Genomic DNA, 72089 nt, shown 5'->3' with positions numbered 1-72089 from the left:
AACGAGCGGGGAAGCGACATCAGTGGGCTCCAGATGGGAAGAGGTGGCAGACTCAGGAATCCCGGGAGATAACGAAAGGGATTAGTGGTCAGGGATGGTGGTTGAGGAACCTCCAACGAGAGAGGGCATGGCAGCTGGAGATACTACAGGCAGAAGGTGGCCCAGCCTCCTTGGTCAGTCTTGCCAACTCCTCCTTAATTGTTTTGGCCACCAGTTTCTCAGCTTAAGCCGGGTAACAGACATACAATGTGTCCATGTCAGCTTTGTGTTTCTTCAATAGCAATTCACGTTGTTTACTCATACGGTCATTCACATTATCCATATACTCCTTGTAAGGGGGATTTCCCGTCAATAACTAAATGACACATGGATAGGAAATGACCTGGAACTATAGATATCCAGAATAAGACGAGAACCATCGGATTAGTTCTGGGAATAAGTAATCTCATGTTTATCACGAGTGTTTCATAAACATGTGCTAGTCACGTGATGAACCGCCTCTAGACATAACAGTTCCCCAAGTCATTAGGAACTGATATAGATAGTTTCGAAACAGAAGAAAACTAAGGAGGACGATCCTTGATGATAAGGAAGGAATCAAAATGACATATTTCTAAGAGTTACCTTTTGGGCCTAATCTTCCCATACATGACAGGCTATTATGACCTAAAAGGAAACTCACCTCTGATAAGATATGGTCCAGATTCAAAGTTCCAAGAAAAGAGGATTCCTAATAGGAAAGCAGAGTCCAAAGAGGGAAGGAAACTCACAAGCGGTGAGGTTAACCCTAACCCTAGAACTCCTAAGGATCCTCTTATATAAACAATAGGAATTTGCTCTTAGGAACTACATGAAATGGGGTTTGATTCTTCTAAATAGATAGGAAGATACGTAGGCAACCGCAAGGCGGTTCAACCCTGATCATTCAATCATCTCGTCCCTTTTCCATCATTAATCCTAAAGTTCTTCATCACACGGCACAGAGGAGGATTGTAGGATACTCAAAAAATCCCCTACACTCTCGGTGGGCCGCCTCTGCATTACAAAGTTCATCTTGAACTTTGACCTTATCCAGATCTGTAGTCTCCAACTCCTTCTGAAGACGAGCACACGTTGCCTAAACCCCTCAAGACCGTCGACCTCCTTGTCAAGCTGGTCCAGTTTGACCAGGGATCTCGACAAGCCTCGGATCATGTAGAGAAAAGTCTGGTGATCCTCAAAAGAGCCCTCGTTGCTGTAAGCCATGTCACGGGGAAGGTCAAACCCATAGAACAAGGCAGACGCCACATCAGGAGTTTCCACGGCCGAATCTTAGATGTTCACTTCGCGGTCGTGGACCTTGAAGGTAGGGTTGAAGACGTGAATAGCAACTGTGGTTTCTTTACCAAAAGAGGTAGTCGGTTGCTTGCCAGGATGATGGGAATGAGGAGAGGGTGTGGTAGCGGACTTCGTGATAGCCTCAATAGTGCGTTCTATGGGGACAGAAGTCATGCTCCTTTTAATTGGGGGTTCTTTTGAAGAGGGAACCTCAGTCTCCTCATCGTCCAAGTCACTGTCAAATAACTTCGCATGAGAGATGTCTATACCAAAGTCAGGCGGGGAAGCAGGCAAAGAAGCTGGAATGGATAACTGATCTTCCCATTTGGGGATTAAGTCAACAAAAGATGAAACATTTGTGGATCCCAAAGTGGCCTCTTGCGTGGGGGAGTTCAAAACTGCCTTGTGATAGGGGGATACCGCGGCAGAGGCCTGTTGTTGTGCACGTGACTTGGAAACTTTCCTAGTGAACTTGCATGGAGGAAGCTTGGGGGGACCCCTAGACTTGGGTATCTTCTTGGATGGGAGAGAGGCCTTTGGTTTCCTTTCTTCCAGTGGTGGCAATCGGTAGAGAGGTCCACAGTATTTGCCTATATATATTCTTGAGATCTGGAGTGGACAAGATAGGGTTACCAAGATCAAGATGCACCCCCAAAGACAACAGACTGATCTGAATCTAGCTAGAGAGTGGCCGGATCTTCACAAAGATGGCTAAGGAATAATTGGCATAAATGCCAGAACGGGAGTCAGTCCTCCAACCTATACAATGAAAGCATGACGCTGATTTAGTCAAACAGATAGAGAAGAAAGGTAAGACAAAAATGTAGGTTACCCACCACTAGACATGAAAGTCAATGGTTAAGGGAGGTTTCTAGAAAGATGTCCACAGACAAGAAATTCCTAGAGATGTACAGGGGGTCGTAGTACCAAACTTTATTGCAAGAGGTGATTTTGAGAAGAAAAGACTTCTTCCGGGACTAACACAAAAAGAATGATAATCGACGCTCTCAAATTTAGTGTTCTTTTTAAAATAATAATGGGCTACGATGTCATGGCATGTTATCTTAGGAGATTGTGTCTTGCTGTAATAGTTCCCGTCATACATGATCCGCCAAAAGTTACCAATGCCTTGGCACAGAAAAATATTAAATTGTTATAAACTTCAACATCTAAAAAGGACAAAAGAAAACGCAAACTAGAGGCAATTTGCCCAACGGTTGCAACGAGACACCCCAGTCTCACCTTAACTAGAGTGTTCTAGGATGACATCATCAGGAATTCCATAAGTTATCTTGACAGCATCAAAGTTAGGTTGAGAAGGCGGTGGCAAAAGCACATCGGGCCGCCCCGAAGTGGAGGGGGCCGTTAAAGGGTCAACAGACACCGGTGAGGCCGCCCTATTGGATCTCAAGGACAAATAACTATCATGATTCAAGCCATACATCCTTCAACAATAAGCAAGGAGGGGTGTAACCGGAAGAAGTGGATCGAAGATAAAGAGAATCACTAGACGCAAGCAAGCAAAAACAGGATCAACAGAAAGAAATTAAAAGGCAAGAAGGGGAAGAAGCCAAACTGGAACGAAGGGGCGAATAGGGAATGGAAGGCGCACTAGAACGATGTTGGGTACATACACTACCAACACCAGAATCTTAGCATAAACATGAGAATGACCGGAGGAATAGTGAATCTAGATGGTGAGGGGTGAACACTGAAGATGATTAGAGAGGTTACGTAATGAGAGATGGAAGAAGCCAAGGGTCTGAGTTGATGTTGGAAAAAAATGAGAACAGAATATAAGGGGATGGAGAATGAGTGTGTTTTAAACTGTGAGGGGCAAAGGAGTAATTAGTAGGGTGTGAAAATAAGGAGCCGCAAGATGGGCCAGAGGAAGGGCAACGCGTGGCTTCACCAGTATCAAAGGGGCAACTAAATAATTGTGCGTGTGGAAAACACATAAGGAACTAATGAGGTGACAAGTGGAGACAAAACATAAAAGGGGACCATGAATTGAGAATGACTTCTCAGCTCCTCGTATTCCTAGAGGCTCTGCGGATCCCGAAAGGGAGCATTTGTAGTAGCACAATCCATGACCAGTAATGTAAGGGGGATTTCCTGTCATTGGATAGATGACATGTGTATAGGAAATAACCCAGAACTATAGATGTCCAGAATGAGACGAGGACCATCAGATCAGTTCTGCGAATAAGTGATCTCGTGTTTAGCACAAGTGTTTAGTAGGCATATGCCAGGCACGCGACTGACTGTCTCTAAGCATAACAGTTCTCCAAGTCGTTAGGAACTGATATAGACAGTTCCTGAACAGAAGAAAACTAAAGAGGGCGATCTTTGATGATAAGGAAGGAATCGTGATGGCATATCTTTAAGAGTTACCTTTTAGATATAATCTTCCCATGTATGATGGGACATTATGATCAACAAGGAAACCTACCTCTAATAAGATATGGTCTAGATTCAGACTTCCATAAGGAGAGGATTCCTAATAGGAAGGTAGAGTCTAAAGATGGAAAGGAACTCACAAGCGGTGAGGACAGCCCTAACCTTAGGACTCTCAAAGCTCTTCCTATATAAACCATAAGAATTCGCTCTTAGGAACTACGCAAAATAGGGTTTGATTCTCCTAAATAAACAAGGAGATACATAGGCAGCCACTAGGCGGTTCAACCCTGAACTCTATATCATCCCATCCCTTCTCTTTCAAGAACAGGGCTCCTAAATCACAAGGCACAGAGGAGGATCAGGGGATACTCAGAAAATACCCTACATCTTGTGGCGTCGTCTGTGGGGACGAAAGCAGGTAAACATTCATTTCAAACAACTGATTTAGTTTAAAAACTCTTACCATTGTGTTGGCAGGAGCAAAGAAAACAAAGGGTGGCGCTACCATACGCAGCGTTGCTATCAGAGAAGAATAGCACGAGATGCCTGAGGAGGGGGAGAATGTCGGTCACCATGATGCGAATATTCCACTCCAAATACCAGTGACCAGCACCGACGGACCAGTTGCTCCCATTACAGGCCCTAGGAATAATGCTCAAGAGGAACATCAAAATAGTGAGAATGTTGTTCTCACCAACCCAGAGTCTATTCAGGCGGTTCAGGCTCTGGAACAGCAAAGAAGCAACCCTGAGCGAGAGTTACAGGTGCTGAGGCATTTGTATCAATCTGACACAAGGAAGGAGCCACTCATCGATCTCGATGATGACGGCCTTCCAGAAGGCGGTCATTCTAGGAACCCAAAGCGTGGGGAACCAGTTCGACGAGAACCATCAAAGTTGAAATACAGTAACTCGAATGAAGATTCGAATACAGCATCAGACCCATGCTCAACTGACCAGGATCATGATGTCGACCCCCGACACCAAAAAAGAACCCAGAACATGAAACTTTCTACCAAAGAAAGTGCATGGGAAACTAAGAAGAATGACCTAATCTGTCAGATGCATCGAATAATAGACAAGGGGAGAAAAATGCAAAACTCCCTTGTTTAATCTGCCATAATGGGGGCAAGCGGATCTCCTTTCGCATCATGAGTAATGAGAAAGCCATATCCCTGCGGTTACAGACAACCGAACAGATCCGGTGGATCACGTATTCATATATCGTGCCACTATGGGATAATAAGAAAGGTATGACCACGTCATGTGTCAAGAGTTCAAAGCTTCCCTGTCTGGATCTACACTCCACTAGTACCACAGGTTACCTGAGCGGTAGATCAGGTCCTCATAAGAAATGTTCAGGACCTTCATAGATAGGTACTCATGCAACAAGCACTAACCAAAATGGATCGATGAACTGTTCAACATCAAGAAAAAATACAGAGAGGCATTGAGGTCCTACATGCAAATATTCATGGAAATTTCAATCGAGATAGAGTCTCGTGATGAATAGACTGCTATAATAGCTTTCAAACAAGGGTTGGATGAAAACAACGCCTTATTCAGGTCCCTCTTTTGGAAACCACCCCATGATTTGGAGGAACTCTTAGACAGGGATGAAACTCATGCAGGGTGGGAAGAGGATGTCCTGAACAGACGTCATGAAGCAAAAAAGACTAATCAGACAACCCTTATGGGCCCACGTGAGGTAAACGACAACTCTTTACCTCAAAAGCCAAAGAGAGACCATCATCATGGTCGCCAACGAGCTGATTCACCATCTAAGGGACAAATGTCTAGAGGCCAGTACCAAAATGTGGCCAATAATTCAGATAGAAAACCACAAAAGAAGCCACGGATGGAAGGAGCGGAAGAAGTTATTCCTTCAATGGACAGAAACTTCACCCCTCTGAACAAAATGCCAGACGAGGTCCTAAACTCGATCAAGAACCAGAGTTATCTGAAGTGGCTGATAAAAGTAAAATGAATAGTTTTACCTACGAATAAGTAAAGAGACTCAAATGTAAATAAAACTAAAACTGATTTACACTTAATATTCAAAGTTTTCTACTCTCGATGTTATTGCAATATAGTTGGAATAGAAAGTTCGTTCCACTCCTGGTTTTTTAGAATTCACGTTAACTAAGATTATCAGTTCTATCAAAGTCAATGAGAGTACGGATTATATAATTATGCTAACAACTATGGGAAATAACATAATCGAAATGTTCTAGATAATAAGATGGCAATTAAAATACTAAGGTTTGAATCTAGATAAAGAATTAGGGAAATTTGATTCCACCTTAACTCGACTTAATCAACTAGTGAAAAATTGTCGTAATCCGAATTGTAATGCTTCCGCATAACAATTGGGTGTTTCTAATCCTAAATTGTTCATGGTAATCTATACCAACTAACAACTAGTATGTGAAGCAATCAAACTCATTCTCATGGTGAACTAATTACTTTCTACAATGGAATAGAATATTACGAACTATTCTACGTTAACAACAATCAAGTTTTCATCAAGGCTTCTTCAAACCCCTCTAATAGAGGTTTTAGCCTTGATTCATTAAACTATCATTTGTATATAAACAATAACAAGACATGATAAAAGAATATAAATTTACTTATTTGATTTAAAATTAAAGTCTAATCATGCAAGATTGAATTAAAACTAGTAATGATTATTAACTAAATCTATGAATTGAAGCTAAAATAATTTAATGAAATGAAACTAGAATTATCAATAGCTAAATAACTTTATTGATCTAATGAATAATAACAATAAACTCATTCAAAATTGAATTCAAAACAAGGAAATAAAACTAAATTAATGGAGTCTAAAACTAGATCTAAAACAAGGTATTGGATAATGGCTAACTAAAAAAACTAGATGCTTAAGAGCTAAGTCTTGTGTCTTCAAATGTAGGAGACAAGATCCATTTTTTCGTGCATAGGCTGAGGAGTCATGTTTTGGGCCGGAAAATCGAGCCCAAAACCCAATTTCTTCAGTCCACAGAGGCCTTTTCAATTAGATTTGACTTCAACAGCCTTTTCATCCACTTTTGCTCCTCTGATTGGGTCAAGGCTTAAACCATTAGAAAGATCGTTCCGATCCGGTCGTTTTGACATAATGTAGGCCCAATTCCGAGATCTGAGTCCAAAGATACGGCTTCCGGAAGTTCTACTGACTTTTGTGTGTTATTTCTGCCTGCGTTGACTTTGACTTTTCAGCTTTGAACGGGATTTAAAAAGACTTTTTCTCCTTGAATCTTGGCCTTTAATTATAGAACTTCTTAACAACCAACCTTTGCTTCTTTATCTCGCAGAAAGGACGCATTTCTGCACATATTCGACTCCAATGCCTGAAATACACAAAAACACGATAACAGTACAAACTTTTACTTATTAATCACATAATTTGTCAAAAGTGATATTGTTAAAGTGGTTAAAACTACAGTTTTGGGCTCTTATCAAACCACCCCCAAACAATATTTTGTTTGTCCTCAAACAAATATGAGAAATTAGAATAAGTAACCAAAAATGGAGTTCTAACTAATCTCATTTCGCTGAGTGCGATTGCATTGACCATATACAACAAGGCCTTAAACCACTAGGAATTTCCTAGTGGACGAGTTATAGCCTCGTAAAAGTTTTCTAGTGAAGGTACTTACAAACTTCATCTATACTTCAACAACTAAGAAATAAAACTATTGTTTCCTTATTTATTGTCTAAATTATCTATACATCTCACTAGCAATGAATACAGAATAATCAAGTCGAAACCTAAGCTAATATATACATAATAATCAATCATCTACGAATAAACATATATACAATGAGTAATACTATGAAATGCACTAACAGTCCGTTTCTGAAACTTTATAATAGCGTCCTTAAGTAGGTCCTCACATAAATATCAAGACAAAAACACTCTAATTTTTCCGCTCAAGTTTTACTACTCCAGTGTGCACTGGGCACACTTTACCTTACAATCTCAATGACACACAAGGAAGTCGAAGTCGATCAAACGCATCTACCACTTACTATCACACTAACCTATTCCTAATTGAGATAGAGGTCTTTATTAGGTGTTGCGGGGATTAGGAGATGATTTAAGAAGGAAGGAAATGGATATTCAAAAAGGACAAGTCTGAGATAATAAAGTCTTCATATTATGTAACTAGAGAAAACATTGTTCTTTACTTTTGCTTCTACACTTTGTTTCCATCCTTAGCCATATTTTTCTTTTCCTTTGGCTTTTGACTCTTTTGATTCTATTTTTGGAGTTCTAACTCTTTATTTTCTTTTATTTATTTATTTTTTCCTTTTTTTTTATTTGGATGGAAACTTTCTTTTCTTATTTGAAGCGACTAACAAATTCTTGATTTCAAAGGTCTTTCTCTTTTCTATTCTTCATCTCTATTCTCAGACTCATTCAAAGAATGGGTAGGCTGATTTTTATTTTTATTTTGTTTTGTAAAAGGTTAAAGAATTTGCGGTTTATGAAAAGCTAAAGAAAGGCTCAGAGGGGCGACTAGCGGAAAATAATTCATAGGTTTGAATTTCTGGCTATATCGATCCAAAGAGGACCTAAATTCTCGATTAGGATATGGTATAGTGATCAAGCAAGTGGACGTGTGATTTCTCTATCCAGATTTTACTTCTCCTTTGTTTCATTTCTCAAATATTTCACTCATATAAGGCTTTAGGCTATATTCTCATAGGATTTGTAGAATAAGTACTCTAGCCTAGATTTCAGAAACTTACTGCCAAACAATCATAGATACTCACGCAATATATATTTATAGAAAGATGTAAAAATTATTACCTACATATTAACCTAAGTTTCTAAAAACTATTCTAAAGCAAAAACTAACGTGAAACTTCTAGATTATTAAGAGCAGAGAGAAAGAAACAATACCAATATTCCTAAGTGTATAGCATAAACTTTTTATTTATATTTTTAAAATTTTGAAATTTTTGCTAGAAAACAAGTGCATATTGTACATATCTATATCCTAACAGATGCCTTAATTAATTGTGTTTCTATGCCACCCCCAAATAAGAAGCATGCTTTGTCCTCAAAGTATTGAAATAAAAAAGGTAGAAAAATACCATGGAAACGGGTGAAATTTTGGAATATCTGCAAAACAAGATTAAAACATACTAATATAGATTAAGAAAAATAGACGCAACTCTATATGAGTTCCACCCGTTATGGGGATAACAAGAATCAAATTGTTTGGGACATAAGCAGACACTAACTAAAATAAAAACTTACCTTATCTCCATTGTTTAAGTGTCATCCTCCTCTTCTATAAAGAAATGAGGTTCCTTCGCATCCTGCCACGCAATGATGATTTGCCAGGATTCACGCCATTTATCATCTACGATTGCTAACCTGTTAAGCGCCGCTTGGTCGGATGGGGTGTAAGGTGCAACCTGATGAGGTTGTATCCTCCACCCTTGCCAAGTCATTACACGGAAAGATCGAATAATACAATTGATGGGTCTCACAAATATTAAGATTTTATTTAAATAAATGGACCATTTGTTACGGAGACACAAGACAAACCTTTCCCAACTAGAAATCATTTTTTCTGCAAGAGTCAATTCATCTCGAGGCTTTCAAACGCATCCAAGCAATTGGTATCCGATTGTTGAAAAATAGAAACCATAGATTCGCGTCTATAGTCCTTGCCGCATTGACAAAGATTGCAACCCAATCCGTAAAGCGGGCACAAAAAATAGGGAAGAAACATAGCATAATACGACAAACTAAAACAGACATAAGAAGATACTTATGCCTCATGTTATGGGCTCGTGCTAAACTAGACATTAGGGTCTAGGGAATATCATAGAATATACGTCACCCAGCTAAAGCAAGGAAAATATCACAAGTTTTATCATTTGCAGAAGAATAACGTCATTCCCCTCTAATGTTTAGCATGATCCAAAACATAACAGTGCCCACGTTCATGGACAGGCATCCAAGGGCGACGTTATATTCCCCTTGGTCCTCTATCCTAAAGATTCCTGCCCCATAATGCTCATGCAAATCCTCATAGTTATAAAGGTACATATTATCGACCAAATAGGCATGTGAGTCTTGTATTTCAGCGGGCATAGCAAGTCCAAGAACAAAGGCTATCAAGAACCTGGTAATTTCCATTTGTTCATCCTTAATGGTGATAGAGAACACTTGTTCTCCATCCGGTCTATCAAAGAACTTACAATTATCATAAAAATAAGATGTAAGTGCAAGAGAATAAAGTTCATCAGGTCTTACCATTATCGGTTCCCAGCCTACGTGTATGATCACCTCGCGGAACCAAGCACCATAGGTGTTGCTTCTCAACAAGTCTTCGAAAGACTGCTCAGGTATGACTGTAGGAAATGCCATCACAATAAATACTCTCTAGAAAAGCTGCAAATGACCCGGGAAAACTCTCAAAAAATCAAAAAAAATTAGGGTTTGCGGAGGTTAGGGCGCGGGTCGCGCTCAGGTCCAAATCGAGTTCTGAGCATTTCAGCTAGGCACTTTTAATTGGTCTTGTTAGGGCTGGGCGACTCCGTGGTAAAAGGAGCGGGACGAAAAGGAAAAACAAAAAGGAAAAATGTAGAGGTTCAGGGTGAGAGATGAAAGTGAGATGTGTGGGTTTTGTGTGTAGAATGAATCAAGTATATATAGGGTTTTAGTTTCTAAAACGAATTGACAAGTTGCCAAAAAAATTTAAGGCAATTGCCGGAAACAAAATATTTCCAAAACCTAAAATGGAAACAACCTATATTCCTTATTCCAAAACAAGCCTAATATCTTTTAGATTGAATTTAGAATAGCAACTTCCTAACTCATTGAAATTTCATCCTACCACAATATCTAATCATAGCCATGCCAATATCGGTAACATTCCCAACAATCATCGAAATATTACTTCTAAAATGGTGGATCATAAACAAAAAAAAATTCTAAAAGAAATAATTCCACCCCCAAACAATTCGGGAAGGTGGGATTAACGCAAAAATCATCGCATGCGTTGAAAAGAATCAAATTAAATTCAAATTCAAATTCAAATAACAATTAACTACCGAATTCAAATTTAACTACTGAATTCAACAACTTAACATCCAAACTAATAAAAACAATATAAAATAACATCAAAACAACAAATGTATATAACAGAGTTTAGGATGGAAATACCAACACCCCACCCCCAAACAAATTTTATAGAACAGAGTTTAGAAAATTTGTTTTAAACGTGGGTCTTTTAAAGTCAGATTCCCAAGACTTCATCTCTAATATATGTATATAATGAACATGCAATTTACCATATATCAACAACCTAAATAGTTGTGGATCTTGCCATAAATAATTAAAATGGAATGCACCCTCAAACAGAATCAAGCACCAAGATTTTCTACAACGCAACTTAGTGAAATGAAAGCGAAGTCTGATAGACCTAGAACGTAACCGAGCATATACCTTCTTCTTCATCTTTGAACGAAATGGTGTCCAAGTGAATGATCGTGAGAAAATGGATGTTTGTGGCAGATATGCTGGATACGGATAAATTTTAGAAGGAAAGAATGGAAAAACTGAGAATGTAGGTTTAGCACAAAACTCATTCATGGTGTAAGTAGGAACTGTCTCAATTCTGAAAATTAAGGTGAAGTGTTTTTCCCTTGGGAATTATTTTCATATTAGGAGGATTTAGAAAATCATTAAGCACAGAAGAAGCAAGAGGGTCAAGTGCAAACTAGAAGGTGGGGATAGAATTGCTTATATAAAGAGAGATTTCATAAGAAAATAAAATTTCCCTTTTTTGTTTGCTTTTTTTGAGTTTTCTTAAGTCTAGGGTGTTTAGCTTCATTTTCAAAACCCTAGGCTTAAACTCTGGGTTTCCTTTTTTTGGAATCAGCTCCAATTTGATTATAAATGTGGTGAGCGGAGATAGTGGTGAAAGCCTTAAAAACCTGCTGGCTATCTTTTCGCAATCCGATGACTTTACCGACATTGACTCTCTTTTTTCTCAGAATCCTCATGGGATCACTAATTCCCCCAACCTCCAGCAATATTGGTGATGGAAGGTGAATGAGTGACAGGATGATTTGAGGCGGATGAATAGGGCTCGGCTAGAACTCTCAGGTCTAGATCCTCAGAAGCCTTGAGATATGCAAGACATTTCTCAATAGATGGGTCAAAAGAATCACTAGGATAGAGGGTGAAAAATTCATCTTCCGTCATAGCATCAAGGGATGAATGGATGTTAACAGGGAGGGACTCGCGAGGTGGCAAGGAAGAGTTGCAAAAGAGTCGAAGGAAATCTTCCTCGACTTCTAGGGAGTTCTCGTTGAAGTTGGAACTTCCAAAGGAAAGGAATTTGTGCATCTAATTATCAGGAAATGTGGTTTTGAAATAATCTTGAGCTAAGCTCTCCATCCGGAGTCATATCTGGGAACTGTTTTGTCGTTTTAAAAACATTTACCTTAACAGAAAGATGGCCAAAAGACATGAACATCGAACCATCGTGGCAGTTTATGAGCGCGTTGGCAGTAGCCAAGAAAGGACGCCCTAAAATGATCGGAACAGAGTCGTTAGCGACTTCTGTGTCGAGGATAAAAAAATCAGCAGGATAGTAGAAATCCTAAACCTTAACAAGCACGTTTTCAACAACACCCTTTGGATACTTAATAGACCGATCAGCTAATTGCAACGTCATTTTAGTAGGTTGCATCTCTTGTAGACCTATTTGTTTATAGAGACAATAAGGGAGTAAGTTAACACTTGCCCCCAGGTCTAATAGCGCGATCGTCGTGTGGGAATCTCCTAAGGTGCATTGTACAGTAGGACAACCAGGGTCCTTGTACTTAACGATTCAATTATGTTCGGTTAAAGTTGGAAACAGTTCAGTTAAAAAAGCGTCTTTAGGAATATTTGTTTTATACCTAGTAGTGCATAACTCTTTGAGAAACTTAGCATGGTGAGGTAACTTTTTAATCGCTTCAAGAAAAGGTAAGTTTATCGTTAGACTTTTAAAAACCTCCCTAATCTCATCAAAATTTGTATCCTTGTTTAACATAGCTAATCTCTGGGGAAACGGTAGTTTCTCTTTATATTTAGCATATGGATCAACAGGATGTTTAACCTTGACCTTTTGTTTCTTAGGTTGTGGTTTCTTCTACAGAGGTAGGTTCTTCAGTTACTACTTTGGTATCTAGTAAAATATCAGGTGTAGGGACTACTAGTGGGGTAACTACAGGCATAGTTACGGCGTTATCAACCACTCTGCCAGAATGGAGAGTGGTGATGGCATTTAGCTCAACTACGTTTCCATTTTCATTACTAGTATTACCGTTTACCTCAAAGGCTGTGTTTGTTGTTTTAAGATTAGGTATCGCTTGACCTGGAAACACACCTTTAGGTTGTACTTTCTCTTGGGCTAACTGCTGTAAGGAAAGTTGGATGGCTTGTAAAATCTGTTGTTGGGTTTGCATAAAGGCATCAAAACGATCTGGTTGTAGATGTGTAGTTGTTATAGGTGGTGTGACATGAACTATCTCACGTTGATTATTAATAGGTGGGTTGTGATAGTTATGATTAACCGGAACGACACAGCTATTTGCATTATAATTATTATTGTTATAATTATTATAATTACCTTGTCCTTGTCTTTGTCTCGGTGGAGCTTGATTGCAATTATTTGCTTGCCTAACATTTTGATTATTATACGCTGGAGGTGTAACTTGTTAATTATTTCGCCAACCGTAGTTAGGATTTTGTCTCCAAGGTGTGTTAGGTTCGCTATCAATGGAACAAATATTGTCCAGCTGTGCGGATGGTTGTTCATAGACTAGAGGACAATAGGAGTCAAGATGCGCAGGACTCAAACAGAAATTACATGGAATAGAGTTGATATTCATGACAGGGATAGGCTTTTGTTGAACAGAAATAGCTTCTACCTTTTTAGTGAAGGATTCAATTAGAGTTTTAAGCTCAGGATCAAATTTAACCTCAAACATACTGATAGCCTTAACTGTTGAAGAAGAACTAGCGGAGCGGGGGATATCATTATTATTACGCGGGGGATATCATTATTTATCACTACCCCCAGTTATTATTACGCTTTGTTTGATCTTCTAAAAACTTATAAGCCTCTAAGGCTCCTTTACTGAGGAAACTACCCCCATTCATTATATCAAGGACCTCTTTATGGTGGTGTAAAATTCCCTTGAAAAAGGCACGAACTAACGTGTCTTTCGCAAGGTTATGATGTGGACACTCTATAAGAAGGTCAGTGAAATGATTCCAAGCCTCTGAAAATGATTCATGAGGATTCTGTCGAAAAAAATGAATCTTAAAAATCATTTCATCTGTCTTCAGTGGTGGGTAAAAATGTTCCATAAATAGTTGAACAAGTTTGGCCCATGAGTCCACAGAATTAGGCACTTGGGCTGTTAACCAAGACGCTGCCTTGTCAGCTAGGGTGAAAGGAAACACCCTCAGTTTAATTTGTTCCGCACCAACCGTAGAATGATGGAATGTGGTAAGGACTTGTTCAATCCTACGCATGCTGATAAGGTTTTTCATGGTCTAACCCATGAAAAATGGGTAACAAATTAAATATATTTGGGGGGATTCAGAAATCCCTCACTGGGTCTGCAAGAACGATGCAAGATTTTGGGCTATCGTTCAAGGCTTTGTAAAAGTCAGAGAGATGAGACTCTCTTTCTTCAGCCATTATTTTAGGTGTAGTGTGTGGTATACTAGAAAGGTTTGTGTTTTAACGATCACGATAGATTACATTAATCGTTTTTTCTCTACCTGACCTTAATCTCATGCAAGGCTAAGTCCAATATTGAAAAAATACGACAATAGTCAAAACAATCCTGATATGCTAGTATAAATCCTCTAACAGGAGATGCGAGGAGTGGAAGAAAGAAGTACCTGAATGCCTCCTTGCTTCGCTTATGAATAGCGTCTTGCATACGTGAGCTCAGTGTATTTAACAAGTTAGAAACACTGAATAACTTGAAGAAATGGAAGTTTGTACTAATCGGGAAAATCGGGCTGTTCAAGAAGAGGGTGCGGGTCACACTCAGAAATATCCTTAGGAGGGCACGGGTCGCGCTCAAGTCTATTCCAAGTTCCAGGCGCTCGAAATTTGCCTTGATAGGGTGTGGGTCGCGCTCAGGTCCAACTCGAGTTCCAAGCGCTTTAGCGTAGGTGGCGCTCAAACTTTGCCTTGTATGGGCGCGGGGTGGGCTCAGGCTTGTTCTTGGAAAAAAAAATCTGAACCAAACAATCACGGTTAGAACCAAACAAGGGTGGGTGGGTTTAATGGGACTTTGGAAAGACTAACAATACTAACGTAAACAATTCTAAACAGAACTAAGATGGCAGCGGTGCCATTTGATAAAAGTAAAATGAATAGTTTTACTTACGAATAAGTAACGAGACTCAAACGCAAGTAAAACTAAAACTAATTTACACTTAATATTCAAAGTTTTCTACTCTCGATGCTATTGCAATATAGTTGAAATAGAAAGTTCGTTCCACTCCTAATTCTTTAGAATTCACGTTAACTAAGATTATCAGTTCTATCAAAGTCAATGAGAGTACAGATTATATAATTATGCTAACAACTATGGGAAATAACATAATCGAAATGTTCTAGATAATAAGATGGCAATTAAAATGCTAAGGTTCGAATCTAGATAAAGAATTAGGGAAATTTGATTCCACCTTAACTCGACTTAATCAACTAGCGAAGAATTGTCGTAATCCGAATTGTAATGCTTTTGCATAACAATTGGGTGTTTCTAATCCCTAATTGTTCATGGTAATCTCTATCAACTAACAACTAGCATGTGAAGCAATCAAACTCATTCTCATGGTGAACTAATTACTTTCTAAAATGGAATAGAATATTATGAACTATTCTACGCTAACAACAATCAAGTTTTCATCAAGGCTTCTTCAAACCCCTCTAATGGAGGTTTTAGCCTTGATTCATTAAACTATCATTTGTATGTAAACAATAACAAGACATGATAAAAGAATATAAATTTACTTATTTGATTTAAAATGAAAGTCTAATCATGCAAGATTGAATTAAAACTAGTAATGATTATTAACTAAATCTATGAATTAAACCTAAAATGATTTAATGAAATGAAACTAGAATTATCAATAGCTAACTAACTTTATTGATCTAATGAATAATAACAATAAACTCATTCAAAATTGAATTCAAAACAAGGTAATAAAACTAAATTAATGGAGTCTAAAACAAGTTATTGGATAATGGCTAACTAAAAAAACTAGATCCTTAAGAGCTAAGTCTTATGTCTTCAAATGGAGGAGACAAGATCCACTTTTTCGTGCATGGGCTGAGGATTCATGTTTTGGGCTGGAAAATCAAGCCCAAAACCCAATTTCTTCAGTCCACAGAGGCCTTTTCAACTGGATTTGACTTCAATAGCCTTTTTGTCTACTTTTACTCATCTGATTGGATCAAGGCTTGGACTATTGGAAATCTCATTCCGAGGCGGTCGTTTTGAAATAATGTAGGCTCAATTCCGAGGTCTGAGTCCAAAGATACGGCTTTCGGAAGTTCTGCTGACTTTTGTGCGCTATTTCTACTCGCATTGACTTTTACTTTTCAACTTTGACCGGGCTTTAAAAAAGCTTTTTCTCCTTGAATCTTGGTTTTTAATCATAGAACTTCTTAACAACCAACATTTGCTTCTTTATCTCGTGGAAGGGACGCATTTCTGCACATATTCGACTCCAATGCCTGAAATACACAAGAACACGATAACAGTACTAATTCTTACTTATTAGTCACATAATTGGTCAAAAGTGATATTGTTAAAGGGGTTAAAACTACAGTTTTGGGCTCTTATCAGTGGCTAACTCCACTCAAGCCAGGCGCCCTGGGTACCAGAGACCAGAGGACCTACTGCAAGTTCCATAAAAGTAAGGATCACAGTAACAGAGCCTGTAGGACCCTGAAAAATGAACTACAGGATCTGATTGAAATAGGGTATTTGAAGTAGTTTGTAGCACACGACCAGGCGAACGTAGTACAGCCTGAGGAGATCAGCACGTCAGTTCAGGAACCCCCAGGTACTGGACCACTCAATGGCCGGCTACAAATAAATATGATTTCAGGAAAGGCAAGCAAACGAAGTGGGCAGGTCACTGAAAAGGGTACGCGATATCAAATGCGCATCGCCAAGCAAATGAGCATCATGAACAGCGAACTAACTATGAGTGCTAAAGTTAACGTGATACCCCATAAAGATCCATTTATCCTCTTCACTGAGGCTGACTATTTCAGCATCCAGAGTCCACATGAGGATGCACTTGTTCTTACACTCCCTTTTGGAGATTATAATTTGCATCGTATATTGGTTGATCCAGGAAGTTCAGCAGATGTGTTATACTATGACGCATTAATAAAACTACAGATTCTTGACTCTGAGATGGTTGCAACCAACTCCAGCATGTATGGATTCAGCGGGGACAAAGCTCTAACAGTTGGGGAGATCCAACTACCTGTAGCTACTGGTCTGGTAACACACCTTATCACATGATCTTGGGCAAGACTTGGCTATACAGACTCCGCGCTGTTCCCAGCACCTATCACCAGTGTCTAAAATTCCCATAGGAGATTAGGTGGCCGCCAAAGCATGCTACACTCTGGGGACAAAGTAGTCCCCACTCCCTTTTGAACCAATGGAGGTGGGGCAACCCGCCAAATAGCAATTACAGTTGGATCCCCCTCTCCCAGACCTGGTCCCAAGAGAAAGGGAGGATCCCCCCTCACTAGAGTCGATAGAGAAAGTGGAAATTGTGGAAGGCAGCTCGCCAAAAACCACTTTTATCGGCACCTTATTGAGTTTTGAAGAGCGTCGGGCTCTAATACACTTCCTCTGAGAACACAAAGACGTGTTTGCTTGGTCATTCGAAGAAATGCTAGGATTGACCCACATGTGGCATGTCACCGCTCAATGTCTACAGTGATGCAGTAGTAGTCAAGTAGAAACCGAGGAAGATAGGTGCCGATAGATCCAAAGCGGTAAAAGCCAAAGTTGAAAAGCTAAAGGCAGCTAATTTTGTCAAGGAAATCAATTTCCCCACCTGGATTTCTAATATTGTCCCAGTACGTAAAAAGAATGGGTCATGGAGAATCTGTATCGACTTCATAAAACTGAACCGCGCGTGTCTAAAAGACATTTACCCTTTGCCACGGATTGACAAATTGGTAGATGTAACGGCTGGACATGAACTACTATCTTTCACGGATGGGTCATCTAGCTACAACCATATCCCATTGCATGAGGAAGACCACAAGCATGCTATTTTCACAACCGAGGATGGCCTGTACTGTTATTAGGTCATGCCATTCGGACTGAAGAATACGGGAGCCACATACCAACGTTTGGTAAACAAAATGTTTGAAAGATTGATAGGCAACATTATGGAGGTGTACATAGACGATCTCTTGATCAAAAGCTTGAGACAGGGAGATCATCTCTCCCACCTAAAACGTGCATTTGAAATTCTCTGAGAGTATCGCATGAAACTCAACCCTGCGAAATGTGTTTTCGCTGTCTCATCTGGGAAGTTTTTAGGGTACCTGGTTACTAAGAAAGGAATCGAGGTGAACCCAGATCAGATCTGGGCACTCATAGAAATGCCTTCACCTAAAAACATGAAAGAGGTTCAAAAAGTTACAGGCAGGTTAGCAACTCTGAACAGGTTCATCTCTAAGAGTTCAGATAAGTGCAAACCTCTATTTCAGTTACTATGAAAGAATACCTCATTTGCATGGATGGAAGATTGCCAAAAAGCATTCGATCAACTCAAAACATACCTGGGGGCACCACCAATCCTTTCCAAACCAGTTGAGGGAGAAGTTTTGGGTCTTTATCTCTCTTCATCTGACTACGGTATCAATTCTGTATTGATACGTGTGGACGAAAAGAAGGTTGAAAAACCTGTCTATTTCTTAAGCCGAACGCTCCTACCAGCAGAAACAAGGTATCCTAAACTTGAAAAAGTTGTTTTAGCCCTTGTTTTTGCAGCAGAGAAATTATGACCATACTTCTAGTCCCACACTATCAGAGTAATCACAGAGTACCAGTTACGATCAGTTCTGGAAAGGCCGAACAGGTCAAAAAGGTTAGCTAAATGGTCCATGCAGCTATCAGAGTATGATATTATCTACGTCCCAAGAATCTCAGAGAAGGGCCAGGCACTAGCAGAATTCTTGGGAGATTTCCCAATAACCTACACTGGGTACGACTCAACAACCCCAAGTTCAGATGATGGCATCTTGCCTGAATCTCCAAACACCCGTCCAGACCCATGGGAAATGGCGACTATTTGTGGATGGGTCTTCAAATGACAGAGGTGCAGGAGTTGGAGTTGCGTTAGTTACTCCTGACAACATGCAACTGGAGAAATCCATCCGATTAGGTTGGAACGCCTCTAACAATGAGGCAAAGTATGAGGCGATACTTGTTGGCCTCACAATGGCTCTCAACCTGGGCCTAACATACCTCACAGTTTTTAGTGACTCGCAGCTGGTTGTGTTTCAAGTTGATAGAGGATATGAGGCCAGAGATAAACGAATGGCCAAATACCTGGAACTGGTAAGGGCCTTTAGGGCAAGTTTGAGAGTATTCAATTTTATCAGTTGCCTCAATCAGAAAATCGACAAGCAAATGCTTTGGCATATGTTGCCTCAATATTGGGCAACAACAAGTCTCGCTCCATCCCTATAGAGTTCCAAGACAAACCTAGTATCCAAGCACTCATTGTTACAACAGTTTGTGTTATTCCAACCACCACACCAAACTAGATGGATTCATACAAGTCTTACCTCAAAGACGAAACACTCCCGGAGGATAAGAACACAGCAAGGCGTCTGCTTGCAAAGGTACCAAGATTCACCCTCATTGAAGATGATCTCTACCAGAAGTCCTTTTTAGGACCTCATCTTCGATGTCTCTCTCCAGACCTCGCTGAACAGGTCATGCGAGATGTTCACAAAGGAATTTGTGGCAACCACGCGAGGGGTAGAATATTAGTCCTCAAGATCCTAAGGCAATGATACTTTTGGCCTTATATGTAAAAGGATAGACAAATTTTTGCCCACAAATGTGAAAAGTGTCAACGACATGCTCCACTTATCCATGCTCCAACAATAGAGCTGCACCCATTGGCCATCCCGTGGCCATTTGCATAGTGGGGAACTGACATTGTGGGGCCCTTGCCACCCGCTCCCGACAATATCAGATTCTTATTGGTCGCGACGGATTACTTTACCAAGTGAAGCAGTTCCCCTTATCTTCATTCGGGAACAGGATGTCAGAAAGTTCATTTGGAACAACATTGTCTACAGGTTTGGCATACCCAAAGTTATCATCTCATATAATGGGCAACAGTTCGATGGCGGATTGGTCGCTGAACTCTGTGAGGAGTTTCACATTACCCATCTGTTCTAAACTCCAAGGTATCCACAAGGCAATGGCCAGGCTGAAGCCTCCAATAGGGTTATTTTGGACAACATGAGGCGCAAATTAGATGACGCAAAAAGCTTATAGGTCGAGGAACTACCTAAGGTCCTATGGGCATACCGAACTACACCCAGATGATCGACTGGTGAGTCCCCATTTTCACTAACCTATGGAACTAAAGCTGTCATACATCCCAAACTGGTAGCTCCCACTCAGAAGTCGGACGTTATGCACACCCTGGACAATGAGGAATTATTATGTAGAGAAATGGATCTCCTAGATGAAAAGTGAGAAGGTGTCGCAATGCGCTTGGCTGCCAACCAGTAGATTCTGAAAAGATCATACGACAAGAGAGTCTGAATTATATCTTTCAAATCTGGTGACCTGGTTCTACGTGAGATCCCAGAGCATAACAGCAAACTTGGGCCTAACTGGGAAGGACCGTACATCATCGATAAGGTTGGCCGAATTGGTTTTTACTACCTACGTATTGTTGAAGGGGACGTTCTTATCAAACCATGGAACGCACAACACTTCGCAAGTACTATTAGTAAATTGTTATTTCATGCCTCTTTATGCATTGTTTACTCTCTCCAGTCATCAATAAAGTTCCTCACCTTGCAATCGAATTTATTCCTTGCTTCAGTTCTTTATTTATTATCCACAATGGACTAAACCTTTAGGGAATTATCTTCTCACTATCTGTTCAAGAATATTGTATACCAATTTGCTTTAGAACCAGTGATTTTGAGTTTGGGGAAGTTGAACTATATGCTAATTCCTTTCTCATCCCCATGCAGCCTGAACTGTACACCAATTCTTTTAGACTGCGATTATCCTCGATGGGTTAAGCCTTTAGGGAATCTAACCACACTAACTGTTCAGTAAACTATATACCAGTTTGACTTGGAACAAGAGATAGTTTTCTTGGGAACCCAAACTGTATGCCAATTCCTGGAGCTCTCATAACATTAAAAATGGGGGTTGCTGGGAAGATCTGGGTTGGATCCAGATCCTAGCACGCAATCATTGGCCTGGAATTATATCGGCCTTGATGGCGCTGAGGAAGACTCCCCCACTGTTGTTCTGGCGATAACCTATTTATTTTTTAAATAAATAGAAACTGTCGTTACTAAACACAAAGTTGTGCTCAAGGCACCAAGTTACTCTCGCAAAGACACATGGCTCCTCTGGGCACTATGTCTCTATTACGATCAAACTTACAATTACAGTCAACTTGAACGGCTCCCAAGATATCCTGATCAGATTCTGGTTATGCCTCATTTTAACCTGTTTAGCCTACTAGGGACACCTATTGTTGTTCCAAATGAACTTTGGGGGCATCAGGGGTAGAATATGCATAGTAGTACATGTCATTATATGTTATATAACATAAAAGGCTTTAAGTGCATGCATAAAATAGAAAAGCTGCAGAACTCAGTAAGTAAATAGTATGTGAGCTAGATAGCTCAATATTACAGACCCATAGAATAATTGTTTCAAAATAATTATTTTCTAAATCATGAACTGAATAGCTAAGTCTTTACTTAGCCTGTTGAGTAGGGGTAGAATCAAACTTCGGTTCAGCATCAGTACTTGTTGCTGCACCATCATCAAGAACTCCTTGACCACTTTCAAGAACTAATTGTGTGGTAGGACTGGCTAGAACGGTTGAAGGCTGAACAGAACACTCACCTGAAACTAGCACTGGCAAGAAAGGAAGTTGAATGGGAGGCATGTTATCATCGGTGTCTTCTTCAGAAGAGGAGGAGGCATCAGGCATAAGTTCATTATGAATCGCGGAGATACTAGTGTTCAGATGAGAAAATAAGATGAAGGGGTTGGTCACCTACCCCTGATCATCCAACTGAGAAACATACCTAGTAGCCTCAATAGCCTCTTCAAACTTAACTTGTTTGGCTGCATTAAAGGACTCTTCAGAAACATCAAGTACTCTCAGAGCAAAACGAATGGCATTTTCAGCTGACCTCTTCTTCACCTCCTCCACCACTTTGGAGTATAACTCAAAGGTCTTCGCCAAGAGATCACCAACCTTCTTCTCAGAATGTAGGCACTTCTCTTTGAGAGCCCTCTCATAACTAGTCATGACTTTATTGGCATGGGTAATGGCTTGCCAAGGGTTCTCATCTCGGTATTCCTATAGTGAAGCTCCCTTTGGACTTGATCATGTTTAGCTTGCAAAGTGGTGAAGTGGGAGCGCAGTTCCAAGAACTTCACTTTCCAAGAGGCAGCATCAGCAACTCCTTTTTGGGCTTTATCTAGAGAGTTATGGAGGTTGGATATCGTATCTCTCATATTCTTGAAACCAGCATCATATTTCTTCTCTTTCGCCAAAATTTGGTCAACCTGGATCTGCAGCCCCTCAACTCTTTTCTCAGCAGCCTCTTTCACCCAGATCAACTCACCAGTAGCTGTATCGGCTGAGGCCGCAAAGATGGGTTCTTTCATGGCCAAAAAGTTATTCACTAACTGGAAAAGAATATAGAATGTGTAAGTAACACAATGAGAGAAACAGAACATTAAACAGAAAAGCAAGTCTTACCTTGGCAAGATGAACAGCAAATTTATGGAAAGACACAGATCCAGACTACTAGCCATATTGGCTTCAGCCTTATCAATAGGAAGTCGCGCAGTTTCCAGAACACCAAATGTGATATCAACATCATTAACAGAGTGTTTGTTAGTAACAGGAAGTTCATCAATTCGGCCCCAATGCCTCATTTCCACGATCATCTCCCTCTCAGGGGAATTTGAAGATTGTGGCAAAAAGGGAATGTCGTCACTCAACCCCCCCCCCCCCCTCCTATCGCCAAATCGATGAGGGGGGAGAGCAATTGTTACAACAGTTGTCTCAGCAACGCCCTTCCCCTTTCGGTTATCGGGGAGGGAAGGATCAATAGTCAAAGGTACATAGTCACCACCCTATTCAGAACATATAGGAGGATCTTAAACTGGTAGGGGTACAGCTACTTTCTCAAAAGACTTACCATAGGGGGATACTCACAGGAACCTTGAAAAGTGTTTCTTCATTTATAGTCAGAGGGCAAATTTTCATTTTCTTACCAGATGGGGCAACATCAGAAGCAGGATCAGCTCTCTTCAGTCTTGAACGATTGGACGCACATACTTCTCTCTTAAAATTGCTAGCCGCCAGAAGCTCATGAGGCAGTTCAGGGCCCCTCCCGCCAATGATCACACAATCATCACTGACAGCTGGCTCCTTAACTGAGCCCGATGTCGCAACATCGCTGGAGGTTGCCACATAACTCTTCTCTTTGCGGTTTCCTCTTCTTCTAGTACTCAGAGAGGATTCATCCTGAACTGGAGGAGGAAAAAGTCCAACATCCTGATCCATAGGAGGAGGAAGTACTGTGCACCCAGAATTCACAGTGTTTATCCCAAAAGGGGAAAAGTTGGGGGCAAGTTCCAACAGTTCTTCAGCAGACATGTTGAAATATTCAAAAAGACGGGTGGGGTCAGGAACTATTACCCAAGGCATCCTTTGTTCCTTGGGGATCTTCTTGATGAAGTCCACCGTAGCAGGATCAATTGCAGTTAATTGATTCCAGGGGGAAGAGTCACCTAGGGAATAATAGCAAAGAAACTCAGTCAAAAGACTCTTATAATGATTGCAAAATTCGTGAGAAAATAGACTTACTGGTTAGAGCATGAGTGTGCATGTTTTCTGAGAACAGGAATTCTCACTAGCTCACCATTAGCATCAGAAGGACGAACGCCCCACGCATCACCCAACACACGAAGGTGATGATCAGCCCAACCCTCGTCACTCTGCTTCCCCTCAAAAAAGACAATCGAAGAGTTCTTGTCTCTGGTCATGAGGTAATAGTAAAATTGGTCCCTAATGCGGCGGACCTCATAGAAATATTCAAACACCCAACAATTCATAACGAATCCACGTTTCTTGGCCAGTATGGTAGAGTACATGACAGTTCTGTATAACAGGGGTGCTGCTTGGCCAAGAGCAAGATTGAAGTGAACCAGACATTCTCTTAATAGTGGGTGGAGGGGAAGGGTGAGTCCGGCCCTAAATTGACTGATTGTGATGAGCGCTACTTCCTTGTAGGCCAACTCATCAGACAATCTCCCCCACTCCAGGCCAATATCATCAGGGATGTGGAATTTCTCTCGGATCAGTTCTAGGGAGGAAAGATCTCCGACGTTTATAAGTGACTATAGTGGCCATTATGGGACACGGGGTTTGGACAAGGACAAAGGAGGAAGGCAGTGAAACAAGATAGGCCGAAAAGTACTGAATCATATCCGCGAAACCCTAAAGAGGGGACGTGGCACAAGAAATAGTCATGTGATGAAGGGGAGGGGGACGGATTGGATAGGTGTGACTGAGTCAGCGGGACAAAAGAGTGGAGTAGCTAAATATGTTACAATAGGGAGCAAAGAGTGGAGCCGTGGAACCCTACGAGTCAGACGTGGTCGTGGTACGACCAAGGGGAGAACCGTCTGATGGAGAGACAGATGGACGGTGCATAGAGAGAAGGGGAGGGTATATAAAGAAAATAGGAGGAGAGAAAAAGGGGGGAGGCCGCATTAGAGGAGGGAGAGAAAAAGAAGCGAGAGAAAAAAAAAAAAAGAGAGTAAGAGTTTTTAGGTTAATACATTTGGCGCCGTCTGTGGGAAACCGAAAACAAAATAAGAATGGCACCTAAAAAACGTGTAGGCAGACCGAAGAAGGTGGCAGTGCAGGAACCGACACAAGAGGCGATGATTGATGAAGAAGGAGGCATGAGAGAGGAACCGGAAATAGAAGAGACGTGGCTTATAAGAGAAGAGATAGGGAGGTTGAGAGAGGAGAATGAAGGGTTGAGGAGAGAGAGAATGAGAAGAGGAAGGCGTAGATGGAGAGTCAAGAGATGGATCTGAAAAGGAAGACGATGAGCCAAACCTCGTTGAAAACCCAATGACCGGCTTAACAATTGAGCAGGTGCAAGAGATGATAGACAAGGATAGGGAAGCGAACCAGCAGAAGGCTAAGAGTCAGGGAGGAGCAGCTAGTCAGGTGGTGGTGGGGCTAAACCGCAATCCGTTAGCAGATTTCATTTGGACATCGGAGTTCCCAAAGCGTTTTAATCAGCCTAGGTTTGAGAGGTACGACGGTAAAAGGGACCCAGCAGATCACATCCATCATTTTAGATAGCAGATGCCCTTGTGGCAAGAATCAAGATATGATGGGCTGAGATGCATGATGTTCCCGGCCAGTTTAAAAGGAGGGGCATCGGACTGGTATTATCGGTTGCTAGCATGGAGCATAAAGAATTTCCAAGAGTTGGAACAAGCATTTGTAGATCATTTCATACACCAGAAGAAGCGAGCAATGGACATCGCTGCTTTATTCAACGTGAGACAGAGGTCAACGGAATCAGTGAGGGAATATTTGTGTCGGTTCAAAGCTGAGACATTGAAGGTTGAGAATCTGGATAAGAGAACCGCGGTGATTGTATTTGAACGAGGGTTGCGGCCAGGAACGGGAGTGCATCAGTCAGTAGTGAAGAACGAGATTGCAACCTTGCATGAGTTGTATCTGCGGGTAGAGAAGTACATCAGGTATGAGGACACTTTACAAAAGGAGTCTAGGAGATCAGGGAAAGTTGTTCTTTCATTAGAGAAAAACAGGGAGCACCGAAAGGAAGGGACGTCTGAAAAGGGAGGTGGGGGGTACCGCGGATACGCTCCGAGGGTGGAAAGAGTCCGAGAAATGGCTCGAAGGGATAACAGAGAAAGGAAGTCGTACTGGGAGATAGAGGTGACACCACTGAATAGACCCTTGAGAGAATAATTGCCGTTGATTAAGAACTTGAAGGGATATGAAGGTCTGCGGACCACGCCAATAGAGTTACTGGATAAACCCTTATGCGCATACCACCAGATGAGAAACCATGAGACGGATGACTGTTATGCGCTGAAGTGGATGGTCCAGAGGTTGGTGGAAAAGGGCAAGATGAGAGAGTTTGTGAGGGATGCACAGAATGAGGAACGTAGGCCGCGACAGGATCAGATATTGGGAACAATTCACGTGATTTTCAGTGGGGAGGTGCTAAGTCATAATGCTCACAGAGAACGGGTAAGGAGGACCGCGAGTATTCAGCAGATCCACGAGGGGATTGATAGACCGAGACAAAGGATAGAGTCAGCAGAGGACCGAGACAGGATCATCTTCAGCAAGGCGGATTTGCGGGCAGTAGATTCGCCCCATGAGGATGCATTGGTCATCACGGTGGCGATGGGCAATTACTTGGTGAAGAGAGTGTTGATCGATTGTGGCAACGCGGTGGACTTGTTATTCAAAGGAGCGTTGGAAGAAATGAGAATGGATCCTAAGCAGTTGAGGCCTCCGCGGACTAATTTATACGGATTCAATGGAAGCATGACAGAACCTATAGGAGAACTCTTGTTACCAGTGACTACTGGTCCGGTGACGGTATTTGCGAGGTTCATGGTGGTGGACGCTGCATCACAATACAACGCGATATTAGGGAAGCGATGGATCCATGAGATGGAGGTCGTCCCCTTGCAGCAAGTCAAAGAAACACAGGTGATTAAATTTCTGTGGGAGAACATCATATGCCGGTTTGGGTTACCGAACACCATCATTGCAGACAATGGGACGCAGTTCACGGGAGCTAAGGTGACGGCGTTTCTACAAGCATACAGGGTAAAACAAGGATTCTCTGCTCCTTACAACCCCGAGGGCAACGACCTGGCGGAGTCGTCTAACAAAACCATACTGAACAATTTGAAAAGGAAGTTAGAAGATAAGAAGGGTGCGTGGGCTGATGAATTGAACCATGTGCTCTGGGCTTACCAGACCACACCACGGACAAGCACCAAGGAGACTCCCTTCGCCTTAGCTTATGGCGTCGAGGCCGTGATTCCTACGGAAATGGTGGCGGCCACTATGCGGACCAAGGCTGTGGAAGGGGGGTCGAATTGGCGAATATTGGCAGGAGACTTGAATATGGCAGAGGAGAAAAGAGACTCAGCTCGCATTCGATTGGAGGAGTATCACCGAAAGCTGCAAAGGCAATACAACAAAAGGGTTCGACCACGGCGTTTTGAGATTGGGGAGTTGGTGCTACATCGGATAACTCCGAGTACCAAGGAAGAGAAGGATGGGAAGTTAGGGCCTAACTGGGAGGGGTCGTATACCGTGGTGGAAGTGGGAGGTTCTGGTACATACAGGTTGCAGACCATGAAGGGTAAACTGATAGACAAGCCTTGGAACGTAAGAATGTTGAAGAAATTTTACCATTAAATATAATGGGGTACTGTGCAATGAAAGGAAGTCCAGAACAGAGGACTAGAGCTGTATGTACATGCATAAAACCACAACACTTTTGTGAATGAAAAGACATTTCTTATATGTAGTGTTTAAAGAAGAATATAAAATGTGAATCTGAGATGCGAGAGATACATGGGGCAAGGAGAGTGGCCCCAACAGGCTTGAGGGCCTGATCGAGCCCGCAGAGTGGGATGAGCCCTCTGCAGATAAGAGATACAACAGAAAGGTCGGGAGGGACTCCAGAATCTGTTCGAGACCAAGGAGTGGGAGGGGGCCCTCCATGGCTCCGAGATGCGAGAGATACATGGGGCAAAAAGAGTGACCCAACAGGCTTGAGTGCCTGACCGAGCCCACGGAGTGGGATGAGCCCTCCGCGGAACACATGGGGCAAAGAGAGTGTCCCCAACAGCAGAGTGGGATGAGCCCTCCGAGATGCTAGAGATACATGGGGCAAAGAGAGTGACCCAACAGGCTTGAGTGCCTGACCGAGCCCGGGAGTGGGATGATCCCTCCGCGGAACACATGGGGCAAAGAGAATTTCCCCAGCAACAGAGTAGGATGAGCCCTCCGAGATGCGAGAGATACATGGGGCAAGGATAGTGACCCAACAGGCTTGAGTGCCTGACCGAGGCCGCGGAGTGGGATGAGCCACCCGCGGAACACATGGGGCAAAGAGGGTGTCCCCAATAGTGGAGTGGGATGAGCCCTCCGAGATGCGAGAGATACATGGGGCAAGGAGAGCGACCCAACAAGCTTGAGTGCCTGACCGAGCCCACGGAGTGGGATGAGCCCTCCGCGGAACACATGGGGCAAAGAGAGTGTCCCCAATGGCGGAGTGAGATGAGCCCTCCAAGATGCGAGAGATACCTGGGGCAAGGAGAGTGACCCAACAGGCTTAAGTGCATGACCGAGCCCGCGGAGTGGGATGAGCCCTTCGTGGAACACCTGGGGCAAAGAGAGTGTCCCCAACAGCTAGGGGTGTGCATAAAACCGATGTACCCGACTAAACCGACCGACCCGACCCAACCCGAACTATACGGGTCGGTTATCCATTTAAGACGGTTCGGATCGGTTTGTTAAATAGCAAAATCGACAGGGTCGGTTCGGTGCTCGGTTTGGATTTGGTATAACCGAAAATAACCGACCCGATCCGCAATATCTTAATACACTAGATTAGTAGAAAATTAAAAATATATCGTACCAAATTACCAATTAGTAAAAACTAAAAAGTAAAAACCCATTAACTAGGGCTGAGCCGCTACATCCCCCACCAATCTAGGCCGCCACCATTCCTCCACCACTCTTCCATCAGTCAGCATCATCATTAACAAAGGTAATAACTACTTATTTGGTTTCTTTCTTTCTTTCTTTTTTTTTTGTTTTTTGTTTCTGTGCTTCTCTCAAAAACAGTAGAGCCAAAACCAATCTAATTAATGAATTAACAACATTACAACAACATCTAAATGAACTTGAATAAGTTGGATTATTTTTGTTTGTTATGAAATGCAGTTGTGCTTAGAGCTTGATAGTGTGGATAGGCAAATAGATGTGGATCATGTGGATAGCTTTTGTTTTGATAGCTGTGGCTTGTGTGGATAGTTTTGGCCTTTGTGGATGATATTGGTTTTTGGTTATATAGTAAGTTATTTTTTGTTTAATAATGTTTACAGTGAAGCTGATTGGAATGGAGCATTTGATTTTTTGTTGAATTTGGATTTTTTTATCTAACTGCATTGACAAAACAAGTCTGTACATTTTCTACTAAACTAAGTTTAATTAATTACAGTCTTAATACGGAGTTGTGCAGTTGTCTCATATATTGTTTTGTGCGTGGTTTATGAATCAGTTGATCTTACATAACACATATGTACAAAATGAAATTAAGTTCTACTTCGGAGTTTTTTTTTGAAGGGGTTCAAAAAGATTACAATGGAGCTTAATCGAATTGTAATTTGACATCATGGAAATCTGGATGTGTACGAGGGATGGGCTTGTAGTGTTGCCTCTAGTGAGAAAGTTAACCTTGAAAATTCTAAGAACATCCCTGCAACTCTGCAAGGACTCTTGATTGTCAGGCTTGTTTTGAAGTTCTATTTAAACTTCTTCAGTATTATGGTGTTCATGTGTTGGTATACTATCTGTTTTGCTCTCAATCTATGGCTTGTTTACTATATATATTTCTGTCGTTAGAATCCTCTTAGGCTCTTACCATATTATCATGTGTTGTGTCCGTTATTATTGGAAAATAATGTTGTCTTTGTGAAATGGTTAATATTTGAGACCCGTGATGCTTATATCTATACGGGAATTTGGGACATGCCATCTCACGATGCTTTTTTTTCTTCAACGCTTTGAATCTTTTGATGCAAAGCATTCACATAAGAAATAGTTGGTTTAATGGCATTAGCCATAACACCGCAAATTTGCAGCTCCTATAGTCCTCCTATCCACGACCGGATACTACTCAATCGAGTTCGGGTTTTGCATGTCCCGATGTCAAGAGAGTAAGAGGGTACACCTATATGATTCTCTTCTATCGACTTGAAGTTGTATATCCGCTTCCTTGTAGAGACTAACTTCCTCAATCCTCATGCAAGGTCGTATCCTTTTTTCTTTGTAGTAATAGTGTATTTAGATATGGAGCTCTCAAGTGTCAAACGATACTTCATGTTGAAGTTGTCGTCAAAGAAAGGTTGGAAAGCTCTTGAAAAAGTGACCTTGTAAATAATCACAACTACTAGGATGACTCAATCCTTCTTTGGTTCTTCCTTATCACCCCCAACTATCTTAGTCTCCAAATCAACAACTGAAAGTCTGAAACAGACCCCAAATATTCACTACTTAAAGGCACACCACCCCCGCCTTAGACGCCCCTTGGCAAAATCGACCTCCTAATAGTACCCACATTGCCTTGTTTCATCCCCATCTTCACCAAATTCTCAGTATGCTTACCACCTTGTCGTCTCTCCACAACAGACCCATCCACATTGTCTTGTTCCATCTCCATCCTCTCCAAATTTTCCTTTGCTTAAAGACATACCATCTCGTGATTCTCGCCTAAGAGGCGCCCACCTTGCCGAACTCCAATTCACTACAATAGGGGTTTGAGTATTTAAAGGCGTTGAAAGTATACACACGCCTTGTTTCTTCTCTTGATTCCACTTGAAGAATGGCAACGATGAAGTGACTTCACCAATTCTAATCAAATCCCCATCTCTAAGACTCATCCACTTTTTCGGATGAATCAAACAATGATTCAAGAGTGTGCCATTTGTGGAGCACAAATCACAAATAACCCATTTCTGAGACTTATCATCAAACTCAATTAATAAATGTTTTTCAGATGCTCCTTCCTCCTTGATTTTCAAACTGTTTTTCCATACTCTACCAATTCGAATCCTCTTGGAAGAAAAGCTGGGGTCACGTAATAAGGTTGCTCCTTTTCTTGGACCTTTTAAGTTTTACCACCTCCAATTTCAAGACTAGAGGTTATAAGAATTTGGGATCGGGTTGGTTATAATCGGGTAAACAGACCAACAGTCGGTTTTGGTCGGGCATCGGTTAGAGCAGAATCTAGTCGGGTTGGTTGTGGGTCGGTTAAGTCTATAAGGTTGGGTCGGTTCGGGTACAATATTGCATAAACCGACAGGGTCGGTTCGGTGGTTGGTTTTAGCCCAAAACCGACCCGAACCGACCCGTGCACACCCCTACCAACAGCGGAAGGGGATGAGCCCTCCGAGATGCTAGATATACAGGGGGCAAAGAAAGGGGTCCCCATAATTCGTCAAGGTCGCAGAGGGGGAAGAACCCTCCACGAACCAAAGATGCAAAGGCATAGCAAAATATGCGAACTTGGCAAATCCAGGTCGCAAGTTAGTGACAAATATTCGATACACAAAGAAAACTAGGGCATTCCCTAGGTTGATGAATCAGCCATGTCTTCAGCAACAGTAACTTCAGCAGCGGCAGCAGGGGACTCCGGTATAGTTGTGGCAGGAAGGGGGTCCTCGCTCATCCCTAAGTTCTCGGGTATGCCAAAAGGATCCGCAGCTACCGCAGGATCACCGGCGACTTCAGTAGGGTCAGTCATCTTAGATCGGCAGGTCTCTCTAGAAGAAGGCGGCCTTCCTGGGTGAGTCGAGCAAGTTCCTCCTAGACTTTCCGGGCTACCCTCCTATCCGCCTAAGTCTTGAAACGGTCCTGGAGAGCCATCATGTCAGACTGGTGTTGTTCCATCATTTTGGCGATGTCATCCTTGTGGGCGTGACTGAGTGCATCCACGGTTTTTTCATGCTGTTGGGTGAGGGCGTCTAGATTTAGCCAGTGATGGTGGAGAAGGTCCTCTCTTTGACAGCGCAAGCGATCGTTGACGGAGTCCATGTATAGTTGATGAGATGATTCCGCGGCTTTAAGTTCGTCCTGAGCCTGGGCTTTGGCCAAATTGGCAGCTACCAGATCTGTCTGAAGTCCGGAACAGGCCGCCCGCAAACCAATGGGACCGTTGAGTTCCTATTCCAGGGCGGTCACCTTGTTCTTGGCGCGGAGAAGGCCGCGGATCATGAAGGAGATATCCAGGCTCACCTTATTCAGAAAGGTAGAGTAAAAAAAAAAAAGGAGAGGAAGTTATACCCTTTCCCAGTTTGTGTATAGCGAGGTGCGGTATTGGTCAAAGGTACCCCCGTCAGCATAAGCAATATCCTTAGGCAGGTGAGCGTTATAGAACAAGGAGGAGGCCACAGCAGCATTATCTAAAGCGGAGTCCGCTGTATTTACTCTCCAGTTGCGCACATTAAAAACGGGACAGAAGTCCTCGACAGGCGCAAGAGTGGATGCCGGGCCAGGAGTCTGAGCGGGTTCTTTGCCAATCCGGAGATCGCAGGGAGAGGAGATAGCGGGGTGAGACGGCGCAGAAGCTGGCGCTTGGTTTTCAGGCAAGGAATCCTGATGAATTGCAAAGACAGGCCCCTCAGATGTGGAGGTCCGTGGCCTCTTGGCTGGCGGTTGATCAACCGGTGCACGCATGGTGGTGGGTGGTACTTCCATCACATCATCGTCGGAATCGCTATCGAATAACTTCTGCTTGCGAACGTCCATGTCTTCTGGAGGAGATGGGAGTGAAGTGAATTGATCGTCCTAGTGGGAAATAGAGCGGTATGATGGGACATCGTCGGGAATGGAGGAAGTGCTGAGGTCTTGAGGGACTTGAGAGGCAGAAGAGTGTGAGGAAGTTCACAGAGAGGGGCGGTGAGACTTATGGGGGCGAGACCTTTTCTTTAAAGGAGGAGAAGCACGGGGATTTCGCTCTTTGGGAGGGGGGGGGACGAAAAAAGGGACCTGTTAATCCACGGAAGGTGTTGAGAATGGGAATGGGTACTAAGGGAGTGGCGGTGGTAGGATAAATACCTAACAAGTCAGCTTGGGCAGAACCAAGTTCGCGAAGCTTGGTAAAAATGGTACAGGAGATGTTGTCGTAAATCCGGGATTTGGAATCCGGCCGCCAACCTGCAAATAAGAACAGTTGTGAGTTAATAGGTTAAGTGGAAAACATTTCAAATTGCAGGAAAAGAACGATAATACTCACCGCGAAGTCGGAAGGCAAGATGATTAAGAGTCAGGGTGGAGGGAATATCCGCGGACAAGAAGTTTCCTGAGACATAAAGAGGATAGTGGTGCCAGACTTTATCTGAAGTGATAAGACGAAGAAGGAAAGATTGTTTCTTAGGACGAACACAAAAGGGTTGATATCCAATGCATACGTCCTTGGTGCTGGTTTTGAGGTAGTAGTGAGAGTAGATGTCGCAGCTGGTGATCTTAGGTTCTTGGGTCCTATTGTAGGAATTCGCGGCATACATGATCTGCCAAAAATTACCGATGCCTTGGCAAGGGGGAATGTTAAAGTGGTTGCAAACTTCGACGTCCAGGAGGGAAAGGGGAAGCCGTAGACCAGCAACTATCTGGCCTACCGTGATGACAAGAGAGCCCGAACGGCGGGGAACCAAATGGGGGTAGTGAGTGATGGAGGACACATGTTCCAATTGAACATCGGATGGAACACCGTACGCAGCTCTAAGGGCATCTAAATTAGGTCTACGAGATCTAGGGGGGCAGCGGCAAAGTAGTGAGGCGGCCGGAAGTGGAGGGTGTCGCAGTGGAAGCAGGGGGCGGAGGAGAGGATGCCCCTACTGAACAGGAAGATGACGAGTTGCCGGATTCACGGTCGGACATCGTAGGGGAGAGGAACAGATTCCAGAAGTCGGAGTATTTCAAAACAAGGAAAGAAAAGAGAAAGGAAAAAGACAGTTCAACTAAAGAGAAGAGTGCCAAAAAAAACGTACCAGTTGAGGGGAAGAGAGAGCTGATGAGGCCTTGAAAGATAGCCAGAGTGGAAGAAGAATACCGGAGAGATCACCACAAGTTGGCACGGGAGCACCAGCGAAGGAGTGAAGGGAAAGAAAAATGGAGAACTGGAGCAAAGTGAGAGGGGAATAAGATGCGAGAGAGAAGAAAGTGAGGGAAGATGAATAAGGAGTGTCGTTTAAATAGTAAAGGGGCAAAAAGGTAATTTCAGGGCGGCGAGAAAATCAAAGCGTCAGCTGGAACTCCAGCCGAAAGACGACACGTGTAAGCACAGGAAACAAGGGGCCACCAGAAAAATCGCGCGTGATGAGTGCCTGTCACGGCTCGCGGTTCCCAAGGGGAATAGGTATTAGCTGGAGAGAAGATAAGGAGGGGGAAGTTCTTGACCTCGGGTCAATCATATGACCGCGAAGTCGAGAAGGGGCATTTGTAGTGGCCATTATGGGATAGGCGTGACTGAGTCAGCGGGACAAAAGAGTGGAGTAGCTTAATATGTTACAATAGGGAGCAGAGAAGTAGAGTCGCGAACCCTACGAGTCAGACATGGCCGTGGTACGGCCAAAGGGAGAACCGTCTGATGGAGAGACAGATGAATGGTGCATAGAGAGAGGGGGAGGGGTATATAAAGAAAAGAGGAGGAGAGAAAAAGGGGGGAGGCCGCATTAGAGGAGGGAGAGAAAAAGAAGTAAGAGAAAAGGAAAAAAAAAAGTAAGAGTTTTTAGGTTAATACAGTGACTAATTAGGATTCATGATCAGAAAAGAGAGAAAGTTTCAAGTTTTGGTTAAACCCTAAACGGGAGATCAAAGGGTTCAGTACACAGTGAAAAGGTAGCGGAAGAGATATTGAGGGTTCTCACACCAGATCCTTTATATACAGATAAGATGGACGGTTACGATCAAGCATTGCACCTTTTCGGGATGGAACTGCCATCATTACCTTTTTTGGGAAACGGTGTGTCTGTTCGAGCCGTCTTTTCAGAGCCTCAATTAGTTGAGTACATAAGCAGTTCCAACAACTGTTTAGCAAAAAGATTCTCGTGCCAAAAGCAGTGTCGCTTCAAGCGCCCACGTGCTAGATGGCACAAGAGGGGGCATCTGTAAGGGGGATTTCCCGTCATTGGATAGATGACACATGTATGGGAAATAACCCAGGACTATAGATGTCTAGAATGAGACGAGGACCATCAGATCAATTCTGCGAATAAGTGATCTTGTGTTTAGCACGGGTGTTTAGTAGGCATGTGTCAGGCACATGACTGACCGCCTCTAAGTATAACAGTTCTACAAGTCGTTAGGAACTGATATAGACAGTTCCTGAACATAAGGAAACTGAAGAGGGTGATCTTTGATGATAAAGAAGGAATCGTGGTGGCACATCTTTAAGAGTTACCTTTTAGATATAATCTTCCCATGTACGATGGGACATTATGATCAACAAGGAAACCTACCTCTAATAAAATATGGTCTAGATTCAGACTTCCATAAGGAGAGGATTCCTAATAGGAAGGTAAAGTCCAAAGATGGAAGGGAACTCACAAGCGGTGAGGACATCCCTAACCCTAGGACTCTCAAAGCTCTTCCTATATAGACTATAGGGATTCGCTCTTAGGAACTACACAAAATAGGATTTGATTCTCCTAAATAAACAAGGAGATACGTAGGCAGCCGCCAAGTGGTTCAACCCTGAACTCTATATCATCCCATCCCTTCTCTTTCAAGAACAGGGCTCCTGAATCACAAGGCACAGAGGAGGATCAGGGGATACTCAGAAAATCCCCTACAAGCCATATGTGTGCTAACCCCGGTGTAGTCTTGACATAGAATGGGTTCCCTAAACTACATGGCGGACAAGGAGCCATGTAGAGGAATAGGGTTCGCCAGATGAAAGAGAAGACGAATCGCTAGAATAGGAGGAAAGGTCTGCATTATTAAAAAGGGATGGAGGACATTGTAGAAGGGGATCGGGAGCAAGAGAAAAGCTTAGGGTTCTCAGAGCGAAAGAGAACCATGAGATCCAGCATAGGAGAGAGAGTTACCGGACACACCAACCGGTCATGACCTTGATCTATAAAAACTCATATCTATTCCGTGTGATCCAAGAATAAAACTAGTCGACATCTGTGAGATCACTATTCATATTTTTGGGCCATACAGTAAATTAAACGAAAAGTTAGAAAAGATAAATGGAACAAACAATGTGCAGCTCTTTTCAAGGTTAGTTTGCACTTCCAGATTTTTTCAAAAACAAGTGGAACGGAGAATGCATAACTCCCATAGTAGATCTAAGTAACAGAGGAATGTGTTTGTTCATGTTACTAACTTAGAGAATTGAAATTCAAACACTAATACAAGTATGCAACAACATATACCTCTAGTTCTTGAACAATAATGCCTCTTGTATGCGTGGTTGTTTGTACATGGAATGCTTTTGTTTCTCAAAGTTACTTGGAAACCCATTATCGTTCATGAACTAGATAATGCCTCTTAAAACGCATTCTAGTTCATGGACAGTCACGCGTACAAGAGGCAGTATCGTTCTTGATATCAGGTTTGGATTTTCAAGTAGTCGTTGCGAGTCCATGAATGAACCAGCAAGTCCAGTTCTTCATCTTCAAGAAATCTTTTAGGGTTAACTAGTATTACCCCCACCCCCACCCCTTCCCGCCCTGCCAAATACACATAAAAAAACACACGGTCAACCCAATTTGTGTGCATATTGGGAGGGGAGGGGGGAGACCCTAATTTCCCATCTAGGGGTGGGAGGGTGGTAATAGTTAACCCAATTTTTTATTTTTCATCTACAACATTGACTTGACCTTAATCTGCCTAAACAAAATTTCTATCTCCTTACATATTTGTTTAAAACACTAAGACCCCATTTAAAATAACACTAAAATTTGGTGCTTGCCATAATTTGATACGGTAGAAGAACGGAGAAGATAAATAGTACAGAATCTTTTGCATTCTTTTGATTTGATTTTCTTTTAGTTTGAAGTGCTGTAGTGCAAGCCCCCTTATTGCATTTGGTGACGTGGACCAATCAGGTCCTGGTGTCTTGTGGACAGGAAAATGATGTATCAAGTAATTGGGCCTAACACCCAATTTTTGAGAAAATGAAATCTAGAGGACACACTTTTTGGTGAGTAACTCACAAGGACAAATTTTAGAAATTAGTAACTCACGAACCCACGATTTCAAATTTTGTAACCCTCAAGGACAAAATAAGTTGGCCCGACCATTTTACTCTTTTTTAAATGCCAGTTATACCCTTTCGTGAAAATAACCCTCAAAGACAAATGCCCCAGATTTCAAATAAATATTTTCCAATTTTACTTTTTCTGTCATTTTACTATGAACAATGAGTGTTCATACCTTCTACTGGTGTATGAACAATGATTGTTCATATCCAAATAGGTGAATGTACCTTATACAATATATTGATGTATGAACATTGAATGTTCGTACCCAATCAATGTTCATACCCAAAGACTATGAACATTGAATGTTCATACCCAAAGGACCAAGGACTATGAATCATAGTACAAAATATCAGGATATGGGTATTTATCGATATTCAATTTCTGGATATGTATCGTGGATATATCCCTTTAAAGATATTTGACATTGTTTCACATGCAAATATCATAGATATATCCAAAATATCGACAAATATCGTAGATATTATGGATATTTCTTGATATATCATGATACATTATTTATATTTATTTGAAATATAATGATAAATATTAAATAAAATTGTTATATATACAAAATATCACCAAATATTCTCAAAATATCTCCAAATATCACAAATATCATCAAAATATCACTAATATTTGCAGTCGTATATATCTTTGAACATATCGTGATATTTATATATCTTTCTCTGAAATCTGGATAGATATCTCCAAATATCACGATATATCGGAATATTTTGTACAATGCTATGAATATCGAATGTTTATACCCAAAAGATTATAAACATTGAATGTTCATACTCAATCAATGTTCATACCCAAGGACTATGAATATTGAATGTTCACTATGAACATTGAATGTTCATAGCTAAAAGATTATGAACATTGAATGTTAATACCCAATCAATATTTATACCCAAGGACTGTGAACATTGAATGTTCACTATGAACATTGAATGTTCATACCCAATCAATATTCATACCCAAGGACTGTGAACATCGAATGTTCATACCCAATCAATGTTTATACCCAAAGACTATGAACATTCAATGTTCATACTAAATGCACCGTCGTTTCGTATCTGGGCTCGACCGGGCCATTAATTATTTGGCGCCAGGAATATACTTGACATTTTATCTACCCGATCTGTTTTTTATTTCGCGTCAGGAGTATACTTGACATTTCATCTATCCGATCCATTTTTTATTTCGCGTCAAGGGTATACTTGAACTTCCATCTATCCAGTCCTTGAGAGTTACAAAAATAAAAAAGTGTCCTGAGAGTTACTTTTTCGGCATTTTTGTCATTGGGTCACTCCCTGATGATGTATATCCCCCCCGCCCCCCAGCTTTTGACAGAAAAGAATGACACAACCGTATTAGAGGTTGCATACTTGCATGAATCTGAACCTCTCCTTGTTCCAGGAAATCATACGAGAAAGTCACGGGTACAAACTATGGGTTATACAGACTATTTTTGCTGTCATAAGAATTTTCAAGTAACAATATTACAACTTTTAAGCAGACAGCTCCAAAGTAAATAAATACTCTACATGCAACATCAATGGAACCAAGCAAAACAAGTGCAATATCTATGACTTAATAATATTATGGCGCATTCTACTACGTACCTTAATAATATTATAGCACAAGTGCCGACAGTTGTAACTCATCAAATCTGATTTGGATTGCCTATGCATGTTGACATTGTGTCCTCTCATACATATGAACATGGATAATTGTAGGCAAGTGGCACTACAATAGCTCACAAAATCTTCAGTTCATTCTCATCTCTAAACAACATAATCTTTCTACTGAGGCTACCTTTGTGTGGCATGTGACTTGTTTTTCTTGCTCCCTCTCTTTTTTGAACTAATCTCCACCCCTTGTTGCTCTTCAGCCTTCTGCTCTGCCTCTAGCATGGCCAACTGAAATTCACATGAAAAAAATACTTACTCAATAAGCCCATATAAGCTGAAGTACGACAATTTTATAGATGGGGACTTGAATGCGCTTAAAAGACTGAAGTATCACCTCATCAATGACAGGTTTGAGCTCTTTGTATCGAGATTCAGCAAGATCAAAGCCATCTCTTCGGAGCTCCTACATACCAAAGATATACAAGTTAACTAGATCAGCGAAGAAGAAATTGACGAAGCATTAACAAATGGACTCAAGTATCACCACTATTATCCCAAACAATAAAGAATACTTGAGTAATTGAGTTCATAGAAATAACATGCAAAACAAGATAGTGATATACTCATTCTACCACGGCATACTTATTCCACCTAGAGGTGCCACTTTTTTCCGAATTCCGATCTGATATTTTTCCGAATTTGGCAATGACATTTGTGTTCCGATATCAGATTAATTTCCGAATTTTTAACATATAGCCGTATATTTTATATAATTACTAAATTAAAACTACACATAGTTTACAAACCAAATAAAAACCCTAAAAAAGTAGAACATTGTCTCTCTCTCACAACTTCAAGAAATCAATATTGTCATTCTATAAAAGTAGAACATTGTCTCTTTCTCCCATCTTCCTATTTACTGTATTAATGCATTAACATGAAGAAAAAACTTGTTGAATGAACGTGTTAAAAAGTCTAAATTGTTTACTGAATTACTACATTTCAAGATGATTGTTAAAATGAATGTATGAACTGGATAAAAAATGGTTATCCTAAAAGAGAATCCGATTATATAATTCCAATTTCCAATTTACTTCCAAATTTTTCCGATTTCGAAATTTCCGAAAATTTTCCAATTTTTTTAATTCGGAAAATAAATTGTCATTCAAAAAATAATTGGATCGGATTTGGAAAGAATATTGTCATCCGAAAAAAAATTGGAAAATTTTCCGAAAGCCCTTTATCCGATCCGATCCGATCCGAAGTCACCGCTAATTCCACCACAGCACGAGAAGCCAACCACCATAATTAAGTTATCATTTTTACTAGCCAAGAGAATGTTAGGCAATAGTATCTGCATCCACAACTGAAATTGGTTGGACCATTGGCAGGACTGGCAAAACTAGTGATATAATCATTCTTCTCTTTTCCCATCAATTAATTTTTCTATCACCACAGGACCCAACTCAGAATCTCCCTTAATCTCTGCCATCATAGTCAAGTCTTTGCCATCATAGTCAACAAAATATATCACATTATCTGTGGTAAACACCCACCCATTTGGACTGACCTTATGCGGGAAAGTATCAGGATTCTTAGGCATACTCTCCTCACCAACAGATTGGGGATATACAGAATAGGGATGTCAACAAACCCGTTCTCGGTTGGTTCATAGTGGTCTAGGAACCAAGAACCACTTACTTTTGTACTTCTAATTCCGGGGTCAGTTTCAAAACTATGAAACCTTAATGGAAATGAACAACAAGTAAATGGGCAAATAGCCCGTGTTCACATTTTAAACACTCGTTAGGATCGGTCAAATTGTGAAAAGAATAAAAGTGAACAAAATTTTGAAGTTGGAAACACATCCCCCATTGACCAAGTTAATAATTTTTTTGATTATAACCTCTCTCTCTCTCCCCCATAAATCGCTAATGATTACTGCTTTCACCAATATTTAGTGCTCTAATTAATTACAGATTCGATGCTTTGAACCGAAATCCACAAGTATCCCACAAACGGCAGCAAAAGATGTGGAGATTTTTTCTAGGTTACCACGATCCCCTACTGACTTGTCTTCACACCATGTTATAGTTCAAAGCGTATCTGCCGAAACCAATATGAGTGTTTGATATTATGGACTGAACCACAAAGTGGCTGCCTATGTATCCTTCTTCAGGAATCAAATCTGTCGTAGTTATTTATGGGGCTGAATAGCATAATGAGTGGGGAAGAAGAGATGACCAAAAGACGACCAACCAGAGAGTGGCCTCCTACGCTCAATTGTTGCCTCCTATATATAATGACTTATGGAAAGCCCTAAAATAACATTTCCTTAGCTACCAAAAAACCGTTTTCGATCTAGGGTTTCCTCTTTCCTTATCAAAAAAGGATCAACATCAAAATAGAAGTTATCACATAGAAGGAGACATACTTAGACCTAGAAGTCTGCTCTAAATGGAACACCTATTTTAAATAGGTACAGGAGTCCTTTTATTACTGAAATACTGATGTACAAGGTCATCATCCAGTTCCCAAACTACTTCAATGAACTGAATAGTCAAACAGAAGAAACTGTCATGAATTGACCAAAACTGACCAAATCAGTTCTAGAGCTATTATCTTACGCTCCATTCCCTTTCTGATAATGATCTTTCGGTGCAATCCGGCTCTGTCACGTATGTGTCTTTAGGACACTGACGGAATATTGCCCCTCCAGTTACTGTCCCCCATCTGTCAATCATAAAGTCTACGTGGTTGGGTGAAACAAATGGTATTTGGGTTAACACTCCTCAAATTGGCCTCCTGCTCTCAATTCCATGAGCCCTCAATCTTTATTACAGGTTCCAAGCGGACTAACATTTTGATCCATCATTGTGCGGGCATACACTTCGAAAAAACCATCTCTAGTTATGGGACATAAATATTCACACTAGTGGATTCTCTTTGTATATTCTGAGTACTATTTTAGGCGTGGACATCATGAGCATGCACCTGTTCTTCGATTTCCGGAAAATAATCGCCCTACGATCAGTCATCAGATCTGTGCATATTGCACTAATATTGACTCTCAGGTGTCTAGCTCTAGCCGTAAGGAGCGGATTGTGTCTTCGGTCGGAATCTTTAATATGAAAACATTCACGACCCATTGATGACTGCAAGTGTGTGCTCGATGAACCGGCTCAACTTGGCTTATTTAAACCACTGGAGCGTAACAACTCAGTTCACACCTACCACCTATATCTCCTTCCTGACAGAAGACAGCTTCATCAGACCTATCTCACCTGTTTCCAGCAGCAAGATTTAAACTGCTTTGACAAAATAATAACTCTTCAAAGACATCTCCTTCACCCCCACCAGTCTCACCCCAATAGGATTTTGAAGTTTTGAACCTCCCTACTCTCCACCTCATCGGTCATCTCCCTGTCTCACCAACCACACCTGATCTCCACCATTCTCCATACCAGTATCCTGTACCCCTTGATCAGGTCTGCCCATTGATACCCTAGACACCAGATGCAGAAAATCTGGATCAATGTCTACGAAGAATTTGGCCTATTGATTTTTCTTACCTGAGAGTCGAGCTGATCGAGATATTTCCTCTTCTCTCAGTAGCACCAATGCAAACAGCCCTACCAGATCTCGGACTATCGGTACCACAGCTTACACACCAGGAATCACCCTTGTTTGTTTGGGTTATTTATTCTTGCTTCCTCGAACATTCCACACACAAAGAATTTCCTAAAGACAAGTAATGCAACCAAAGCTGCTTTTCCATGAAATGAAAGAGACAGATACATGATTGCTGTAGGTCATTACTCTGCAATATAAGTTTAAGACATTTATCTATTTGCAATTTTCATAATCATTAATCCCTATCCTGTTAAATGTCCCCTAGGCGCAGACAAGAACACCGAGTGTTGGAACCGGCTGATAGTCTGGAGGCAAAGCACCCCCACACCTCTTTCACTAAGCAATCATTCCTTGAAAATGAGGTGCACATTGACCAACTAAGCTAGGAGCTGTAGTACTCCCCCATCACTTTTCCTTCAAGGTCGCTATGCAATTATAATGTGCCTTTGTCAATTTTCAACGAATGGTCTCACCTCAAACAATATGCTCATCCTTACTGAGAGGTTTAATGTGAAACCATGTCAACATAAAAATGACACTACAAGGGAAGATCATTTGTAATGAGAGAAACAGGTTGCCAAAGAGACCAAAGAAAAAGATCTACCCCTATTCCTTATAAAATCTTGTTTCACTGTGGGCTCACTGAAACTATTTTACTTGGTACAACAGCAAAACTTGAAGAGCGTGACCATATAAAACACTTGGTACACATGGTTAAGGTCACTACAATCAAGATCCTTTAACCGCCAAATAAGAACCACTGGGGTTTAGGTAGACTTGAATTGAAATTAACAAATAGTAGCAACAAAATCTTATGATAGAACTTAAAGAGTAAATTGTTGAAATAAGTTGGTAGGTGGAGGCCTATGGCTTCCCAAGCTACGCTTTCAAGTTTCCTACTGCACGACGGATGATAGAACTTAAAGAGTAAATTGTTGAAATAAGAACAACTAATAGGGAAAACGATAATACAACCGAAATTAACCAATTTAGAGAAAATCACTGTTGTGACTGTCATCAAGGTTATTACCATCCAATGCGTGCAATAAACCATTTGGAAACTTCACTAGTTACAGTCACACTATTAAAGCTTAAATTTTCAATCTAAGGAGCTCACAGATTTTGATAAAGGAAACAAACCTTTCCAGTGTGCTGAGTGTGTTCATGCGCAGCCATTTGCCAATAGAGATTTGTACGCTTGTAAAAATCCCTCAGAGATTCTCCTGGCTTTAATAAAGAATGTAGAGCAAAGAATGGATCAGTGATGCATAGGACATATTCAAAGACAAGCATCAGATCACAGTATCAAGTTATAAACAGGAAATGAACGAACCTATAAGTCTATAACGAAGCTATGTCTACTCCAAAACTCCTTAATGGAAAAGAGGCTATTAATAGAGATACAGAATCTATTATGGAAAACCATACATGGGAATTTATAGACATTCCACCAGGAAACAAACCCATAAGTTAAAAACGCATATTCAAGCGCATATAGGCAAAAAGAAGACTTGGACTATTTTGACACCTAGAGACCATTACCGAGAATAACACCCATTAGAATTACATCCATTAAATATCAAATGAATGTGAAAACCACCTTTCTAAATGGTGAACTAAATGAAGAAATTCTATACTCAAGGGCCAATAAAAGAAATTGTGGAGACTTTGAGGCTGAATGCACGATAATAAAAATAATAAAACAGGATGACATGGAGAAACGGGCTTTTTGGACCAAATACGGAAATATCCTGCTTTGATGCCATCTTAAGTTCGTAACCCTTGGAGCATCCAACTCAAAACAATTACATTGAGTGGAGCGGCCTCAGGAACATATAAACTATCATTTAAGACTTTAAATGTCCTATGTGGGACTATGCTAAAAAAAAACTCAACACATGCAAAATCAAAAGACCTAACGGTTCCCTAGTGTAAAAAGTAAAATTGTTAATTGTGGATGATCGAAACAGGTCGAAAATATCATGTTGGAGATATTCAACCTAGAAACTAAATACTGCATTCAAGCTTCATACATCTAGGATTGGATTCTATATTGTACTTATTTGTCTAAGAACAATTAGGAACCTAATATCAAGAGCAAGAAAATTGCAAAAATGACTTACAGATTGTCACATACGGAAAGTACTAAAGTCCCTACATTGTTACCAAATAATTGCATAAATCTAATTACCAAAAAAACAATGGATAAATCAAGCACCCAAGAAATTAAAGTACAAAAACAGAAAACAAAAAAAGAAAACAAACAAAAAAGAAGGAAAAGAAAACCAATTTGCTGAATATCATATGAGCTATCAACCATATTAATAACAGAAAATGGATATATACGATCCATCTTAATATACTGAATTGTTCTAAACTTGATGAGTTCTTAAAAATAGTAATAAAAAGTTATTTGGTTATTTTATCAAAGACAATGTGGACAATTTGTTTACATTGACACGGACACATATGTCAGTGTTTGACACAGATACAGTGTGTCTGACATGGCGACCTATACGAACAAGGACACAACTAAATAAAAATAAATAAAAAATCCTATTATTACTTTTTGGTTATACAACTATTTCTTGGGCCCAAGACCTCACAACGCACCTCATTACAGAAAACTATGCAAGTGGGATATCACAAAGTTATGACTACGCTAATAGATTTCTCTATAATCTTGAAGGATTTCCATAGTTTGAAATTGTATGCATAATGTGTCCGTGTGTCCGACACGAGTGTCCTATGGCTATACGTATCCGGTCCACGTTACTTTGGTCTGAAATGACAATTTACTATCACAAATTTGTAATTAACTACAAGCAGTTTCACACATGAATGTATTTCAGTGGAATTGATACCGTTGGAGTCCTCTGAGAATCAGAAAGACCAAGATTTGCTCTGATATGCTCGATCCTCAATCGTTTCTCCTTCCGGCGAAGATTCTTAACTTCTCCCTTAATAACAGAAACAGCATCAGCCGTTTCAACTGATTTTACCGAATCCTCCCTAGCCTTTTCATGTACAACAACAGAACCAATCAAAAAGCAAATAATTAAAATCAAGGTCAACATTTTTAATTTTCTGAATATAATGAAAAATATGATATTACAAAATACACTGACATATATTAATTGCTTTAGTTTCCAAAATATTTTTTTTTTTAAAGCCAATTATTGAAAATAAGATCGAAGATGGACTCAACTTCTCAAACAGAACAATTTTTCATGTCAAATATTAGATGTAGCAGTGCAAAATCTTTAGTGGTTTTCCGCTTGAACTCAACTTCCATTGAGAAGAAAGATATAAAGGATTATCAAGTAAAAACCATATTCTATTTAGAACCCACACCTCAATGAGAAGATCTTAATTTACACTTATCTTTTCATGTGAATAGGGATGTCAATGGACAGGTGCAGTAAGAAACTTCGACTATTAGAGAATCGGCGTATAAAGGATGGATAGATTCAAGACGGGTCAATTAAAGAACCCTACACATGATTATATGTCTGATAAGTCTGATTGCCTTTTATCCTTTTCCTCTGCTTTATGAAAATTGCTAATTCTGCAACTTATGAAACTATAGAACCAATAAAGTTCGTAGTTTACCAAAATTATTATAGGCCATCAGACTTTTCATACTTCATACCACAGGATTTATAGTATTTTTCTTACAAAATGGCCTACAAATATGGCATCTGATTGTATATAAAATGTTAAACTGTTACTACCTACTAAAAATGACACAGGTATTATGAGACAAGTAACGTTTTATGTCCTCTTTTTCTCCTTTGACAGACATGTTCATCTACAAGTAGGCGGGGAATTTATTTCTTCCTAAAAATGATTTGAATCTAAAAGCAATCACTAACTATTAGAATCCACTCCATACTCTTTTTATCGACGTACAAAAAGCAACTAATTCATGCCAAATTATTTGGATCCCTTTACACAATAAAGGAATCCATTCACCATAAAACTCGTGTAAGATAACACCGAGTCTTTTACTTAAGAATACATGAATTTCATAAAGCAATATGACATTGCTAAAGCAATACTTCTGATGTTGTGACTTAAAGTTGAAACTGAGGAGAATACCTCTACATCGTCTTCATCGTTCGCATCTTCACTTTCACTTTCGCTACTGTCCTGTTCATTCACGCTATCATCCTCGTCCTCATCTTCGTCCTCCTCAGAGACTTCTAGCCATTCAGATTCAGATGCCTGAATTTCAGCAGTAAATCAGACCCAACAGGTATTCCTGCCCTATTAAACTCGCTAATTTATTGGTGGCATACAAGAATAGATAAGAGGGCCAATTGTATGCAATATGACTCATACAATACTGGAATCCATGAAAAGAATCAACCAGATTGTATAAAACCTATCTGAAGCAAGAAGTATATTGTAACATACCGGCATGATGCATTTCCACTCGTCAAGTTTGCTGAGATTTAGAGTGTACAGATCATCAAGTGTGATCTCTCTATCCCTAACCTCCATCATCCCTCCATAAATGTATAATATATCTCGACCAACAGCCATACAAGAATTTATCCGTCCACAAGGTTTCACTACCTAGAAGTTTAAATAGTTCAAAGAATAACTAAGACAACATAAAACTGTTAAAGATAACAAACTTTTAACTCAACCTTTATGTGGCACAACTAACCTCAGGGGTACTGCATGTTTGCAAGCCGGAATTCTCATAACTTTCTTGAAGCCCTCCATCAGATAACTTATCAAGCCCACCATCAGAAAAGCTAAGATTTTTCTTCATATTATGAGATAATTCGTCTGTCCCACTTCCCATGTCAGGTGCTTCTTCATAGCTCTCTAAATTCTCATCTCTTTCATTTGGGTCAAGCATCTCTATATCCCCTTGAGTTCTACTATTATCAAGAGAACATCCATTGTCTCGTCGATCTGACCTCCGCTTTGCCTGTACAGCCAACTATAATCAAGGAATAGTAATTATAAATTATTTATGCCTGAACACCCAATGATGAACCATAAAAAGTTTCAAGATAAGCCATGATGAATTTATATCTTGCATACTTTTTAATTAAAGTCCCCAGTTCTGTGGAATGTCACATGTTGCCTTCAAAATCAACATTCTTTCTAAATCTGAACTTAGCCAAGTCCCAGAAGAACTTATAACTAGGTTTCCAATTCTTTACTTAGTTATAGCCTTTCCATGGTTAGACAATTTCAACCTCTTTAATCGTATTCTATCTAAAATGGGAAAAAATTAGGAAGGTGGGTAGAAGAAATTGAGTGTGGAATAATAAAGACGAGTCAACAATTCGGTCCTCCTATCAAGACTTGAGTAACAAGTATGTTTTTCAATATTTACGAGGTGTCATAATTTCTTTACAAGCAGATAGAGATGGACTACTCTATTCCCTTTAAAGTGTCATCTTTTGTTGGATTGTCATCAACATCTTGAATCAAAGACATGTGGATCTTCACAATATTTGTGCACTATGCGAGAACAGAGAGGGGAGTATGGATAATTTTCTTCTCACAAGTGCTTTCTTGATGGGTATTTCGGAGTCATTGTTCTCATCATTCTTCTAACCTTGGAGGCCGCTTACTAACATCAATGAACCCCATTATGTAGTAGGGTAAAACTACTACCACTTTCTAGTAAGGCATGACGCATCACGGAGCATCTTCCATGAGAAACTGTTAAAGGACACATACAAGCTAGTAGCTTCTTTCTATGAGACCCACTTCTTGCAAACTAGTTACTTGAATATATTAATGAACAGAATTTAACCAAGTAGGAAACAAAAAAACTTAAAGCAAGTGGGTCATCCCTATATTTGACATGGGTAATTTTGAAAAAATTAACACTAACCAGTTAGATGTGGTAAATTATGAGTTGACCATCATCAACGGACCAAGACCACCTCTAGCGAAAAATGAGGAGTGGGACTATATAGTGATTTCGATCAAAAGACCATGAATAACTACAAACAAGGCATTAGTACATTGACGGATATACCTTATTCTTGCTTGGTTTCTCCTTGCGTAGCTCCAGAGGGTACCTAGGAAAATAACAGAATTAACAACCATAAGTTACTATGAAAGTGACAATATATCATTGAGTTGTAACTATTACATTATGTTTTTACTCTTTTAGGTTTTAAATGAAAATTTAGTTTGAAATCATGTGTTATGTGCCCCTGTGTCCGACAGGAACGTCATTGTGTCCATGTGTCGGACATGGACTCTTATAAAAAATTGAAGTGTGCATGTTGCATAGAATAGTACCTTTGGGCGGCTATCCATGTTACAAAATATTTAAACTACTTTAATTGCTTTAGGTCGAGTAACAGCTCTATACTCACCTACTCTTTTGTACCGTATTTTTACAATTTTACCCTCACATAAATACGAGTTAAGATCTATCTGTCTCCGGTTTATGCAAATATTTACCATTTCTTCCACTCCAGTTGTTGTCTTTAGTGTATTCTCTCTCTACAAGTATCATGCACCATTTGATCTTACTCTAGGTTTTAAACATTCTTACTCTTTAAGCCGCTCATGGTTTTTCTCTGTAGTGCTTCTCTCTCTCGTTATGACAAAAGGAAGTGTTTTATTACTTAGGGAAATAGGAAGTGGGGCCTCTATACAAACTCTTTTTTGCATTTACTAAGCAGAAAAGACTCCACATGTCACATGTGTACAACTATGATATACTCCTATAACACTACCACTTCATTTGATTTCTTTATTTTTCTCCCAATCTGTTTTTTTAGTTTCTTTTGTTTGATGAAATATTTAGCAATTATCATATCTAATTTATTCATACTTTTTAAATTCATCAAAGAAAAAAAAAATTGTGTATGATCACGATTCTAGTAGATATAATTGATGTTTTTCTTATTTTGACAGAAGTACCTTCATATACATACACACCATCTATGTCCACCGTTTATAGCAGCTCTCACCATCCTACATTGGGTGACAATCACGAGATTACAAATCGGTGTGTGGAAACCTGGTGAGGTCCCAAACAAACCCTAATTGGATGGGCCCTCTTCTCTACATCTCGAGTCAAGTGGTGCTCACACCTGGGGTCACAATGCTCACTCCTAGCGCCGTTGTGACGCAACTCTCAATGTGGCCGCCAAGTGGAACTGACTTGGCGCTACTCCCAATAGTGTAGTACATTAACTCATTGAATACATGGTGCAACAGGATCGTCACAAGTCTCGCTGGCATTGTTATTTAGATTTCTTTCATTAGTATTAGAATATTAATTAGGATTCTTCTTTATTTTCTTTAGCAACTTTTAATTAGAACATTAGTTCCAGATAATTCATTCTAGTTTAAGCATGATTCTCCTTTCAATAGGATTTCTAATTCAAGTTACGTAAACTCTGTAAAAGGATAAGTTCAGCCGAAAATTCGTACATAATCAATACAAAGTCAACTGAGCTTCACATACTTTTATCTATTTGCTTCGGCTTCATCAATTGGTTATCAGAGCTTTTGGTTCAATAGCCTATACCGATGCTGAATCGCATTCTCAGAACGCGACTACTGGAGATCTTGTAGCATCCTTTGGAGTATCAAACCAGCGCTCAAGAGAATGAAGAGGTGGCCAAGGCCGTGGTGGACTTGGAGGTCGTAGACCCGTCCAGATTGGGTTTGTGATTATTGTGGTAATGTTGGTCGTACTGAGCCAGTTTGTTATAGGCTCTTTCTGTTCATCACACTTCTGATGAACTAAGTTCTAGTAATTCTCAGTCTGCTTCTACTCCTCTGGATAATGTACTCAGTCAAATTTTGCACAAGCTCAATACCATGACTCCTGTCCTTCTATGGCAACTTTGGATGCTTCAAGTAATTCTGCCCATGTGTAGCGTCACCGTCCCCTGCTTGGGTTATTGATTCTGGTGCTAGTACACTGTCTGGTATACCATCTCTCTTCTCTAATTTTGTGGCTTCTAAATATGTTGTCCATTTGGTTGAGGGTTCTACTCGCACTGTTTATGGTTCTGACACTATCAATCTTAGCCATTCTCGTTCTTTGTCTAATGGATTGCTTGTTCCTGATTTCCCTACCAATTTACTATCTATTAGTCAACTTACAATTACAATTTACAATTTACAAAATCCCTTCAGTGTTCAGTAACATTTACCTCTTCTAGCTGTGTTTTCCAAGACATCAAAACATTAGTTCAGTGCATGAAAAAGATGGTTTATATTTTCTTGATGGTGACCCACCTCCTTCTGTCCTTAATGCTTCCGTCTCAAGTGCTTCTGTCTCTGGGCATTCTTGCTTAGGTCATCCTTCATTGGCAAAGCTTCGTCAAGTTCTGCCTCAATTGAGTCTTGTGTCTGTTTTAGAATGTGAGGATTGTTAACTGGGCAAGCATCATCTTAGTTCTTTTCCTAGTCGAGTGGAACTTCGTAGTCTAAGTCATTTTGATTTTGTTCATACTGATATTTGGGGAGGACCATGTTAGAGTCAAAAGTGTGTATGTTTTTCTTTACTCCGTCATTTTTATAAATGATTGTACTCGGATGATATTGTTATTTTTAATGAAAGATCGTTTTGGTTTGCCCAATATTTTCACTACTTTTTACAATCATATTTCTACTCAGTTTGGTACGCCTATTAAATGCCTATTAAATTTTTGCGTTCAGACAATGCTTTGGAATATATATAATCTTTATGGAAAAAATTTGTGTTAACCATTACATTATTCATCAAAATACATGTTCTCATACCTCACAACAAAATGGTGTTGTTGAATGCAAACATAGACATTTATTAGATGTTGCTCACACTCTCATGTTTCCTATGGTTGTACCTAAAATTTATTGGGCTGATGTTGTTCTGACTACGACTTATCACGAATGTTGTTCTGTTCGCACAGTGATGTTTGCCCCAGTTGACAAGCCTCACATTTTAAAACAGACACAAGGCCAATAAAGGATTACCTATGCGAGAATGTCATGGTAAAGAAGACGAAAGCACTAAAGACTGTAAAGGAGACGGAAGCACTAAGGACAGAAGGGGGTGAATCACCATCAAGATAAAATAAACCATCTTTTTCATGCCACGAACCAATCACCATCATCGTCTCGAGGTCATGGAAAACACAGCCAAAAAAGGTCATGATTACTAAACACTGAAGGGATTTGGAAAGTTGACTGATAGATAGTAAATTGGTATGAAAATCAATAATAAGCAATCCATTAGACCAAAAAAAAGAATGGGAAGGATGAATAGTGACAGAACCATAAACAGTGCGAGTAGAAATATTAGCCAAATGAACAACAAATTTAGAAGCCACAAAATTAGATAAGAGAGATTGTATACCAGACATATGACATGTGTACTAACACCAGAATCAATAACCCAAGGGGATGGTGATGCACATATTGAATTACCTAAAGCAAAAGTTTCCATAGAAGAACTCCCATGAGTCATGTTATTGAGCTTGTGCAAAATCTGACTGAGTACATCATTTGAAGAAGTAGAAGCGGACTAAGAATTATTATAACTCAGTTCTTTAGAAGTGTGATGAACAGAAGGAGAATAATCATTTTTCTTATAACAAAAAGACTCAGTATGACCAACATTTCCACAATAAATCACAAACCCAATCTAGGCGAGGTTCACGACCTCCTCATCCACCACGTGCACCATGAGGAGCACCATGACCTACGGCCTAGTCCGACCCTCGGGAGATGTCCTCTTAGAAAACAATCCATTTATTTTTACTAGCCATGTTTGGCCGTATAAAAAAGTTTGATTACATTACTTTAGGGTTTCCAGTTTTTCGGAGTTGAGGAGGTGTCTTACATATATGATTTGTAGCCTTTGTCATGAGGTTGTTATTTTTGGGAGAAAATTTATCAAGACAAAATTATATTATTATTAAGTGATTCTAAAGAGATAATGAATTTGAATGTCAAGTTGGGCTGAAACCCTAGTTTTTGACATTTTTTGTTTTAATATTCCACTGCATAATTCACGTCACTTTGAATGTCAAAAATGAGATACCAAAGGGTATGTTGTTGGTAAACTCCAATCATCTGGAGTTTGTAACCCTGCTAACTGAAGCCTTAGAAAGCGTTCATATAGTGCTATATCTATCACTAAGAAGTTCAAAATTTTGACTTCTTGAACAATGGTAGCTTTGATTCTTTTGTAGAATTGTTGCATCATGAATTTGATGCATCAAAGTTTCCTTCTTTCGTATTCTCAATTCGATGATGTTGTGTCATTGAAGGGTATACACGTGTGATCCCCTTCGCTTTTGTCTTATTTGCTTCTTGAAAACGATCTCATTCTACATTGTCACCTTTTTCCAATGGCAGCTTGTTCAAGGTCGCCTTTTTAATTGTACCACTTCCTAGCAGGTAAAACTGTGCAAGGATGTCTACGGGAGCCAAGACTATGATTTGTAGGTACCGTGGTCCCTTTTTGAGTGTTAAAAATTGGACCATGTAAGGAGGTGTCCATAGTGCTTCTTGGGAATTCTTTACAGATACCGTGAGGCATTGCTATTTCTAAGTTTTAGGTAAGGAACAATGCTTCTGGTTCATTTGATGACTTAATTAAGCATTTAGTGGATCTTATCTACTCACATTTTAGCCATCTGAATGAAACATCTAATGTAGTTAGTTGCAGACAGTAGGTCCAATTACTCTGATGACCTTTAACGGCCGATCACTTTTAAGGCGGCAAAGCCTGGTTTAGGTCTTTAGGATCATGGTTCCCTGATATTGATGTCTAAAAGGAGGATCATGGCGTTTCTCGTCATAATATGGGGGAGCACCCTCAACATCCTTCTTTTGACCATATTCAGCATCCGCCTGAAAATGCTTAAAAATAAAGCAGCTTGGTGTACAAAGCGTACAAAGCCATAAGGGAATGGTATAAGTTGTTAGCGTCTTGCTAATGATATTAGTTTCAGTCATCTATTTTAATGCATCAATAATATAACTTTCAGTTATCCAAAAAAACATTAAAAAAATATGAAACTCATCAAAAGCAACAACATATATAACAAATGGACAGGGCTCAATAATAAATGTCTAGATGGTAAAAACATACCATCGTTGATTGTCTAATTGAAATCCATAAAGCTCATTCAAGAACAAGCTCATCATAACATCCTCTGAACAAAAAAAAAACTACTTGTGAGGGAAAACAATCATGATATCAACCAAACTCAAAAATTGGTTGTACACAACATACTTATCAATATTGTACAACTGTATTGTCTCGAGAGTAAAGACGATGAATATCACATTATTGTATTCAAAAGGAAAACAATCATGATATCAACCAAACTCAAAAAAATTGGTTGTACACAACATACTTATCAATATTGTACAACTGTATTGTCTCGAGAGTAAAGACGATGATTATCACATTATTGTATTCAAAATAATTAGTATACTTGCGCCCGCGTATCGGTAAAACCCCAGTTTACAATATTTCATACAAAGTATCACAGGATGCTCCATTGACAAGTTTATATCCAAACAAAGAATATAAACAAGAGGAAAAAAAATCTATTAACTCCCAAAAAAATAATATATTCAGCAAGCAATAAGATTCTTTAAATGAACTTTACAAATTTAAAATGATAGTGACACCTATATATGTTGTTTGAATCCCGATAAATACATATATAGCATAAGGTTAAAGATGACACATACATACCAAGTCTAACATGTACAAGACTGCCAATCGTTTATACAACACAAAACACCAAAATAACTGACGCCAACTGTGTCAAAGTGGAACAAAAGCCTGGAACACCCGATTCTCCCCAGGCATCAACTTATATACTTACTACCCACTCACAACCTCCGCCACCTCCAAAAAGGAACTCAGCAAATGAATTTTCCAAATGAATGATGATAATTTCGAAAAATGGCATGATATGCATGAATTTTCTGAAGTACTTCTCAATTTTTTGGAAACATTTCCCTAATATACCATATACCATTTACACTGGTCCAGTTTGCATTAAAGGCAAATAAACTTTTTCTTTAGATCCAAGACAGCAAACTTTTATATTGACTGCAATTTGGTCAGACTTAATTTGTTGTTCTCTTTAAACCTATGTTACATGGACACGCCATATTTTAAAAATTATCCGTGTCTAACACAAATCCACGTGTCTGCGTCGGACACATATTGTATGTGATATACCTCAACTTTTAATATTTCGCCCTGTCAAACACTTTGTATATCCGTGTCTGATTCGGATATACACGTGTCTGTCAATGTAACTTTAGCTTTAAACGGAATGATGTGCCTCATACATTCTCATGACATCTCAGTAGACCACAAGATCATTACATGCGTGTTGTGAGTGTGTTAGACTAATGTTATTATAGTCTAACACACAAAGATGTTAGACTAAGTTGTGGGACGAAACATAAAACTGTTTAATAGATTTCTTTTCAACTGGAAAATGTGGTCCATGATGATTTATCATTTTTCTTGTACATTTAAGTTGACAAATTTGGTGCACTCAATGAAGAATGGGCTGGGCGTTCTTGTACATTGAAGTTGACAGTTTTGGTGCACTTGATGTAGTATGGGCTAGGTCGCAGGCCCAGGCAGAACCACTGTACAATCATTATCAGCACAAAAATCCTAGTTTCAACAATTTTGAGCACATTAAAGCCTACTATGATGTATCTTGTTGGCGGAAGCTTCAAGAATGGATGAACAGCAATAAGATTTAATAAATCAAACACCTAAATCTAGGGTTTAAACATTCAATCATGAAAAACAATTCCTTTGGAATAAATATTCAATAACAACCCCTCTAACAATATAGGCCTAGATTCCTTTATATAAAAAAACAACTACTAAATCTAATTGGATCCCAAATCGGAAACCTCCTAATTCCTATTCCTAATTGAATTAGGAAACCAATAATAATAGAAAGTACTAAATAACTATTACTAATTAATAAAAGACTAATAAAGTAATCTTCTTCCATGCTCATGCATCATAATCTCCCCCAGTTTGTTCTGCAAGCGTATTAGCTTCTGTCACATGAGTAGTTTAAAGTAGGAACACAAAGAAAATCAGGTTGTCAGAACCCCTGCCTGCACTAATTGTCTAATTCCATATATCTTATAGCTTAGTTCCTTTTGAACTACTGCAATTCGCATTACAACCAGAGAAAAACAATCTAATCTCTCCTCCCATACACATTTTTAAGGATTAACATGGAAGAAAATAATTTAAACCTAGAACTAGCGCGCCTTGCCAAACTTACCACCCATGACCTATGACCATTGGCTTAGATAGGGATGTCCATCTTGCCCGAAACCCGAAATCCACCCAAAACCCGAACAAAGTACCTGCACCGAACTCTGCCAGAACCCGAACCCAAACCAAAATATATAGGATAGGATTTGGTCACACTCTCTAAATCCGGACCGACCCGAGCCCGACCCGATAATTTAGCCCTAAACCCGTTAAAAGGGCTAAACCCCGAAATCGAACCCCAAATCCGATTTCAAATGCATACTACTAATCTCATATAAAAGAATGAGTTAGATACATATTTGGATTATGATCTCATTCATGTTTACAATGATGAGTTATTTAATATATTGGATTATGAAAAAATTTATGTCGGGATTTCCAATTTTTTCAGTAATTGCACGTGATCATGTGTCTATATTTCATTCCGAGTCCATCTATTTTTAAACTATATAAAATAATTATGTCTGAGTATAGGTAATAATTACTTCCAAGTTCATTAGAAGTTTTATTTTGTTTGAAAGATTGGTGGATAGCCGAAGTAGAAATAAAATGTAGATATATATTTCAAATAAAGTTTCTTATTGTCTTCTTTCTTCATTTATACCGGGTTTTATCCTACTCGAAACCCGAACTCGAGCCCGATGGGTACCCAAAATATAGGGTTAGGATAGGGTTTGGTCACACTTCTCAACAAAATACCCGACTCCGAACCCGACCCACTGAAAACTGGTCCGAGTTCGATTAACCCGATACCGGTTCAAAATCCGAAAAGTCAGGTTCAGGCCGGGTCGGATACCCGTTTGGACATCCCTAGTCTTAGATGTTAGACCTCATGTTCTTATATCGTCAACAACCAGAACACAAGTACCGCATGAGAAAGGTGAGGGATGGAGTTCTCATCACGTCAAGAAGGATAGATAACACTATAACAGCTTCAACCAACACTAAGAGATACCAACATCATCCCAGCTGGTTTCCTGCCCCACTTCAGCTTCTTCAAACTCTTCACATTGATGTTTTTCAAGATCCCCACATGCGAAAATGACTGGACTGATCCAAGCACAAAATTATTCTTGTCAAAAAACTCTTATTTGTTCTACACCAACCCCTTCTTGACGAGATAAGAACTTCATCCCTAGATTGGTGAGCAAGAGAGAAACCAAGATTGAACGATTTAACCAAAACTTGCTAGTCCCAGAAGCACAAGATAACCAAATGCTTCAATGGTTGGTCAGAGCAGACCCGCAAAGGTCCAAGTACCAGGATCACCAAATGGTTCGGGATGGTCAGATCCAACAAGAAAAACTACCATAGATCCAAATAATGGTACTAAATATCTTTTACTTACTTCAAAAAGAACCTTATCTCTTCCAAAGTTGAAGCTTGCGAAGGTTAAGTAATATAGAGAGAGACATTCTTTAGATCAGTTTTCTTTTTTCCTTTTTACGAAAAAAAAAAAAAAAGAGGGTAAGCTCACCAAAGGAAGGAAGTATGATGTGGTACTCTCTAGATCCCCCAGATAACAAATTGTATGTTCAAACAAATCAATCATATAAATAAGAGAAGGATGTGATATTTCTTACCAAGAATAAATGAAGGGTTCCAATTTAGGACAAATGGGACCAAAGACAATCACGTATTAGAATGTGGCCACAAAATATATATATATATACATAGTACAAAATGCCGCGATATATCGCGAAATATCGCGATATATGCCGGTTTTTGGAGAAACCGATATCGAAATATTCATGATATGTTCCTGGTAAAAGAAACTCCCTCTGCCGGACATTTATAAAAAAAATATCGATATTTCAAAGAAAAAACACGATATATATTGTAAATATCAGTGCATATATGTAATAAGTACTAGTATTTTGGTTTGAAATCTTATGTTCTTATGATGATGGAGAGTGAAGCCAAATTGGGAATGAGTTCCTCCTCACTTCACAGCATATCAAAGATAAAGAGGAAAAGAATGTTTCAAACATTAATTTTCGATGAGTACCAATTGGGTATTGGCTATTGGGAAATTGGGAAAGTCAATAGTGGAAGATTTGGTTGCAAATTTGCAATAGCGAAGAATCATAAATAAGGTGATGAAAGGAGTATAAATGGGTGGGCTTGGATTTAGGTTTAGGTTGATTCAAAATGGATACCTTAAACAAGAGCATGGGTGATCTAAGTAGAGAGATCATATGGTTAAGAACTTGTGATGAAATAGAAAGTGGATCTAGCTTTGTATTTTCTTCACTACCCATGAAAAGTTTATGAAGGACTTCCCTTGAATCTTAAAATGTCACATTTCCTAGTGAGCATGAACAAAGTAGTTCTTCTTCTCACAGACTCTTTCTCACAAAATCAATTGAACGGCCTCAATATTTACGCCTATTTAGCTATCCACAAGAAAAATGGTAGAAACGCACTATGCCATTGGAATTTTCTGATAAATATCGATATTTTGTAAATTTGTCAAGATTTCAGTGTTTTCAAACCTCATCTTACCCATCCTTCAACATTGATATTTACCATAAATATCGGAAAATAGCTAGTCCGATATTTTGCCCTGGCACGATATTTTGTACTATGTATGTATATATATATATATATATAGTCTTTCTCTAAAAAGTAGCTACTTAAGTTAACTTAAAATAAGTACATAAGTTAAACTTCACCTACAAAATGAATTTAACCCCCAATGTTTTGTGGATATGATATACTCACTATAAAGATCATCTCTATAAAATTTTAGCTCATTTGGAAACCTTCAACATTGGCAAAAAATTATTGCAAAAACTCGACATTTCTGAACTGTTAGATTTCTTTTTAAAGATGAAAACAATTTTTATCTATATTAGAAGTTTCCAAATGAGCTAAAATTTTGTAGAGATAATATTTATAGTGAGTGTTTCATAACCACAAAAAATTAGATTTGAATTCATTTTATAGATAAAGTTTTACTTACGTACTTATTTTAAGTTAACTCAAGTGCTACTTTTTAGAGAATGATTGTATATATATATATATATATATATATATATATATATATATAGGGGAGGGATCCATATACAACACTTTTTATATAACAGTTTATACAATAGCCTCCATCTCACTTTACAAATTTACTTACGATTTGATTTTTTGTGGATGTCATCTTCTGGAAAACATCTTTGCAAAAAATGGGCTCATTTGGAAATTTCTAAAGATACCGAAAGAGGGTTGCAAAACTTTAAATCCTGACCCGTTAAACTGAATTGTCTTTTCAAATCAAGTTTTGAAAGAGTTAGAGATTTTGAAATTATACGAAATTTTGTGGATGTGATCTCTACAGTGGTAAGATCATACCCACAGTATTATCCCTTTGTTCAACTTATAAAAGGGTGTTGTATAAAAAGTGTTATATATGTCGAGCAGGTTACGTTTACCATATTTTTTATGCCATAGTTTATACCCCCAAGATGAGTTAAGTGCTAATAATTTGTGGATATGATCTACTAATCATTGATAACATCTCCACAAAACTTCATCTCATTTAGAAATCTCTAACCTAGTTAAAAATCGTTCTCAATTTTGATTTTTTTTAAACGGCTCAGATTTTTCGATTTTGCAATCATCTTTTGATATAGTTAAACATAATCAAATGAGTTGAAATTTTGGAGAGGTGATCGCCATGGTTAGTTAAACACATCCACCAAAAACTAGATTATAATTCACGTTGTACGTAAAGTTGTGGGGCATGGTATAAACTATGGTAGAAAAAGTGTTGTAAATGGAACCTGCTCATATATAATATATTTTTTTGTTTTTTTGCACAATAAAACAATAAATTTATCAAAATAGTATGATTGAGAATGTGATACCATATTCAAAAACATTTACGAAAAGTCAATGTCGGTGGATAGATATGTACCAATGAATAACAAAAGGCTGCAAGGTCACACACTATTCTTTTTTTTTCCTCTTTGATCGGTAAAATTCATTTTGTATTAATAACTATATTCATTTTGTATTAATAACTATGTTACATTGGCACAAATCGAAAAAAATGAGGTATATCACATACAATGTGTCTGATATGTGTATACAATATTTGTCTAATATGTATCTTACATGGACACGTGGATACGTATCCGACACGTACTTTCTTAAAAATATGGCGATTCCATTTAACATAGATTAACAATAATGAACATAAGCAAGTGCCAACTAGCAAAGTTGGTAAAATCTTGGGGTGATTATACTAGAATCTCGGGGTGGGTTCTTCTAAGGTTTGAACTTTGAACCCCGTCAGCATCAATGAGTTACTGACTCATTTAAAAACAGGCTTGCCAATCCAAATAATAATAATGAGTATAAAGATTACAATTATTTGGGATTTTGGGTCCAAGTACAAGAGCTCGCTCATCTCAGCATCCCATCCCAATTACACATTAAATCAACAAATCTTACACCCGTAAAAACTAATGTAGCACATGCCCAATCAAATAGAAGCTCCTAGATTTCCCCTACAGAGTTATGCATCCCTTTTGCCTTTTGTTCAAATATTCTCATATTTCTTTCTATCCATAGTATCCACTATCCACACACTAGCATTAGCAAGGTGATCCATTTACCATTTGGCTAGAGAGGGGGCCCTCAAAGATACTCTTGCCTAAGGCCTCCTTAGTATTAAATGGTGGCACCCAAGTAGCATTGAAAGATACAAAGAATAGTGCCAAACTCTCAAAAACGAATGGACAATTAAGAAGTACGTGTCCCACAACTTCCTCCACTACCTTGCACTACATACACGCTTTTCAAGATTCATAATCTCCCGATTCAAATTGTCAATGGTTTGAATCCTACCCAAGAAAGCACCAAAAGAAAATACCGTTTGTAGAATGAAGTTCTTCCAAATCTGCTTGAGTGATACCAAATGGATTTCTAGGTTCCTAGGCTATTAAATCGTTGAGTACTCGCCGAGTAATCGGTAAGTACTCGCTACTCGCTGCTTAGCCGACCCAACTAACAATTTAATCCCCGATCACAATCGGGCTCAAAAACTCTCCGAGTACTCGGCTGATTAGGCCCGATTAGTTTATTAGCCGAGTAATTGTGTTCACTATTTCAATGTTAAACATTGAACTCGACATTTCACCGATTCGACCAACCCTCAATTCTGTAAAGTTCTACAATTTAATCATATTTATTTTAGTTGATTGAGTGTTTTAATTGTTTGATTGATTGGATTCTTAATTGGCTTCATTATGTTGGTATTTCAAAGTTAAATATATTTAATAATTATTTGTAAAGAAATATAGTGTTATTAAAAATCGTCCGATTAATCCTGATTAATCCCCGACCGATTACACCTACTCGCTACTCGCTCTTCAAACGAGTAGCGACCGAGTAGCGATTTAACTGCACAACTAGGTTCCTTAATCAACCATTTCCTCTCTTCCTCCCCACACTTGTCCACGACCACCTTTCGCCACAAATGATCTTCCTCATCCCCATATCGCCAAAGCCAACAAAAGTAAATTTGTTAGCAGAACATGTTTACAACCCAAGCCACCCTTTTCTTTAGTTACGCACACTTTATCCCATGTGACAAAGCCAATCTTTGACTTATCTCCTTCAGTACCACGTAAGAATCTTCTAAATAACTTTTCCAAATATATCCCAAATGCAAATGAATTGGGTAAAGTGAAAAATAAAATTTAGTATTATTAGACAGGGTGGACTTGATCAAAGCCAATCACCCCATTTCATTTCGAAAGACACTTAGCTTTCCACCCCATTTAGAAAAAGACTTTCTCTATCACCTTGCTCCAAATAACTCTGGATTTTTTTTAGCTTCCTAAGGCAAACCCAAATGTGTAGTAGCAAAAGATTCAACATGAAACCCCCAGCACATTAGTAAAGAGCCCAAGTTATCTACCACACCAACACCGTATATCTTAGACTTGGACAAGTTGATTTTGAGGCCGGAAATCATCTCATACCAACCAAAAAGGTTCTAAGCCAAACGGCTCATGAGAGCATAAGCATTCTCCACTGTGGCACATGTGAAGAACAGTCTCATGCAAATTGCAAGTGTCAAATAGATATGGCCCCTTCCGGATTAGATATTATAAAGCCATCAAGCACACCATCATGTACTAAAGAAGTAGTCATCCGACTAAGAACTTTGGTGACCATGATAAGCAAGAAAGGTAAGAAAGGATCATCTTGCCTTAATTCCCTAGAACTACGAAGGAACCATATGGCACCCCATTAATTAGAGTCTGAAAACCGAGTCATCGAGATGCAAATGCAAACTCTGATCAATCGCCTCCAAACACTAAAAAACCCCATTTTATCCATAGCTAATCTGATATGACACATGATCGAAAGCTTTCATAATGTCTATTTTGAGAACCATGTCGCCGCAACCATTTTTATCTTCGAGTAAATCAATTTATTGGCAATCAAGCAACAATTGAGAATTTGCCTCTTTCTAACAAAAGCATTTTGATAGTTAGAAATGGTAACTCCCATGACCGTTTCGAATCTCATTGCAAGAACCTTGGTGATAATTTTGTAAACCAACTGAAGGAGACTAATCAGTCTATAGTCTTTGAGTTACTCTGCTACTTCCTTATTTGTTATCAAATTGGCAAAAGTAGTATTATGCCTCTAATAAAGAAAGCCCTTGTCATAGAATTCTTTCACTACTTCCACCACATCAGGTGTCAAGAAGTGCCAACATTTCTTACAGAATGCTAGAGGAAATCCGTCTATTACCTGGTTAACAATCACTTGACTCCAAATGCCTAGCTGTTGGAGAATGTGAGAATCTATTTCAAAGAGGACCAAAGGTATAATATGAGTAGCAAGTTAGCCACACGCTTAGCCCTGTTTTGGCCATTCCTCCCCCCAAACACACACATAAACAAAAACTCACAATGCTAGCACTGAACTGGAGACTTAAACTTGCAACTTCTTAGGACCTACCACTAAAATACCAAGTCAGCCATATTTTTCTCCTCAAGCCTAAGATGCTGAATATTCCGTAACAATTTAATCAAAGCACCACAGGTCTCTCATTGACAGTAACAAGCTTAAAACACCCAGGAGACGTACAAACACTTCACAACAGTATCTATAGACAAAATATCTACATGCACAGAATAAGACATGGATTAAATGATAATCCTTCGAGTAAAAGTTTAACCTAAATTCTGAAGAACGGAAAAAGAAGCATGTCAACTAGATTCATTGTACCTTGATGAGAGAGAGAGAGAGAGAGAGAGGGCATACTTTCAACTTCTATATCAACAACACCCCCAAATATCACAGCACGCTTTTTGTGTACAGACAGGGAAAAGCCAGCACGAGGACCAGGTGGCATTCCACTCTTCTTCACCTATTCACATAGGACAACAGGATACCATCAAGGACAATCTCTCACATGAAATAAACAGAATTGTAAAAAAATAAAAAGTTAAAAAATATAACAACATGGTCCCACACTTGACACTTCTGTATATTCACATAAGACAACATGGCACTCATCTTTACTTCAACCCTAAAGATCGATTTTCAATAAAGTTGTGTGGTACACAATGGTCATAGAACTGTGAAGTCATAGGTAAAAAGTTTAACAAGAAACCTTCTTTTTATTTTTGATAAATATGCATCTTATTCATAAGAAACCTTCTTTATAAAATCCAACTACATTACATATTTACGTCATTTTTCTATCAATAAATAAAATAAAATCAACCTGGCTGTTATAACTTTCGAAATTGTAAAATAATATAAGATCATCAGAAAAGATAATCATTTTATATATAAGAGACGGGGAGGAGAGAGAGAGAGAGAACAAAGAAAAGAGAAAAAAAAATCCTGCGCATTATTTTATCTTAAAGACCATTTACAGGACAATTTCACATACCCAAGAGAACAATAAAGAATACCTATGAAAAATAGATAACGTAGATACACACAGTTTGCTGAACCTTCATCACTTAGAGCATAAAATCTTCCCATTTAAGAGCAAACAACTCAAAAGGGACTCGCCCAACTCTATCCCATAACCAACATTTAAAGCCTTGTTAAAAGTAGTGGTGTCAACTTAACAATTGTCCATCATACTCCAAAGATCACACAATTTTTGCAGTAAGTCCAACTGATAGACGTAACGGACTTCAAAAGCTAACCAATTACGATAATCAGATATAAAAACCAGTTAACACTCAACTTAAAAAAAAATCAACTACGAGGATGTCGCTACTACATATTAATCCTACATGAAATAAATTAATTGACTGCAAGTGACACAAGCCTAAGGCCAATAGCGAAAGGCAAGTATGGCAATTCATATCAATAGTAGGGGAATGAGAGACAAAGACCAACACTAAATCAGATATGCCCGTAAATACTTAATCTTTTTAAAAAGTACAAGGTATCAATGTTCTATACTATTCTAAAAGTTGGCTACTATTCTAAAAGTTGGCTTTGTGTTCCTCAAAGGTCAAATATTCTTAAAATACTAATAAATCATCACTATATGACTTTATATAAGCAAGGTTGGAACTTGACAAGCAATCCTAGAACTATTTCAACCTTGTTCCATTCCCAAGTCCTTGGATCAAGGGACCACATATCTGCATGAACTATGCCTTTCTCAGAGTTATTCTTATCAGATACGACCTCTTTAGAATAACCCCCATACAGGAATATCTGCATTGCAAAGAAAAATATATTAAAGAATGTGAATCTGGGGCTATATGTCGTGGAGTAATACGTTTCAATCAGATGACAAAAGTAAAGATAAGAATATTTGTGTGCAGAAATAAATCGGGAAAGCATTGAGACCATTTGTGTGGCAATGGTGGTGACTTCAAAGTCCACGTTGTTCAGTGGCATGGGAGTCTTTGCCTCTTCAAGAAAAATGGTAATATGGCTGTGAAAATGTTTCACTTACTAGCGCGACAGTCTTGGAAAAATGATTGCGGAACACACAGTTCAGGAAAGCATCTTCATGGCACAAGATGATCCCCCCAAATAGTTGCGGATTTGTGGAAGGATTAGGAACGCAAGGGAGGTGTCAAATGAGCTAAATGCCTAAATGTGATTGTGCAGTAGGTCAGTAACAACCTCACAATTGATTAATACTAGGGTTTTCCCATGCCATCCGGCACGCACGAACTCAATGTTAGGCATTTCTTTTGTTTCGTTCTTTTTTCATGTGAAAGAAATTTTGGTAACGGTTAGACGGTTAGGATGTTTTTTTTCTTTTCTACTGCTTTACCCTTATAACTACCCCTTTTTCTGATTACAAAAAACACCCATAACTACCCGCTTGTAACTAACCTTAAAGTCCATGCTAAATGACACCTGTTAAAATTCCAAAGATACCACCCCAAAAGCTTCACAATTTAGATAGTTAGACCTTCCTTCCCTATTATATAGATATTCCAACCAGCTTACCTCATCTTGAAAAACAAAATATTGGAAACCACTCCGAGCACTCGGCCACATGCATCCAGGTCGTGGTTTTATTTCTTGCCACTGCAACGTTCTGTGCATTAATATTAACAATAAATTAAAAATAATGCTTATAAAAGACCACCAAAATTAAAAGCACGCACCTTGAAGTCATCCATATCAAATACATGGAGATCGTTGAAATACCTGGAAACAAAAATCAAGATCCACCAACTCATAAACTACTCAACCAAAAACCTCTTAATTCTTTATTTTTCTGTATAGTATAACTGTGCCAAAAAATTTGTTCTTTTGTGGAGTGAAATGCAACCAATTTTGGAATAAAGATCTTAATAGATAATTATAAATCTATATGGAAAAATAGTACAAAGCCACAAGTAATTGCTAAAACAATTAGTATAAAGCCACTAGAACCTCTTAATTCTTTATTTTTCTGTATAGTATAACTGTGCCAAAAAATTCGTTCTTTTGTGGAGTGAAATGCAACCAATTTTGGAATAAAGATCTTAATAGATAATTATAAATCTATATGGAAAAATAGTATAAAGCCACAAGTAATTGCTAAAACAATTAGTATAAAGCCACTAGATTTCTTCAGAACGAGCTCATGGTTTTGTTTTGTAAGTGGGAAATTGGGGATATGGGTTGACTTTGTATGATTTCTCTCTTGTTGATCGGGCCACACTCGCCTTAGCACCTTGCTAAGGGAGGACCAGTTGATGAAATATTTCCAACCTCTCGTAATCACCTTCTTGATTAATCAAAAGAAAGAAAAAACGACTTCCATACTAAACATAAAGGAACCCAGTTTATCATCTTATCAAATCTTGATCTCTTTGGCTTCAAAGATTGTCCTTTAATAATTGCTATTTGTGATATAAACAGATTAAATCAACATCTTAGTAATTAGTAAATGTACAGACATAAAACTATTAATTTACACATATATAAGCAATACCTGATAAATCTTTGATTTTGAGATTGTAGTAAATGCTAAACCTTGAACTCATATCCAATATTATAGATGAACCTCAACCATTAGTTTCCCATTTATAATCAAAAGCATAAACCACTAAACAAATTCCTTTCAGCTTGGTGCAGGAACCAGGTAAGGTAAAGAGAAAACAGTAATAGCCATGCCATGTCTTGGTTTACAAAACAAAAGACTGTCGAATAATACTCTCCAACAGATCCTAACTAAATACAAGCAAGGATAACAAAGTTAAGACCTTTCAAAATTTTCATTTATTTTTAAACTAAAATATTCTAGTAATCAGAATATTGTAATAAGAAAACTCCAATACTATAGGGAAACAGACTGTGTTGCAATGCTTCACACTTCAGAGTAGGATGCATCCTCCCCATCTTGTTATCTTTTTCTTACTCTTTTTTGGCATTGCTTCACCTTCATATAGAAAAATTGCTCACCTAATATATGTATCAACTTTTATATACCAAATAAGAATATTCCGCCACATCAAATTTTATTCTTGACCAAAGTATGCAAATAAGAGGCTTCTATTAGAACAGAACCAATAGACTGCATACCAAGTTGCGATTGACATTTACTGAAATTGGGCATTGAGAGTATTTCGTTTCTTTGTGCCCACTCCCAAGTCTCCAAGATCATGACGTGGATGCCAATTCAGCACAGTTGTGTTTGAATTTGCATCAATTTCGATTGTGAATCCATAAGCTCAATGTACGGCCCCAAAATCTCGGACTAGGCATTTGAGTTTAGCATTCATGTGTGTAACACAAGTACCCATCTATTTTGAGGTGCTCATGCAACAGACAGTGAGCCACCTACTATTTAACAGACAGTGAGGTTCCTCAAAAAACCTTTTTTTTTGTCCACACTATTTAATATTTATCAACTTATACCAAGGGCCACAATGCCACTTTACTGCATTACATCATTAAGGTTTTGATGCATCTGTTGCCCATTACAGTTTCAATGCAACTCATATTACCATATAGATGTCCGCTTCAATGTAGAAGTTCAGCCACATAGTCAGTGAGGAGCACATAGCAAATATTAAACACGCAAATCTAGTAGCACAAGAGGGATGCATCATACATATAGTGACCTGATAGACTTGCAAACCTATTAAAGTGAACCAATTTTTGTCTTTGGTAGAACTAATCCTAATTTCAACCCCGTGTACCCTACGCATGTGAAGGTGGAATTTATCCCAAGACCATGGGAGCCAACCCAACAACACTTGACCAGTATGCACAACTTCTAGTAAGATTTATGTTTCCTTTTCTAGTTTTACAGTGAAAGGAAGTGTGAGATGAAATCGCTTTATACTAGCAACATGAGACTCATAAAATCTTCAAGGTAAAATCAAACCAAGAAAATAATCACGGAATACAACACTAGATAAGGGCCCAGAAAATAACCTCACTTCTCTAAGAGTGTCATAGAATCCGCCAAATACAATAATATTGTGCTTGTACAATACCTGTGCCATGCAAAAAGACAATAATTCAAAAAAAAAAACCAATTACTATACCTACTTTACTTACTAAAAAAAAGAACATGCAAATTAAGTATCGGAAAAAGTGTCAAATTATTTTTTCCAGAAAACTGATAAACTCTAGAGAGAGAAGCTCCCGCTTTCCATCCTGCACGCAATGCAACAAGTTCGGTGAAATAGACAACAAATGCCCTATGAAGAATTAACTGAAATGAATATTTTTTCTTCTTGCGAAGTAACTGAAATGAATAAGTTTTTTACCCATATAAAGAATTATTTATCCCTTTTTCTGTAGTTTTACAAATATGGATTTTACTGGTCAATGATATACACCAGTTAATTTTAAATTTGGATACAATATAATCTGGATTTATTCATATACTTCTTTTTTATCAAATTCAATTATCAATTTTGTTCTGATTATGACAACTAAAGTACTTGATAAAGTAACAAGATATTTAGCAAGTTCCAGTTGGGTAGTGCATCTCCTTAGTTGCATAATGTACATTCTCTAACAGAGGCCAATGCATTTGAAATATGATTCCATCTGCAATCATGTGGGAGATATGGTTGGAACATAACATATGTACATTTAAGGGTAAATTAATGGATTCTCAAAACGTCATAAACTTTGATTTTGGAGCGCAAAGTGTTCGTGGAATTGAGAAGTATTTGATTTGAACACTTTTGTATGGGGAGATATTATGTATAGAGATTCTTGAGTTTCTATAGACTGTAGGATTTGAGGATGTTTTTTCTTTTTCATTCTTTTCCTGTACTTGTAGGTTTTTTCGACCTACTTTACCTTCATTTTACTGATCCAAAAAAAGTTGTTTTGGAGTGGGCCAGAAATGAACATAAAGATGCATTATGCAAGAAAGATGTGCCCAGCTGTAAACAAGATGCATCATGCAAGTAGCTTTTTTTCTAATCTTTGTTTTTCTCTGAGGACATTCTTGAATAGGAAGGATACCTCATCCTACCCTCTATGTTAAGTACATTTTTCAAAATATATTAGATATCTCTATTTACCAATAAAAAAAACGAATGAAGGAGGTCTGGGATTGTGGATCTTAAGGTATGGAAACAAGCAGCATAACTTTGGCTAGTGCTCAAGTTGCTTCAAGAAAAAATAAAATAGCCTGTGAGCTTCATGGGTGTGGAACCAACACATAAAGGCAAAGCAGTCCTGGAAGATGAAGATATCTGAAGACTGTTCATGGGTCTGGAGAACTATCATAGATACACGAAGTACAGCAATGAAACTTATAAAGCACATCATAACTACAGGAGACCTCACTTCATTATGGCATGATCCCTGCTGTTATGTTACACTACTAACTGGGGAATGCAAAGGTAAGCACACTGATCACAGAAGGAGAATGGAATGAAATGGTGCACAACTTACCCGAAGCTGATCTGGAACAAGATATCCTTACAAACAATCAACAACTACCTAACAGAAGACAAGGCAATATGGTCACCTGATCCAAAAGGAGTCCTATCTTCAAAATCTGCTTACCCTATGCGGATTAAGGTGAGATAGTCTCAATTTGTTTGGGCAAGCTGGTTGCTCCTAAACACTTGTTTACTGCATAATAATTACTTGCTAAGAACCTTCCTACAAAGGAAGGCCTTGCAAAACTCAACCCGTTGCGTTTGCCACAACTCCTGGGAAAATTCTAAGACATTTGTTCTCTAAATATTCCTTGGCGGCAGTTTGGTTTATCGTGAAACGGTATCAAAATTCAGGCTACTAATGGCAATGGCAAACATCACACAGTTTTTTTTTTTTTATTGGTAAAATGTGATGTGCATATACATAATCATATAGTCAACTTTGTAGGATGAGATATCCCACTCAGATACAACAAAGGGAAAGACAGATACAATATCAATATTAGAAAAAAGAAAAAGAAAACTACGACTACTAGAGAAGACTAAAACAAAATGATGCAATCATGCATGGCCGAGCAAGGAACCCCATCTGAACATAATATCCCCAAAAGATGTATCTGTCCACTCCCAAAAAGTTCGACCAAAGAAAGACGAATCCCTTGATTGCTACAATCATCTGTGTTATAGTCATTGCACATCCATCAAAGTCTCATGTTCCTTTACAGCCACAAAGCCCACATGATAGCAAAAGGTAAGATGCTCCACACTCTGCATCCCTTTGGGGTATTGACACTAAGCACCCAAGAGCTCAACAAGTCTTTCACTGACCGAGGAACAACCCAATACACCTCTGAGTGGCCCACAAAGTAACTCCATATCTCCCAAGAAAAAGGAAAATGAATGGGAGTATGACTCACTGACTCCCCATCATCCATACACAAGAGACAAAAATTAATGATTATTTTATTTCTCCTAATAAGATTGTCTATAGTCAAAATTTGGTGTGCGAACATCACAAACTGTTGAAAATGTGTACTAGCCATGCAAGAGTAGCTTAAAACTTATCAAGGAATAACGCATTTGAAATATATTACTAACGAAATATGATTACTAAAATGGATAGAGGAAATTACCATGCGATGACCTGAACGTGGGCTTGGACATCCTTTTAAATTTAGTTGCTCCCACTGATATGTTCTTAAGTCTAACATCCAGAAGTCCTATAACAGAAAACCATTGCATCATCAAATAAAACCCACAAACCCTTAACGCATTCAAACAAAAGAAAGTGGTATTTTCCTACCTTGTAATGATGAAATCTCTCTTGATTCGGAGACGTGAATTCCCCACCTTACAACAATGACACAAAAACAAAAATCAATCTATCATCTAAATTGTAAACAGTAAAATTTGGAGTAGAGTGTTTACCAAAGATATAAAGATAGTTTTTCCACGCAACAGCTTGGTGTGCACTTCGAGGTGGTGGACTATTAGGACTTGTTATCAACTTCCACTCTGACTTGTCCACGTCATATATATAAAGATCACCATACACAAATGTCTATATACCAAAACAACAAATTCCATAACAAATCTTTAATTAAATATATACAAAAAATAAGCTTGGTCTTACTTCTTACTAACCTTGTTACCATTGTAAAATTCACCGCCATAAAAAATCAACTCGGTCTCTTTCAATGGATTAATGTTCATCTGAAATAATAAACAAACTTATTAACACACGTGGCAATTAATTAAATTAGTAAGTAAGTAAAGAGTTGACCTACTGAACAGTTGGAACGAGGAGATGGTTTGGGAACATTTTCTTCCACGTGTACTTCCTTTTTTTTGGCTTCTTCTTTTTGTATGTTCATCTGTTTTTCAAATTCAATAAAATTAATATAAACAATTTAAAAAAAAAAAAAAAAAAAAAAAAAAGTAAAACAAATTTCATTTATATTATTACTAACCAGGATAGTGTCGATGTCATCTTCTTCGGAAACTTTCTTGCTCTCTCTTCTTGCTTTCTTCTCTGCTGCTTTTGCTGTTTTTCTTTCGGTTTTCTCTTTGCCCTTCCCGGGTTTCTTGGATTTTTTTCCCATTTTTTTGTTGTGTTGGTTTGAGAGGAGAGAGAGAGAGTTTTGTGCCTGCGTTTTTAAGGTTTTCTCATTTGGGTGCGGCTGGCCGGCTGCTGCTTCTTGAACGTTTAAAAGGCCGCGGTATTGACACCCCATAAATAAAATGGTATTGACACCCCCGTAAAGTTGTCTCTAAAAGGCCGTTTTTAAGGTTCCCATTTTTTTTCTCAGTAACGGATTTTGGAGGTAAGTTATTCCATGAACATATGGAATCGAACAAATCAAGGGTATTTCCTGATTTCCATAGTTAAAATTTGAATAGGTTCCATAGTTAATACTTTAATGGGATAATAGTATTTTAGTAAAAAGTCGTTCAAGTTCAAAACTTGTATTAGGAAACTAGCAAAAATATAAGTTGAAGCTTTAGAGACAAGTTTGTGAGACTAATTTCACATCAATAACTAAAACATAGTAAAATTGTGTACAAACATGTGAATGAAAAAAATGCAAATTTAAGACAAGTGAGTAGTGAGTGAGAATACAATTTACTATTGGAAAACCGTAATAAACATAATCAGGACGGTGAATAAAATGGTCTTATATCGAACCATAAGAATATCACAAAACATGTGAAAATTGAGGTTGTTTTTTGCCGTCACAATCATTCTGTTGCTGTACAGCTAAAGGGCATATGCCAATAGATTAAGAGTTGAAGAGAAAGTTGTAGTCGCTGATTTGATGAAAGCAGAGATGAGACCCAAAAATACTCTTAAAAACCTTAAGGAAAAATTTCTATATAATACATCAATCGTACAATTTTTGCAAGAAAAATAATGTATAAGTCATGGCAGCTCAAGTAGAACATAAATGTAATAGTTTATGTATTTGATTTCTCAAGAAGGGTATTGATGTATTTTGTTGGTAGAAGCTTTAACAATTGATGAGCATCAATAAAATTTAATAAA

The 72089-nt window shown here is 39.0% G+C and overlaps 1 protein-coding gene and 1 non-coding gene across 7 annotated transcripts; one reads left to right on the top strand and one right to left on the bottom strand.

The window, feature by feature from the left end:
• Window positions 1-13984: 13984 nt before the first annotated feature.
• Window positions 13985-14091, top strand: LOC147493764 (small nucleolar RNA R71). The gene has a single exon (XR_015200650.1). It is a non-coding gene; the product is annotated as a small nucleolar RNA R71 (small nucleolar RNA).
• Window positions 14092-38589: 24498 nt separating this feature from the next.
• On the bottom strand, window positions 38590-71614 carry LOC147493763 (Galactose oxidase/kelch repeat superfamily protein). 6 transcript variants are annotated; one of them, XM_086565133.1, is made up of 20 exons: window positions 71017-71614; window positions 70834-70920; window positions 70691-70759; window positions 70475-70607; window positions 70350-70396; window positions 70180-70266; window positions 67572-67633; window positions 65309-65351; window positions 65148-65228; window positions 64281-64397; window positions 62937-63078; window positions 53505-53568; window positions 48429-48471; window positions 47091-47372; window positions 46835-46996; window positions 46517-46642; window positions 45280-45432; window positions 43556-43642; window positions 39177-39245; window positions 38590-39070 (listed from the first exon to the last, which is right to left on the bottom strand). In XM_086565133.1, the coding sequence occupies exons 1-20, from the start codon at window positions 71278-71280 to the stop codon at window positions 38963-38965; spliced, it is 2226 nt and encodes a 741-aa protein (XP_086421259.1). In that variant the 5' UTR covers window positions 71281-71614; the 3' UTR covers window positions 38590-38962. The 6 variants fall into 6 exon arrangements, with proteins under 6 accessions (XP_086421259.1, XP_086421260.1, XP_086421261.1 ...); XM_086565134.1 differs by having other exon boundaries at window positions 47091-47360; XM_086565135.1 differs by having other exon boundaries at window positions 62973-63078.
• Window positions 71615-72089: the final 475 nt, after the last annotated feature.

Source organism: Coptis chinensis, chromosome 6, assembly GCF_015680905.1.
Source record: "Coptis chinensis isolate HL-2020 chromosome 6, ASM1568090v1, whole genome shotgun sequence".
Taxonomy (NCBI): domain Eukaryota; kingdom Viridiplantae; phylum Streptophyta; class Magnoliopsida; order Ranunculales; family Ranunculaceae; genus Coptis; species Coptis chinensis.
The sequence above is the reverse complement of the archived record's forward strand: the minus strand, read 5'-3'. Positions and strand labels throughout refer to the sequence as shown.

What these genes read in the sequence shown, in the direction of transcription:
- LOC147493763 (XM_086565133.1), bottom strand. Translation starts at nt 71,280, where the DNA reads ATGGGGTGTCAATACCGCGGCCTTTTAAACGTTCAAGAAGCAGCAGCC. An exon ending in GGACTTGGGAATGGAACAAG is followed by an intron (nt 63,079 to 64,280) that starts GTTGAAATAGTT and finishes CTATGTGAATAG; the next exon opens with GTGAAGAAGAGTGGAATGCC. An exon ending in TCTCTCTCTCTCTCATCAAG is followed by an intron (nt 53,569 to 62,936) that starts GTACAATGAATC and finishes TTTTTTGTTCAG; the next exon opens with AGGATGTTATGATGAGCTTG.